General features: G+C 62.3%; 1 protein-coding gene across 5 annotated transcripts; it reads left to right on the forward strand.

Moving 5' to 3' along the window:
* The first annotated feature begins 24,410 nt into the window (after nucleotides 1-24,410).
* SPNS3 (SPNS lysolipid transporter 3, sphingosine-1-phosphate (putative)) lies at nucleotides 24,411-58,138 on the forward strand. 5 transcript variants are annotated; one of them, XM_080825289.1, is made up of 12 exons: nucleotides 24,411-24,508; nucleotides 26,690-30,811; nucleotides 31,275-31,426; nucleotides 32,041-32,107; nucleotides 32,716-32,864; nucleotides 33,648-33,800; nucleotides 36,882-37,071; nucleotides 50,564-50,629; nucleotides 50,783-50,938; nucleotides 55,345-55,443; nucleotides 55,524-55,695; nucleotides 56,568-58,138. In XM_080825289.1, exons 2-12 carry the CDS (start codon nucleotides 30,650-30,652, stop codon nucleotides 56,639-56,641), a joined length of 1,440 nt encoding a protein of 479 aa, XP_080681415.1. In that variant the 5' UTR covers nucleotides 24,411-24,508; nucleotides 26,690-30,649; the 3' UTR covers nucleotides 56,642-58,138. The 5 variants fall into 5 exon arrangements, with proteins under 5 accessions (XP_080681415.1, XP_080681416.1, XP_080681417.1 ...); XM_080825290.1 differs by having other exon boundaries at nucleotides 32,716-32,849; XM_080825291.1 differs by lacking the exon at nucleotides 50,783-50,938.
* Nucleotides 58,139-60,948: the final 2,810 nt, after the last annotated feature.

Here is a 60,948-nt window from a genome sequence, read left to right on the forward strand (position 1 = left end):
CGCTGGATGCCCGGTCACTGCAGACACAAGCACTTCAGAGGATCCTGTTCTGATCCCAGTGTTCTTCCAGTCTGATGGGGAAGCTCTGACAAGGATTGATTGATTGGTCGGTGCCCATTAGGGGCTTCAGAGTCACGACCCTGAGCTCGAGACCGGAGCTGAGATCAAGAGCCCGATGCTCACCGGACCGAGCCTCCAAGTGTCCCCAGACCAGGCTCTTCCGGTCTGTGTGTGCGTGGCATGACTGGGAACTTGACAATCTCGTGATCCGCGTGCTGCAAACATGTGCCAGAAAACGGATGGTGCCTGTAACGGGATTTGTTTTCTGGGTAGCCCCCCGGCATCTTCTGTACCCACTTCTTCTTCTATGTTGGGGATTTCCCGCCTCCCAAAGGTCGCTGCTGGGACCTGCCCACCGGACCTCCTCTGCAGCCCAGGACCCCCGGGTTGGACCTGGCCCCCGACCAGAGCTGATCTCAGGAGACAGAGCCAGGAGGAAGGTGCCCTTGGCCTCACAGGACCCCCTTTGTTGGCAGGGCTGGCGAGGCTCTCAGAGACGAGAGGGCTTGAGGTCTGAGCTCAGAGCGGCTGCGTGAGCTGCTGCGCAGAGAGATGCCAGGGCTGGATGGACCCTGCTCCTGCCTGGGGGCGGCCCAGCTCTGCGACTGGCACGTTCTCCCGGTTTCTGGAGAAGTGGTGTGCAGCAGGAACGTAGGGCGGGCTGCGGGAGTAATTTTCAGTTGTTTAATAGACACATTAAACAGAGTTTTAAAGGTGAGGGGCACCTGGGTGGCTGGGTCGTTGAGCGTCTGCCCTCTCCTCAGGTCGTGATCCCGGGGTCCTGGGATCGAGTCCCACATTGGGCTCCCTGCTCGAGGGGAAGCCTGATTCTCCCTCTCCTGCTACCCATGCTTGTGCTCCCTCTCTCGCTGTGTCTCTCTCTGTCAAATAAATGAAATCTTTAAAAAAAATTTTAAAGGTGAGATCATTTTTTTTAACTTTTTAAAAGATTTTATTTATTTATTTGTCAGAAAGAGTGAGCACAGGCAGACAGAGAGAGAGGCAGGCAGAGGCAGAGGGAGAAGCAGGCTCCCCACCGAGCAAGTTGCCCGATGTGGGACTCGATCCCAGGACGCTGGGACCATGACCTGAACCGAAGGCAGCCGCTCAACCAACTGAGCCACCCAGGCATCCCAAGGTGAGATCATTCTAATAGCATATTTGATTAAAGCCCACATATCCTAAACATTATTTCAACATATTATCAATATTAAAAAGTATCTGCGAGATAATTTATATTCTTTCCTGCACTAAATCTTTGAAATTCAGTGTGTATTCAATGCACAGAGTACACCTCCATTCAGACTGGCCACGGTTTGGGGATTCACGTGGCCAGTGGCCACTGCATGATAGCAGATCCCACGCAGATCGGTGCCCTCCCATCAGGACATTCCGGCCGTCCAGACATCCAGGAAGCTACCAAATCCTTCCATTAAAGTCTTCTTCTGTTCTAATGGCATCGCATGGAGAGCTGTTAGTTACAACTGATGGTCATTTGGGGACGTTGGCCACGAGAAAGAGGGAAGGCTCCACGGGCACAGACACGACCGGCACAGACATGCCCTCCTTCCTGCTGACCGCGGATCCCCAAGGCCTGGAACGATGCCTGGTTCTCGCTCCTTGGACACAAGTTGGATGAATGAATGCGGAAAATGTTCCTCCCTCGGCGCATCTCCCAGCGTGGGTTCCTTTGACCAATTGCCTGGTGGTTACTAGCCAGCTTCATGCCTTTGCAAGACCAGACCTGCGTCCAGCAGCACACGGGGACCTTGGGCGACGGCACCTGCCACGTGGGTCATGGCAGGAGAGGCTGGCTCTAGGAGCAGCGACAGAAGCCAGCGCCTTACAGAGGCCTGGGGTCCTGACTCTGAAGGCAGAAGACGGACTGGAGCCGGTGGCCGCGACTCAGGGCGTTGGCCCGGACATTGCAGTGAGCAGGAACGTCCGTCCTATGTGAACTAGAAAAATCACCCCGACTCCTGAAGTCCACACAGACTGCCGAAGCCCAAGGTGTGGCTCCCCCCACCAGCGGAGGGTCCCCGGGGGCTCCGGGCTTCTGTCCATCCGGCACATGCCGGGGCTCTCGCTGCAAAGCTGCCCTTGTGGGGGGCCACGGCCCCGCAGCGCCGAGCCCAGAGGCCCGCTACGAAATGCCGACCCCCTTTCTCCCGCCTGCCGGCTGCATCTTCTCATCTCAGGAGAGGGAACGCAGGCTCGCAGGATGACTGTGCATGTCACATGTGAAAACAGAGGTGAGACTCTGCACGGAGCTGGGCTCGGACATTCCCCGTTGGCTTGGTCCCCCAAGGCTCCGCACAAGCCTGGTCTTCTGTGTGAGCTCTCGGTGCCTCCCCCCAAGCCGGGCACAAGATGGGCATAAAATCAGCTGTTCTAAGGAATGCCGAGGCCCATTCTTTGCAGTGGTAAACACACACACACACGCACACACACACAAACGCACACGCACACACACATGTGCGCGCACGCACACACACACGCACGCGCACACGCACACACACACACGAGTTTGATGACCAGGATGAGCCGTGAGCTGATTTCTTCCACATTCCAACCGAGGGCTGCGACCGCTGGACTTGGCATTTCTAAACCAGAGCCCACTTTCAAAGTCATTTACTCGGGGGGGATGGGAGGAGGCTGAGGGATGACGCCCCTGTATTCCCGACCCAGTTCCACACTCTCGGCCTTTCAGACAATCACGCTTACTCGTTCTTGCGCTGACTTCTTGCATCGTCGTTCAGGGTGTGCAAACGAGGACCGCGCAGAGGCGGGAGCCCATGAGGACTGCCCCAACTCCAGACCAAATCCTCCCCTTCAGGTGCTATGGGTCCTGAAGAGAGCCAGGCCCCGAGGACTCAGACCGACCCACCGTTTGCCACTTGATGTGAGAAGACACCGCCCTCCGAGAAAGGCCTTGCCGCCCCTGGCTGCCTTGCGGGGCTATCCTGTGGGGGCTGTAGGCTGGTAGAATTCCATGATCAGAGCACGAACCCCTTTCTCCCTGCTGCGTCCCTCTCTCTTCCTTCTCAGTATAGGCAGTGTGGCAGCTGCCTATAGCCCCCGCGGCGTGCTTGTGGGAGCCCCACGTCACCACCCCCGCAGCTCCCAGCCCAAGAGCCGGCACACCTCCCCGGCCTGGCCCTGGCTCGTCAGGCTGCGGGCAGCAGCTACTGGCGGCCCCGGCTCGTCAGCCCTCAGGCGGGCAGGGTCCCAGGGGCACATTCCACACCAGCCCCGTCGCCTCCAGAGGTAACCTGCCTCCTGCTCTTTCTCCTGGCTCGCTCCTGCTTGCTCCCCACTTTACGCCCCCACCCCTCCCTGGGTCCTCCTGCCTCCCCCGACAAGCGAGCCCCGTGCCTTCGAATCTGTGTCTTGGGCCTGCCTCGGGCCCATCCACAAGAAGGCGGGGCACATCGCCAGGTAGCAGCCGAGGCCCTTGGAAATCCAGCGGATCCTCGTGATCAGAAACATCTCTAACCCCCTAAAGTAAGAGAGCCTGGCAGCGGGCTCTGAGCCTCGTGGGGGAAAGGGCACAGCAGGGCTGGTCCGTGCCCACCTGACTCCTTCTTTCCCTTCGTTCGGCTCCTTCAGGCAGAGACAGGGCTTCGCGTGTCAGGCGGGCGTGAGCGTCGAGGGCACGCCACTGTCCGCGCCGCCAGCTTCTCTGCTGCCCGCAGCTTTGACGGTGGAAAATCCCCAACGCAAGAGCAAACACGCGTCGTAACAGCCCCGGCACACCCGCGGGCAGGTGGGTTTGGCAACTCTCCGCTCACAGCCAAGCGTCGTTTCGTCTGCATCCCCGCCGTCCTCTCCTCTCTCCGCCTCACGCTACCTCGGAGCAAAACCCGAACACTCGTTTCACCGACAGCCTTCGGCATCTCTGAAACAGACGGACTCTGTTTTACAAGCGATGACCGTCATCGCATCCCCAAATCGCAGCTGCTCACCATCACCAGAGTCAGTGCTCCCATATCCCAACCGTCTCATTATCATTATTCCTGGTTTGTCGCTGCTACCACTTAAAACTCTATACTCTTGGGGTGCCCTGGGGGCCTCCATCGGTGAAGCTCAGGCCGTGATCCCGGGCTCCCAGGATCGAGTCCCGCGTGGGCTCCCTCCTCAGCGGGGGGCCTACTTCTCCCCCCTCCTCTGCCCCTCTCCCCGCTTGCGCGCATGAGCTTTCTCTGCCGAATGAATAAATAACATCTTAATAACACAGAGTAAAACTGGAAACGTTTAGTTTACAGTCTGCTGAGTTATAATCGAAATAAGGCCCATCTCTTTCGGCCGTTTACATGTCTCTCAAGTCTTCTTTGGTGGATAGGACGCCCGCCCTCGCTTTTTGTCTTTCCTTGCAAGTCGCTTGTTGACGAAATGTGGTCATTTGTTCCTGTGAAACTTCCTGAGGTCTGGATCTCCCCGATCATGTTGTCATGGTATCGTTTCACACGTTCTTCCCGTTCTCTCTCGCTCGGATTGGGGTTCAAGTTTGTTCTGAGACCTCTTCCTATGTGGTATCGGGGATTTCCATGAGGAGGCACACAGGCCGATTTTCTTTATTTTCTAGTCTCTATTTTGATTAAAAGAAAGCTGTGATGGTCCCGCTGCCGTGGGACAGAGACCGGTGACTCACCTTTCGTAACCTCCGTGGTTCATTCGGCAGGTGCTTGGCGGACCGTGGACTAGCCCGTCTCCGACAGCAGCAGGGTTTTCCTGCTGGTCACAGAGAGGGCAACGTCAGAATGGGACGAGGGCCGGCGAGGGGGCCGCTTTCTCCATCCCTCGCGCCTTCCGTGACTCAAGCTTGTGAGGACACGGCCCCGGCCGCAGGGCGAGGCTAACCACAGGTAGGTGGTTCAGTCTCTCCGAGCCTGGGTTTGCTCATGTGTAAACTGTGGTGAATAACCACGTTATTCACCATACAACCACGTTGTAGTCACCTACCAGCTCTTGAACACCCATATGCTCTCGGTGCCAAGGCTTTTCCCCAGCCTCCTCCTCGCTCCCTTCGGATCCCGGCTTCTGGGAGCAGACTCAGCAGGAATGTCCATCACCCCCACCTGCGGAGAACCCCCGGGGGCACCTGGGAGCGTGCAGCCCACCCAAGCCCCCGGAGAGGGACTTTGCCAGGGAGCCAGGGCCGACCTAGGACAGCAGCACAGGCGCTCCGATTCTAAAACCAGCCAGAAAGGAGACAGAATGCAGGGCAAGAAAACACGTCTTGCTTTGACACCTCTAATTTTTATTGTGATCTCCCTCTGGTTCTCATCAGTGAAAGAAAAGCGAAGCCCAGGACTGGCCCTGGCAGGGGCCTGTGGAGAGAAGTCTGAAGCCTCGGAGAGAAGTCTGAAGCCTCGGGTTTCTCCGTCCTGCCTCCCAGGGGGCTCAGTGCATGGGGCAGCTCAGGCCCCCAGCTCCGTCCGCAGACATCCTCTGTTAGAGGAAGGAGCTGGGTGGGTCGGGAGAGTGGCCTCGTGGGCCTGGCTCAGGGAGGAGCGAGGGAGGGCCAGGCCAGGGCAGACCTGCAAAGGAGGCAGAGCCTAATCCTGTAGGAAAGGCCCCACAGGGAGGCCGGGACCTCAGTCAAAGGGGAAGTCTGCACCTTCCCTCTGCCCCACAGAACCTGTTAGACTGCTGTCTTCAGCTCCTCCCGGGGCCAGCCCAGGGCCTGGCGGGAGAGGCAGGTGGGCCGAGCCGTGGCAGCGGGGAAGGCGCTGCCGGGCCCTGGGGCACTGGCTTCTGCAGGAGGGGGCCGGCTTCTCCAGGCCGGAAGGCAGGTGGCCCCTGCTCGGAGCCGGAGCCGGAGGAGGGCCCTGTCCCTCAGGGGTAGGCAGCCAGGTCTCCTCAAGGCCATTTTGCACCGTCCCCCAGTACTTACTGTCAGATTGAGGAGTAGGGTGGGAATCCTCTGGGCCCAAACTCCTGCTCTACAGATGGGAACCGGGGTCTGGGAGAGGCCGGGCCTGCCCCAGGCCAAGGGGCATCTGATACGCTCTCCAGCTTCCGTCATGGCGAGCTCTTGGAGAAAAGTGACCTACTTTTTAAATTATTTGAGAGACACATAGATGAAACTGAATTTCTAATATTTTGGTGAGTTTGATAGCATTTCACAAAATTCAAAAGACACGAGAAAGGAACTCTCTCCCGTGGCTACCTCTCAGGACGGCCTGGGACCCAGGCTGTTTCTTACTTACCCCTGCAGGGAGAGTGGATACATGCCAATGGTTACTTCGTGTGTTAGACCAACTCTGACAGTTAGGTTAAAAAAAAAAAAACTCTTTTGGGGCGCCTGGGGGGCTCAGTGGGTTAAAGCCTCTGCCTTCGGCTCAGATCATGATCTCAGGGTCCTGGGATCGAGCCCCACATCAGGCTCTCTGCTCAGCAGGGAGCCTGCTTCCCCCTCTCTCTCTGCCTGCCTCTCTGCCTACTTGTGATCTCTGTCTGTCAAATAAATAAAATCTTTAAAAAATTTTTATTTTATTTTGGGGGGTTTATAGATTTAGTTTCAGAGGGAAAAACAATTTAAAGATTGATTTATTTATTTATCTACCTATTTACTCATTTGACAGAGACAGCCAGAGAGGGAACACAGCAGGGGGAGTGGGAGAGGGAGAAGCAGGCTCCCGCAGAGCAGGGAGCCAGGTGCGGGGCTTGACCCCAGGACCCTGGAATCATGACCTGAGGTGAAGGCAGACGCTTAGCGACGGAGCCCCCCAGGCGCCCCTCCTTTTTTTTTCCGTTTAAAGATTTTTCAGACAATTTAAATACAAGCCTAAACGCAATTACTCTGTCAAAGGCAACAGTAAGGACAAAACATGCTCCCACTTCAGACGCCCGCCAGCGTCTTCCGACTCTCCTGTCGGAGGGGAAAGGGGGTCCGACGTTTCATTCACTCACGTCCTTCTTCTCTGCGACGCAAGCTCCATTTCTCACAGACACGTTCACGTCTCTGCATCTCTGTCAGGAGCCGCAAGCCCGAATCCGTCCCCCGCGGCCGTGGCAATGTCCGCCTGCTCGGACCGTCTAAGTCCGGGTCTTTCGTAAAGCGGGAATTTACCGGGAGCTGTTCTGGGTCAGTCTTGGCGTAGGGCTTCAGGACGTAAGGAACACGGTCATGATTCCCGGTGCGTCGGGATCCTGGCAGTACCACTGCGTGACCGGAACCTGCCGGCGCGCCCAGGCTGGCCGTGGGGCCCCAGGCCTCGTCCTCCCCTGCGGGGCCCCGGGGTGAGGCTGAGCTGCCGGTGGGGTCCCAGGATCGAGCCCCACGTTGGGCTCCCTGCGCCGCAGGGTGTCTGCTTCTCCCTCTCCCCCGTCCCTCCTCACCCCGCATTTGTGCTTTCTCTCACATAAATATATAAAATCTAGGGGAAAAAAAGCACAAACTTTGGGTGCTGTACTGTGTGCTCTGTGCTTTGGTTTTGCTCATAACAAATCTTGATCGTATCATTTAACTGTAGTACCTCCCGCCTCACTCTTTATAATAACGCATAATATTTAATGGTATGGCTGGAGACGGTTTATTTAACTAGCCTCCTATTTAGGTTCTGAACTTGAGGACAGGGGTTCCGTGGAGATCCTGGGGCCGACTGTGTGTGTCTTTGGGCACCTGTATACCTGTGGGGTGACCTTCTGGAACGTGGAATTGGAATCGGACAGAGTCGGTTTATTTAATCTTCAGATCGAAATCACCATTTGCCCTCCAAGGGGGTTGTACCGGGAACTCCCTGCTAATTCTGGGGGATCCTGCCTGTTTTCACACACCTGTGCTGACCAGCATTCACCTTTGTTTCCGTTTAGCCAATCTGACAGGTGAACAATGGTACCTTGTCGTGTTAATTTACATTGCTTATATTATGAATGAGGCTGAGCGTCTGAGATGGAAAGCCAGAGGACAGGTTTGTACACAGAGTGGGGTCCGGCCCCCTCCCCAGACTGCCCGCGCTCCCCCGCCTCACCCCAGCAGAGGCAAGGTGGCTGAGCAGCCTGGCCCGCTCAGCCCTCCCCAGGGCTAGCTTCCCCGCCCCCGCACCTGGGATGAGTAACAGTTTCTCCTGGTGACCGAAGAGGCTTGCTTTATCCAGGCACCCTGGTTTGTCCTGCTTTTCTGTCCCCGAGGGCTGGGACTTGGCCTCAGATGCGGAGGAGGGATTTGCAGCAGGGGAGTGGCAGAGGGAGACCTGCTTTTATGGAAAGTGGAGCTGGGGTAGGTGTGGGGTGGGGAGAAGGCAGCAGTGGTTCAGGTGAGCCAAGCCTGGGGGCACCGGGGACACAGACCCCGAGACACATCAGAGACGGCCACGCAGGACTGATGGGGGAAGCAGAGGAGGGAGAGAGACAGGCAGGGGAGAGGGAGGGAGGGCGGAAGATGAGTCGGAGTTTGCGTGTGGGATGAACGGAGGACATGAGGACATGTTTGTGGGTCGAATGTCCTCCTCGTGGCTGCCGGACTACGGCGGTCACATGGCCGTCTGAGGGACGGTGGACTTGGCCGGTCTGGCCAGAGCGGCTTAACTCATCTCCAGGGTGTGTCCTGCTCCTGGTGTCCTGCAGGACGGCGAGCACGGAGCTCACCTAACTCCCGACTCACACCTCGGTCTCGCTCCTTCCGTGACACCCCTTCCTGTCCCTCTGGCTCAGGGGAGCACGGACTGGGGGGTGGGCTGCTGACCTGGTGACCGGACCAGCTGGAGGAGGAAGTGGGGGGCGGGTGGGGGATGGGGAGGCAGGGCTGCACCGACCTCAGGCTCCAGTCACAATCCAACTGAGGTGTGTTTGCTGCCGGCCTGAGAGCAGAGGAGGCCGACCAGACCTGGAGGCCGTCGCCCTTTGCAGATCTCTGTGTTCTAGATCCTTCTCTGACTTTGGCCCACGTTTCTTTTGGCCGCCCCTCTCCCCCACAGTTCCCAATCTCAAATTGGAGCGCCCACGATGGGCACCTTAGTCTCTCTGTCAGGGTTGACAGATCAATTTCCATGTCAGAGAATGAATGATTTTTCAGTGTAAGTACAGCCCAAATAGTGCGTGGGACATACTTACACTTTTTAAAACGTTGCTTCTCTGACATTCAGATTCAATTGGGTGTCCTTTACTGAAGTGTGCTGACTCTGGCAACCGTGCCAGGCCTCCCCCAGCGGGTGGGGGCAGCCCCACCACCTGACCACTCCCAGGCCTCATCCTTTAGTGGAACTGTCACCCCATGGGAGCACCCGGGGCTTCACCTCCTGGCGGGCAGTACATGACTGCACATGACTGTACATGTAGTACATGACTGTACTGCACGGGGGTTTCATGCCCTTTCGGGGAGGAATCCCAGCCCTCGGCCCTCCTCTCCAGAATCCAAGCTCCTGGCAAGCACCCATTCGGACTGGGGCCTCGGGGCCGGGTTTCCAGACGTCCCAGAGGCCGGAGGAGAGGGCAAACTGTCTGAGGCCCCGAGAGGAATGGACAGGAGGTGGAGCTGGGCACTCGAGGTGATTTGGGAAGCCAGCCCCTCTGGGAAGAGACCCGCCCCCCCCCCATCTGAGTTCCTGGGGTAGGCCCCTCCCTCTCCCCCAACCGAACTCCCGGAGGGGGAAGAGATGCACCCCCATTGAGCTCCTGGGGTAGAGCCCTGCACCCCCTCCCCCCAGCCCTGCTGCAAGGGTAGAGACCAGGCCCCTCCCTGGATCTGCACCCCCCAGAGGGAGAGACCCAGGCCTGCCCCCTCCCATCTCCTACCCCCTTGCACACTCCGGGGGTAGAGCCTCCCGGCCACCCACAAAGGGCAGGGTTGCGGCTGCACCTGGGACACCCCAGTGGGCGACACTTCAGCGCATGTCAGGGATGCGTGGGAAAGCCTGAGAAATCGGTCAAAACGAGACTCGAGTAAACCCAACCTTATTCTCGGGTCCTTTACCTCAACGTCTCACCTGCGGCCGGCGGAGGGTGCTGAGTCGCTGCGTTTGAGTTTTGCTTCTCCTTTTAACGTGCGCGGGCTGCTGGGGGTGGGGCACGGCCCCCACACGGGCCCCCAGGAGCCCGGAAACCTGCAGCCGAGCGACTGGAGCCACGCGCTGTGGGCCATCTATCCACACAATCTCTGCTCCGTAACTCCGCCCTCCTCTTACCCAGTCTGTCCTCCGCGCGGCCCGCGGGAAGGTGCGGGACAACACGGATGACCACGGGCTCCAGTTTTATGTCAAAGCTCCTGCAAAGGGAGATGCTTTGGAAAGACTCAATCGGAGGATGTCCTCTGAGTAGAATTTTTTTTTTTTAAGATTTTATTTATTTGACACAGAGAGAGACACAGCGAGAGAGGGAACAGAGCAGAGGAGTAGGACAGGGAGAAGCAGGCTTCCCGTCGGGTAGGGAGCCCGATGTGGGGCTCAATCCCAGGACCCTGGGATCATGACCTGAGCCGAAGTCAGACGCTCAACGACTGAGCCACCCGGGCACCCCTAGAATTTTTTAACATGGAAAAAAAAATGAGATAATCATCTCATCATTAGAGTGGACTTTTAAAACCCGGGGAAGCATCATTAGCCTGTTTAGCAGAAGGAAGGCTAGTGGTGCGCGTAGCTCAAACTTCCAGAGGAAGTCTTCATCTCAGTAAAGTCTACTTAAAACCGTCCTGGTGCTCTGATCAGGAATGGCACTTACGGAAGGGTCAAGGACCTCCATCAGGAACCAAGTTCTGCCCCGGGCGAAGCGGGGCCCTCTGTGAGACGAGGTCCTCTGGGGCTCATCTGGGAGGGTTGCCCCAGGGTCTGTGGAGCTGCTGGACTGCTGTGCAGGATGGTCGGGGACGGAGCTGGGACCCCCCACACCACGCAGGGAAGCCTCCGCACACAGCCCACTCCGTAACCCGCACCTGCCTTCCTCAGCGACACCCAAGGCAACAGAGGGCACAGGGCCCCCGAGGGACACGCACAGCCCACATCACCGGCTCCCCCGGCTCCCCCTCCCCGTGCCCTCACCACCCCGCGCTCCACAGCGCTCCACCGCCTGTCCCTGGCTGCAGGGCTCCCCTCACCTGAGCGGAGGAGCAGGAGGCCGGCAAGGCCAGCCTTCAGTACCTGCGGACACCTGCACCCGGAACCCTCACGCTTGAGAGCTGCCTCCTGGCCAAGCTCAGAACTCTGGGTGCTTGGTTTCTGCAGTTTTCTAGTGGGTCGGACAGGCTTATCCTCCACTCTGGGAGCTCTGGGAGCTCTGGGAGTCCCACCAGCCTCCCAGACATGCCGGCAGCTCAGGTTGGTGGGGCTGAGCACACAGCAGTTCCTGCCTCTAGGGCTGGCTTGGGGTCCCCCCAGGGAGGAGCTGGGACTAGGGAGGGGCTTTCTCTCGGGTGCTGCTGTCTATAGATGAGGCAAGTGGCTTCAGGAGGCCACCAGTTACGATCCCTGGGACTTTCAGACAGAGGCCGGACCCTTTCCAGAAATTCCTCGGAGAAAATGCAGCGACCGACAAAGCCTGTATTGTCCTCACCTGGAGACCTACTGTCCTGCCTCCACGAGACGCTGGAGATGTGTGAGGCCATTTCTGGTCGCCGCAGTGACATGGGGTGCCACTAATGTGCCGGCTAGACTTTTGGGACCAGCGCAGTGGGTTGGAAGTTGGTCCCATTCAGGGAGAACGGTCCCCACCCAAATATAATAATGACCCTCCAAGAAGCACCCGTAGGATTGAATGAAGTTCCTTCCAAGGGACTTTGCAGCCGTGAGAGGCTGTCATGTTAACATGCAGGGTAGGTGATACACAGAGTACCAGCAAAGCCGCGTGAGGCAGGGAGGATTCAGGGGTAGGCACACACAGGGGTGCTCACACACACCCAGGCACATGTGAGTGCACAGGCACGGGCAGGCACACCCACGGCTTGGGCGTACATCGCATGTGCACACAGACACTCCCTGTTACACACAGGAACCTAGTGGCCAGCAGTCCTCTGGGAGAATGTGGGCCAGTAATGGACACAGTGAGCAGGGAGAGGGTGGGGGTGGGGGGGAAGGCAGGAGAGAGGAGGGCGTCGTGGGGACAAGGTGAGTGCAGAGACTGGCCCGCATTTGGAGACACCAAGACGCACAGCAGCCTCACTCCCCTCTGGAAACTCAGTTTCTCCCTGGCCAACTAGAATCAAGCCTCTCGCTGGGGCTCTGCCCACCAGCAAATGTATCTGGAGCCAAGAAAACGCCATTTGTTTTGAGTGATGGAGTCAGCTGGTAGCTGGTGGACACTGGTCCCTTGGCTGACTCAGACGTGTCTGTCCGTGCACTGCCTCCCACACGCCTCCGTGCAGTGGAGCTAAGTGTGCATACGGGGTGAACGGTCCTGCACGGCTCTTGGACGTCCTCTTTCGGAGCCCCTGGCCCGGCCACTCGCTCTGTCCCCGGCGGACAGCCTGCTCCCTGCCCGGGCTTCCTTCCGCTCACTGCCCTCCCTGACCATGATTCCCACCCACCCGAGGATTTAGCTCTATCCCATGGACTGTCACCTGACCCAGCACCACCCCCTCCCCCAGCTGGTTTCTAGGTTTGTCTCAGGCCATGTGTGTGACCCATGCTGGACAAAGTGCTCCTGGGGACAGAGGCCGGAAGGGGCTCAGAAGACCCTCGACAGAGAGAAGCTGTTTGTGATGAACAGCTGAGGACACTATGGTGGGAATATCTAACACGTGGGTATTTTTTGTAAAGCATCACATTTCAAAAAATCACCAATTACCAACGTTCTGCCTCAAGGTCAAGAATAGCCGCAAACACCTGGGTGTGTTCATGCACATCCAGGCCCAGATCAGTGTGCACAGGTCTGGACGGACGCTGGTGGGCTGCGTCCACATCGCAGGCGGACGTGGACGGGGCCGTGCGGCCGTCACAGTTACAGGTGGACAGTCCTGTGAGGTGCATTGGTTGCGCTCACGGGGCAAGTTCTCTCCGAGCCTCAATCTCTCTAACCCCGACACACCCGTACCTAAAGGTCTTCCTGGAGGAGGAGGGGGAGCCCGAGGGGCATAGACTATCTGTCCCCCCTGGGAAAGCACCGCCTTCCGAGCGGGGCCCACCCTCCGTTGGGCAGACTTCTCCCGGAGAGGTCAGCGGGGTGGTGGGAGCGGATCGCGGGCTTCTCTCCCCACGTCTGTGTTTGGTGACGTGGGGAGTTTGTCATGGTGGGAGTGTTCATACCACAGCCGTTGGCAAATGCTCCGAGACCCCCTCCCCACTTAGTGGGGTGTGAAGCAGCCCCCGACACACACCAGCGGAACAGGAACAGAATCTGGTGTTTCCCAGATCTGCTTGGAAGCGCTCAGTCGGACCCTACCGTGCACGTCACAGACAGCAGAAATGCAGGAGGGGGCCAGGCCGGGGAGCAGTCCCTGCTGCGCCTGTGGGCGGGCTGCGGGACACGGGACGGGGCCCCACTCTTTTGACCTTGATTCACCTTGGTGCTCGGTTGGGGCTCTTCCCTTCTCCTGGAAACCTGCTTCTTTCTCTGCTACGGTCTGATCCTCCAGGCCCCGCCGGACTTCTGCCCGCTCTTGGGGGGGGGGGGGCTCCTGGCTGCCCCTGCAGGGCGCAGGGATGCGGCGGAGCCCAAGGAGAGCCCCAGCTCCGCCGCGCGCTGGCTGTGTGACCGCGAGTGACCTCACCCAGCAGAGCCGTGCTCGCTCGCTCTGAGAAACAGGAGAGGGTCCTTATGCCGGCTCGGGGGGAGCATGCGGCAGGCACAGGCGGGCCCAGACTCACGGCTGGTAATGGCCGTCCCTCGTCCCTCCTCCTGTCCAGCACGGGGCAGACTGCCAGCCCCTCTGACGGGCCGGAGCCACCGTCATTGTAGCAGCACCAACTTGGCCAGACTGACTGTCAGATTGGATTGAAAGAGGCAAGGTTCATGCTGTTTACAAGAGAAACACCTAAAACAAGGATAAGGAAGGGAGTAAATAGAAAATACTCACCAAGGGGCGCCTGGGGGGCTCAGTCGTTAAGCCTCAGCCTTCGACTCAGGTCATGATCCCAGGGTCCTGGGACCCGGCCCCGCATCGGGCTCCCTGCTCGGCGGGGAACCTGCTTCTCCCTCTCCCACTCCCCCTGCCCCTCCCACTTGTGATCTCTCTCTCTCTCTCAAATAAATAAGTAAAATCTTTAAGGAAATTTGGGTGAAATAGTGTGGTTTGTGAGTTATATCAATAGAGCCGAACCCCGTGTAAGGGTCTGTATGTCGGCTCATCTTGACCTCGTTCTGCCTGTGTGGCCCCTTCTGGGGGAAGGAACTCTCCCCTACTTGTCCTCCAGTGTTCCACGGGGACCCGGAGACTGTGTTCGCATGACTGTCCTTAGCCCTACATCCAAATGTGCGCCTGAAAAGCCGCCCCTTCTCTTCTGGGGTTGGATGGGATCAGGACAAGGGTCCTGGGGAGAGGCGTAACCTGCTGGAGAGAACAGCCCTTTCAGTGTGTGCAGTGAAGGTCATTCTCACTAAGGACCAGGGTCTCAGGGTCTGTCTCCCTGAAGCCCCAGGCTTTCCCGCCGCCGCCGGCTCTGGGTCTGTCTCTCAGAACCCACACTGATCTCCCCTGCTCCTGCGCACGGCCGCTGGCCGAGCATATTTTGTGTGTGTTTTAGCTGAAGGGAGAGCCTGCCTCTCCCGGGGGGCACTCTGTCCCTCTTCTGGGAGCCCCGAGTGACCCGATATGCCATTTCCTACAAACCAGGGCTCTGAAAACACTGGTCTGTTGCGAGTCTGGCTGATGGCCCGTTTTGGTGGCCCTGAGCTCGTGATGATTTTGACATACACTTGTCTAGAAGAAGACGTTTCCCTTCCCCCCCCGGGACGTCCCTAGCTCTCAGGAGAGGAATTCCTCCAGCCGTGATGGCCCCCACCTCATCAAGGGCGTGACAAAACTGCGCCCTGTCGGAGGACGCTTCCCGTGCAACGTGTGGGTGCCAGGAACGCGCCCGGGGAAGGACACGGCCCTGTCCCGTGGGACAGATGGAAGAAAGGGGGATCCGCTTCTCCTTTCCTATTCTCCCGCCTCCAGCCCCGATGCTGCCACGGAGGAGGGGTCGGCACCGGAAGAACGGGTAGTGTAAGTCTCCACCTGACGGGCAGACTGGAGGACGGAGGCCCAGGGACAACCCAGAGTCCAGCCCCGGGGCCTTTGCCCCGCTGGCCATGTTGCTGGAGATCCCCCACTTAAGGGTCGCCCCAGAAGGCATGTACTGACTGGAGTGTCCCTGGAGACCCTCTCAGGGGCACGCTGACCTGACCGCGGAGACTCGGGCCGCCGCGGAAATGTGGCCTGGGAATGCGGGTCTCGCCTTGGTGTTTGGCGACATCTGGTGGTCTCGGGCCACCGAGTGCCGAATTGCCTTAAAGGCCGACGGATCCTCAGAAACAAAGAACTTACCCAGGCACAGGACTTCGTTTCCTAGAGAGGGTTCGGAGAGGAGCCCTGACTGACCTGGAACCACACAGCAGTTCCTTCCTTCCTTTACAGGAACGCAAATGAACGCGGCCTGAGGGCCGTGCACTGTGGCACCGGTGTACCGCGGCTACCGAGACGGACAGCGGAGGAAAAACATGAGCAAATGAACAAGAAAACCGTTGGACCGTGGCATGGAGCTGGGACGGAGAGGGACTGGGTGACATCCTTAAGTGGAGTGGTCAGGGAAGGCTTCTTGGAGGAGGTGACACAGACGATGAGATCTGAGTGAGAAGAAGCCTGGGGTGCAGAGATCTCCAGGGGGAGGGGGCGGTTGAAGTCCCTGAAACGGCGTTGAGCTTTGAGGAACAGAGAGCGCCGTGTAGCTCTAACCCAGCGAGCAAGAGGAGGGATGAGATGTGAGGCCGAGGCGGCAGGTCGAGGACACAGTAACGGGCCTGCAGGCAGGGGAGGGGTCGGTTTTACTCCACCCACGGTGCAAGGCCCGGGGAGAAGGTGTTCTAAGCAGGGGAGTGACTTAACGGAGACCAAGGGCTGTGGGACAGCGTGAGGGCCCAGCCATGGGTGGTGGGCGGGTCAGCTTCCCGCCGCAGCGGCACAGGCGAGAGGCGAGGGGGCCCAGGACGAGGCTGGCCACGACGGAGAGGGAAGACGGGATAGACTCACCCGTGTTCTAGAGGCAGGTTGGCCACATTTGCTGAAGGCCTGGATGTGTGCGTGAAGGAAGGGACTCACATCACCTGTGCCCCACGTGGATGAAGGGCCACGATCGACGCAAGAAGGCCAGGGAGGGGCATTTCAAGGGGGAGAAACCAGGAAGTCTGTTTGGGCCATGCATTTGCGATGCCCGGCGGACATCCAGGTGGAGGCGTCGGGAGATGGTCAGAGCTGTGCTGAGGCCCCGGGAGCAGGGAGGGTGGAAAGAGGCGGGGCTTGACGTCTCAGGCAGAGGAGGCATGACCAGGAGGCCCACTGAGGACGTGGGCGAGAAGCGCTTCTGACTTCCTGGCCCACAGAAGCCGTGAGAACGTATTGTTGACATTTTAACGACTTTATTGAAATACCATCCACACGCCATTCAATGCCTTCATTTAAAATGTGCGATTCAGGTGTGGCTTGTTTTGTTCTCTTGGTCTATGCAGGTGCGTGCAGCCCTGACCACGGCCAATTTTAGGACTTTTCGTTACCTCCAAAACAAGCCCTGAGCCCTGGGGCTGTCCCCCTGCTCCCCATCCCCCACCCACAGAAAGCCCCCTGGTGTGCCCAGCGGAGAGCACCGCGTGCAAGCCAGACTCCCTTGGCAGGTCCCAAGAGTGCATTGGGTCACGCTTTCGAAACCGAGAGTTCTGGCTCTTTTACTGGTAAAGGCTGGAGCGGCAGAAACGCCGTTCTGACGTGGGGTCGGCTCTGGCTCCCAGGCCGCTGGCCTGAGAAGCACGTCTCATTCACTCATTCAGACAGGCTGTCTGGCTGTCCGTCTTCCTGCGCTGGTCAAGGCCCCCAGCTGAGGCAGAAAGGGCTCACCCATGACCTCTCCCTTAAAGGGTTCGTTCACCTGTGCAGGAGACAGGAACTCCCAGGAATGAGCAGCAAGTATCATGATAAAAGTAAGCACTCGGGGCGCCTGGGTGGCTCAGTGGGTTAAAGCCTCTGCCTTCGGCTCGGGTCATGGTCTCAGGGTCCTGGGATCGAGCCCCACATCGGGCTCTCTGCTCAGCGGGGAGCCTGCTTCCTCCTCTCTCTCTCTGCCCGCCCCTCTGACTACTTGTGATCTGTCTGTCAAATAAATAAAAATCTTTGGGGGGGGGGGGGAAGTAAGCACTCAGCCAAGCCTGCGGGCTTCCTGGAGGAGGCGACCTCTGAGCGGGGTTTGGAAACACAACCAGCAGGAGGAATATCCAGAGCTGCTACCCAGTCCGCAGAGCCCACATGAAGAGGGGCCTCAGCAGGCCCCAAGTCCTGGCTTTGTGGGTGCAGCTTCGCCCTGGGACCCCACGGCCCCAACGCGGATGCAGCTTCGCCACCCGGACCCCGAAGCCCTGACACGGGTACAGCTTTTCCCCCCAGGACCCCGCGGCCCCGACGTGGGTGCAGCTTTGCCCCTGGGATCCCCGCGGCCGTGAGGCCAGCAGCCACAGGTGTGGGGCACAGACCCGTGTGGCTTGTTTTGTCCCCGCGTTACTTTTGCGCGTGGTCGCAAAGGCCCGCGTCACTGCTTGTTCCTTTCTTCTCTGCTGTTCCAGAAATCTGGTGCGTGCGGAGGGAGCGAGCAGGTAGGTGTGCACGGAGGGTAGAGCACGGCCTGGAGCCAGGTAGGGGTGGCGCCGGCTCCGTGCCCAGCTTCCTCGTCCGACCGTCACAGCCAGTCCCCGGGCGGCTGCAGGCCCAGCCCAGGGGACGCTCCCTCAGTGTCTGCCCTAGAGTTACTGGCCGGTAACGAAAGGAGAGAGAAGATAGGAAAACCATGTCCTGTAATTCTCTGAGTGGGACGGCCAGGTGACCCCTTTTGGGTGTATCCCTCTGCACTGTCCTGGTATGTATACGCTACCCACGTGGCCGGTTCCACCATGTGGCGTGCGACCACACGGGCGGGACACTTAGTTCCCCGTAGTGGCCCATGCTCACTCGTGTCCTATTAGCAAGCCGCCTAGAGTGACCCGGAAGCTCAGAGGCCTTCCCGCACGCCCCGTGGGGCCTCGTGCCTGCGGTTCCCACTTGCGGCCACAGGGTGTCACTGTGGAAGCCCGGGCCGCCCGCCCTCCGCCCCGGGAAGGATGCTCTGGGGCCCTTTTGAAACCGCCCTATGTCCAGCGAGGGGCGCCCCAGGCTGGAGGCCCCAAGCGTACAGCTCTCTCTCTTTCCCGCGCACCTCCTGCTAGCTCAGGAGCTCCGGGTTAGGACAGTTTCCAGCACCTGCTGCCTCTCAGACCCAGACGTGGTGGGGGTCCCCAGCGGGAGCTGGTCGCGCCCTCCGGTCACACTCCTCTTCCCGGGAATGTGGCTGCCAGCTGGGCACTGCTGGGGCCGGCCAGTCATGGAAGACGCTTGCTCACCCAATGGTCACATGCCCTCCTGGCCTCCCTCACTAGGGGCAGCCTCCCGGGAGCCAACCCTACCTGTGGGTCCCGAGGGAGTGCCCCTCTGGGGCGTTTGCAGGGGCCGTTTCCTCCCTGATCAACACACGTGAGCACAGGTGGGGAGAAACCTTCCTTCTTGTGCATGGCCAGCCTGCAAACTGCTGTCCAGTGAGCTACAGGTCCGGTGATGACTCCCGTGCCATCCCTTCCCGCAGTGAACCAGGCTGGCCAGTGTGACCACTGGGGTACAGCAAGATATGGTCCCTAAGTCGGGCCCACAAAGGCACTGACATTTCTGCATCATCCCTGTTGGATTGCTCGCTCGGAGGAGGTCAAGCCCCCTCCCTGGGAGGACACTCGGACGCTGCTGCGCAGACCAGCGGAGCCCAGAACCAATGTGCCAGCGTGTGAGGGACCCATCTCGGAGGTGGGCCCTCCAGCTCCAGTCCGGCCTGCAGGCACTGACCCCTCCCTGTGGGCACACAGGAGGCTCTGAACCTGGACGCCCAGCAAGCTGCCCCAAATTCCGGATCCACCGAAACCGTGGAAGCTAATGACAAATAAACAACTTGGTTCTTTAAAGCCCAAAGTTTTGGGGGTGATTTGTCATGCAAACGCGGAGAGGTACCCAAAGGCCAACACCATAACGATCTCAGGGAGGAAGGGGGCAAAGCCCAGAGTCTCCGATGCTGTCCTGATGCTGTGGGGTTCGCCACCCCCAGCCCTCCTGCTTCCCCGCCCCCCACCCGGGGGGCAGTTCCTGTCCTCGTGTTGCCGTTGCTGGGTGGGCTGTGCCTTGGGGCCCACACGCCCTTCCTGGTCTGTGCTCTGAGAGCGACTCTGGGAGTTTCCGAGGAGCGATTCCCAGGTGATTTTCTGTCGTCTCTGGTGTGTGAGGCTGGACATCACCTTCATTTTTTTAAAGGGACCCACATTTAAACTCTCCCAGGACACCCTCTGGAAAGGCCTCTGTTCAAGATACTCTCAAATGAACCGTGTTAGTCCAGTGCACGGGGACAAACCAGCCAACCGCCAAGGTTGCTTTGTGTTTATTTTTGTTACAATTACCTTGGCGAGGTCATTCTGCACACACCTTTTGTACCCTCTGACCGCCCCTTCACTGCCGTACCCCAAGCCCATGTGAGGTCGCCACAGACCCACATTAGGTGAAGGGTTGTCCGTTATTCAGGACAAGTCCCCTGAAACCCAGAGCCCAGAAAGTTGCCCCTTTCTTGATAGTGTGATCACCACATTCACTCTTTGTAATGATGGTAAAACGCACATCCCACAAAAGGTACCGTGTTCACCTTCTGTCCGTGTCCAGTTCAGGGGCACCGAGACCGTTCCCCTTGTACGGCCTGCACCATGGCTCATCTCCAGGACCTCCCATCTCCCCAGACGGACGCTCTGTCCCTGTTCCACACTGACTCCAGGCCCCCTGGCCCCTCGGCCCCGGCATGCCCGTCCAGTCTGTCCACACGTCCGGCTGCGTGAAACCACACAGAACTTGCGCTCTGGGACCGGCGTGTGTCACTGGGAGCATCCCGTATCCATGCTGCGGCAGGTGTCAGAGGGCCCTTCCTTCCTACGGCTGAGTCCTGTCCCACTGTACGGACGGGCCGCATCCCGGGTTCGCTCGCTGATGGACATTTGGGCTGTTTCTGGCCTTCGGCTGCTGTGACCGGTGCTGCGGGCATTTGCCTGAGGGGTTTTCAGGCTTTTCAGGGAAAGTGATGTTGAACATGTCACACCTTACTTAGCAGAACCCACAGATGCCGCAGGCCGGACACCCCAGCGCCTGCGTGCACGCGCCAGGTCTGTTCTCACGCGCTCTACCCGAGGATGTAGCTCGGCTTGTCCTGCAGCCGAGGGTGGGTCCGGGATCGACGTCCCCACTACCCGAGCCAGGGAAACCCCACTTTACTGAACGGCCACCCCAAGCACTTCCTCAACACCGGGCCAAGTTCTGGGCAGCTTTCAAGGACGACCTTGTCTACGGCACAGCAACCACACAGCCGCAGGAGCAGGGGCACGTGCTGGCAGGACCTGGACCACGGGTGAGGAGCCTGCGCTGTGTGGACCCGAGGGACGCCCGTCGCCCTAGCCCCGTGGGCAGGCCCTCAGCCCTGCGGCTGCTCGTGCTCTTGTTTCAGGGCCTGATTCCGAGCTTCCCCGCGCTGTGCAAAGACCACCCCCACCCCCGGGGCTGCGGGAGCTTCCCTGACCCGCGGTAGTAAAGGCTAGCCGCCCCCTCCCCAGACACCTCCTACGAGCCCCCCCCGCCCCCGCATTGGGCCAGCAGGGAAAGCTCCACGCACTTGACCCCAATGGTTCGATGGTTCATCGGATGACTATCCCCGTGAGGACCCTGAGGCCCAGAGGGGTTGTGGCCTTGCCCTAGGCGCAGCTCGGAAGAAGCAGAGTTGGAACTTGAGCCCTGGCTGGTCGTCCTGCAAAGCTCATGTTCTTGACGTGTCTCCAGACCGGCTTTTTCTTGGCTTGCTTTAGCGCTTTTTAAAAAGTCGTGGTGAACTTCACATAATGTTAAGACTTTAAACATTCCAGAGCATACGATCCAGTAGATCCAGTGGCATTCGGTCCTTTCAGTGTTGTGACACCACCACCTCTGTCCGGTTCTGACACATCCCATTGCCCCAGGCGAGACCCCGAACCCACCAAGCATTTCCTGCTCCTCCCAGCCCTTGGCACTCACGAGTCTGCTTTCTGTGTCTGTGGCCTTAACCATCCGGAATATTTTGCATAAATGGAATCACACAGTGTGTGACCCCGGTGTGTGATTTCTGTCACTTAGCGCAGTGTTTCGAGGGTCAGGATCAGGACCCCATCCCTTTTTGTGGCTGGACAATATTTCGTTGCACGCACAACCTGCCTTTGGTTTGCCCGTTTTTTGTTTGTTTGCTCTTGGTAGGCAGCAAAGTTTATCGAGTGATAGTGAAGTTGACTGAAAGAAGAGGGAGGGGGACTGAGAGGGCTGGCCACTTGGCCTGTTTACCAGCTGGTGGGCTTTTGGGCCGTTTCCGCCTTTGGGCAATGACAAGGAGTGCTTCTGTGGACACTCATGGGCACGTACTTGCCCGAGTCCCTGTTTTCAACCCTTCTGGGTATACACCTAGGAGCGGAATTGCTGGTCGTGGGGGTCATTCTAAGTTTGACCTTTTGGAGAACCACTACAGTGTTTTCCACGGAGGCCGAACCATTTTCTGTTCCCACCAGCAATGTATGAGGGCTTTAATTTACCCACACATCCACACCAAACTTGTTATTTTTTTTTTAAATGAAAAAAATTTTACTCCTAGTCATCTTAGAATGTGTGAATGGGTTTCTCATTTTTTTTTTTTTTTTTTAAGAGACAAAGCATCTTCCATTACACTATTCCAGTGAGAACATTTGCAGACCCAATGCAGAGCCCACCCGGGAACTGCTCAAAGGACGTCCATCTTCGTTTTGGTGCTGACTGGCCGAGCAATCGTGAGCATCTCTTCACACGCATGTTGGCCCTTTGTACATCCTTGCGGAAATATCTATCCAAGTCTGCTGCCTGTTTCTAATTGGGTTGTTCATCATTTTGTGCTTTGTTTATTGGGAAATAATCTCCGGCTTATAGAAAAATTACAGTATGGTACGGAACACCCACGCCATCTTTACCCAAACTCATCTCCTCGTCACATCTTGCCCCATCGGCTCTTGTGCTGACTCTACCTTTTTTCCCTGAATGACTTGAGGGCCAGTTGCATACACGGCGGTCGTTACCCTTATATACTTTGGCATAAGGTCGTCATCTACACAACCACATCACCGTCATCAACTTCAGTACCACCACGCTGGCGTCTGTCCTCCGGGTCTACCGTCCGCATTCCGGTCTTATCAGCTGATCCAGTAACACGCAATTCCCTCCAGTGCAGGACCCAGTCTGGACACCCTGTTGCACTAACTTATCACAGCTTTCCATCTCCTTTAATCTAAACAAGCCCTTGGCCTTCCTTAGTCCTTGAGGACTTTGGTATTTTTGGATAATACCCTTCCTTAAAGGGGTATCTGGGTGGTTTAGTTGGTTAAGTGTACGACTCTTGATTTCAGCTCTGGTCCTGATCGCAGGGTCGTGGGATCGAGCCCCGTGTCGGGTGTCCTGCTTGGGAGTCTCTCTCCCTTTGCCCCTCCCCACCCCCATGTGCACGCTCCCTCTCAAGGAAATAAATAAATCTTAAACAGTGAATACAGTCCCTTCTGAAAAGATCGCGTCCCACACCCGCACCGTGCAGTCTAGCAGTTGCAACCTTGGTATTGACCCAAGGGAGTGGAACCCGGAGCGCACGCAAGCGCTTGCACACAGATGGTCTGGACGGCTTTATTTACAACCACCAGAACCTGCAGTCCACCAACATGTCCTTCAGCAGATGAACGGATAAATAAAACGTGGTCCATCCAGACAATGGCATGTTATGCAGCATGAACGTTAGTGACTCCCCAAGCCATGACATGACATGGAAGCCCCGTCAATGCGTGTCGCTGAGTGACATCGGTGAGGGGCTCCCTACCGATGATTCTGACCCTGGGGCTTCCTAGAAAATGCACAGCTATGGGGCGGTCCAAACGGGAGTGCTTGCCAGGGGCGGGCAGGGGCGTGGACAGCGCCCAGAGGACTTTCAGGGCAATGAAACTTCCCTACGTGGTACTCTAAAGACAGATAGACCTCAGACCCTTGTCTAACCCCCAGAACGTGCACCATCAAGACTGAACCCTGATGTAAGTGATGGGCGTTGGGTTACAATGACGTGTGAGCATAGGCTCATCAGTCATCCCAACGTGCCCGTGGTGGGGGTGTTGACAGCGGGGGAGACCATGGGTGTGGGGGGGCAGCGAGTGTGCGAGAGAACCAGCCGTCTGCTCAATCTTGCTGTGGTCCTAAAGCTTCCCTAGAACATAGTCCAGTAAAAACAATACTGTGTCCCGCAGTTTGGGTGTGTCTGACGTTTCCTCATTAGATTCGGGTGATGGATTGCTGACGGGAACCCTGCCTCGGTGACATGGGGCCAGCTCGGAGCCTCTGGGGGAGACGCACATGCCCTCTGCTCTCGGCAGTGGTGTTCCTTTAATCTTTGGTCTGGACATTGCCTGGTTCCTCTACTGCATGGTTACGGCCCCCAATAAACTTCCTGTAAAGAGACCCTTGGAGACCGTGCCAGTACCCAGCCCCTCTTCCAAACCACCCCCTGGATTTTGAACCCGTTGTGCTCCTGGCGACAGCCCCTCCACCACTCCTCTGCTCCCCGCCGTGGGGCCCCGACCTCACTCCCAGCTGGGTGCCGCTCTCCCGGCCAGCACCCAGCCTTCCGGGTTCGGCCCGGCTCACGTCCTGCGCTCGCCGCCCAGGTCCTGCGCAGGCAACCCCCAAACCTCTTTTGGAGACTAGAGCTCTGAAGACTCAACTCATTTCCTGTCGCATAGAGCTTCTCTTCCTCACTGCAGCTGCTGAAGCCACAGTCTAGGTCGAGGGGACCGTCATGTCCGGCCACCCAGTATGGGCCCCCCCGCGGGCCTCAGAGCTGGGGCTGGTGAAACCCTGGGGGCCAGCCGGGGGCGGGCTCAGCAGGAACCTGCGATAAGATGCTGAGCAGTTAGGGCAGCTGCTCTGAGGTCGGGAGGCCGGGAGCCCACAGGAAGTGACTTGGTGCGGAGCCCGTGTGCCTCTGCCCCGACACCTCCGGGACAGGAACTCAGGCTGGCACAGCTGGCGGCATGTCGGAGGAGAGCCGGGTGCCCGGGCCGAGCAGGCAGCCTGGGGCCTCGGGAGCAGGTGCGTGGGCCCCCCGGACGGCGTCCGGCCCCTGGAGCCTGTCCCCTGGGAGAGCTCGTGCGGCTGCCGCAGTCCTCTGCTACGTCAACTTGCTGAACTACATGAACTGGTTCATCATCGCAGGTGAGGTGGCCCCGGCGGACGGCACCCTGGGAAGCACCTGTGGCCACCGGCTCACGGCCGCCCCGCCCCCGGCCAGCACCACACACACAGGGGCCCCACGTCCTGCAGACCGTCCCCTTGTGCAGGGCAGCCCTGCCCTTCTCAGCCCTGGAGGGATTCCTGCCAAGCCCCAACGAGGTGGGGGGGGCATGGAGGTCCCGGTCTAGCCCCCACCCAGGCGTGTGCACACAGCAGGGCGGCGAGGGCCGCAGGGAGGGCCGCTCCTTCGGGGGGAGGCCTGGAGGTTCGGGTGGGACGCTGGGGGAGGCTGTGGCGGGCAGGGAGGGCCCGAGATAGCGGGCCGCGTGCTTCTGGGACCGGGGGCTGTGTGCAGGCCTCGCACATTCCGACTTCCCTCCTGGAGGCCCCGAGGCGCCCGCCTGCTCTTCTCAGCCACATTCACCTAACTCACTCGCTCACGCATCCAGTCAAGACGTAACCCCCTTTTCTCTCTTTATCACTGAATCACTCAAGACCGACTGAACGACCCTATGGTGTGGAGACCCAGGGAGGGTCCGTCCATTGGTTCCAGAGCTTGGGAAGGCCCACGTCGTGGGGCCGAGGGAAGCCCAGGCGGGGCTGTCGGGGGGCTTTGTGGGGTCACCCACAGCAGCCCTGAGGCCAGGACCCCGGCGCACCAGAGGCAGGCTCAGCCCACCAGGCAGGGAGCGAGCGGCAAGCAGGATGTGAGCTGCAGACGCGGGTCCGTCTCTGGGGAGCTCGGAGGACGCGCACAGGACCGAGCAGGCTGGACGTCTGCCGGGTGGCCCCAGGACGGCAACCGAGGGTTCCGGCCGAACTCAGAACAGGGTGCATTTGGGTGGGTCTGAAGCCGAGAAAGTTGGGAGGCAGGAGGTGGGGTGAGGGGAGGGTGCTGGGTGAGGGGTCAGCGTGGGCCCAGGTGACGGAGGGGGGGGTGTGCTCTGGCGAGGTGGCCAGAGGGGAGACGGCGGGGATTGCTCAAAACGGTCTTGGGGCCGGATCACAGGCTTCCTGGGTGCCGTGCTGGGATCCTGGGCCTTCTGTTAAGGCAACGGGGGAGCCACAGACAATTTTTTGGAGGGGGGGGGAGACTAGAATGAGATCAGCGCAGGCAGAACAAGCCCGGGGTTCCAGTTCCGGGGCTGCTGCGGTGGGTTAGGCAGAGGCCCGCGCGGGTGTGGAGGTGTGTGGGGCCAGGGCCCGCGCTGAGCCGGAGGGGCAGGGCGGCGCGGCGGCCGGCAGGCTGGGGAGACCCTGCGCCCCCAGCGGAGGCCCTCCCTGTTGGAACTTCCTCCCGCCGGGTGGAAGCAGGGCCGAGGTCACTTGCCGGGACGAGGAGGCCCGGAGAAGTGAAACCACGCAGGGCGAGCGGCCGGGACCCCTGGGTCGGGCGGCTTTCCCCGCAGCTCCCGGGCCTGGTGGGGAGCAGCTCTTCAGGGCAGATGACGGCCTGAGGGGGAGAAGGAGGCTGGGTCCACGTCCGGCCCCAGAGGGCTGGGAGGGGCCCGGGAGCGGATACAACCCGGGGCAAGGCCTCTCCCCCGAGGAAGGAGCCGGACTGTGACCTACTCTACACTCTGCGTCTCAGTGTTAATGCTTTTTTCTCTCCAACGAATATGTCTTATTTGTGTGATTAATGATATTAAAAAGGAAGGACGGACGGACAGGCTGGGACGGCTGCATGCTGTGGCATTCGGGCCCAAAGCAAACGCCTCAACAAGAATCTTGTACTTGGTTTCTCTGCTTCTCGGCCCTGCTGACAGGTCTCGGAGGAGCGGGTGGGGCGCTTTCCTCCCCACGGCCTGGGCATTTCTGCAGACCCCATTTGTGGGCAAAGGGGCCCGCCTCCGGCCGGGATTCCCACAGCACAGCCGCGGGCGTGGCTGGAGCCCCGCGGGGACCCCGACGGCCCCCCCTCTGGCCCAGAACCTGCAGACACCTGCAGGGTCCAGCTCGGGTGCCGGCTCGTAACCGAATGACCGCAGGATTGCTAAGGGCTTCCTGACGCTGGGGCCCGAGCCTCCCAGCTCAGCTAAGCAGGCGCCTCCGCTCTGACTAACCCCTGCTGAAGTGTTGCCCAAGGCTGAGGGCCATACTCTGTGCTGTGCTGGTCAGCTGGGGCCCCTTCCCACATCCTGAGCGCTGTCCATCTGTCCACAGGGATGCTGCTGGACGTACAGAACTTTTTTCAGATCAGCGATAGCAATGCCGGTCTGCTTCAGACAGGTAAGGACTGAGTCCTTGCCCTGGCGCTGGGGCCCGGGGCTCATGCTGGAGCGGGGGTCAGGCTGAGCCCCACTGTGGATCCCTGACACGGAGGAGGGGCACTGAGGACACGTGGGGTTGGCTGTGAGGGCCAGAGTGGGTGGGAGGACGGAGAAGGTGGGCTGAGCCCTGGCAACTGAGCAACCGTCTCGGGTTTGAGCACTGGTGCTGCTGAAGGAGCAGGGGGATGGGGCTGGAGAGCCTCAGGCCGTGCTGATGGGTCACTCGTCCCGGCCCGGCTCAGCGCGGCGCCCGAGACTGGCTGGGGCTGGGCGGTCGTGCTGTGGGCTTTCCTGCAGAACACAGACAGACGGACAGACAGAGATCCGTATTTGCCGCATGGGTTCATATGGGGTCCAGGAGCGGGGAGCAGCGACACCTCCCATTCCAAGGTCACACACAAACCCGTAACCAGCCCCGCGTGGCTCCTGCCTGTGCTCCCCCGCATGACAGTCCGCAACCCCAAACCTCAGAACAAGTCTCTTACGCTGGGGTGGGGGGCCCTGGGGCGGCCACAGACACTTTCTTGGGTCCAGATGAGCAGAGTTGTGAAAGAATCCAGTTACAGACCCTCAAGCCTGGGTTTTTCTTTCCTAAAAGGGACCCGTCTGAGAAAAAGCCTCTGGTTCTTCCTTCCCACCTCTGTTCCAGCAGAGACCATCCCTCTTCCCTATTCCGAGTGTTTCTTTGGTGCCCTGCCCTGGGGTGGGAAAGCCTCCGGGGTGCCAGACAGAGGGGATCCCCACGGGTGCTTGGCATCTGTGGGGCGGGCCGTGGAAGCCAGGCGGAGAGCTCGTCCGGAGAAACTCACTGGGGAGGCTTCCTCCAGGCCACACGCCCGCGGCCCAATGCCAAGCCTTATCTGGCTGTCCCGCTGGCGCGACGGCCGATTTATCTAGGATTTACAGTTCAGAAGGGAGATGTCTCACGGATGGGTGTCAACACATTTATTTCAATTAGCAAAGATGAAGCCAGCATTTTAACATCTTTCTGACAGGCGGTCAGCCTGATTTGTTGGCTTGATCTGGCAAATAAGGACTGGTTTTGCCCTTTGGAGCCAATGGGCAGAGACAGCAGCCTTTTCCCGTCAGGGATCCGATGGGGTCAGTGATCACATCACATTTCCCAATGTGACCCGAAGCCCCAAGGATTTGGATGAAAATATAGTCAAAAATACAATAGTGATGGAAATCACATCCTTTGCAACTATTTAAAGTTATGACAAGGATGTTTTAAATGTCGGCTGAACACACGTGTAAGGGTACGCAGTTCGAGAAGCTTCTCTCTTAAGGCCCTGGGGCAAAGAGCCCACAGAACTTGGCTTTAGACCACGTGTGTTTTCCAACGACTCTTGTCTCGAGGCTGAGGCCAGCAGCGGGTGCCGACCTTCGAGGAGCCAAAGCGAGACCCTCTGGGCTCAGTCCCCACAACCTTCTAGATTAAACAGATGATGGCTGTTGAGTCACGATCCGCCTTCCCTGGTCCTCCCCCTGCTTGGTGAGCAGGGTTGTCACCGCGAGGCCCCCATAAGTGAGATGCCGTGGAGAGAGAAGCATGTGCACATGTGTGCAAGTGTGGGGTGGGTTGTGCACGTGCCCGGGGTGTGCAGTGGGTGAAGGGAGGGTCAGCGCTGCAGGCGCGACCCCGAGAGGTGTGTGGAGAGTGCAGGGGGGCTGGAGGCCTGACGACCAGGCTCTGTCTCTCCCGTGACCTTGGGGGAGTCTTCACCTTCCCCGGTCATGGTGTAAGACCTCATGTAAGACCCAAGCCCCCTGCCGCTGTTTGTCCACAGGGCGCAGAACGCAGGAAGCCCCTGACTGAGAGCGCGTGGCTCAGCTGTATGATGGGGCAGAGGGTGGGGTCAGTGGCAGTCCCGCCCTCCAATGGGACAGGAGGCTCCTGGGGTTGGTCCACGGATGGGTAATATTTAAAACCAACACTGATGTGGCCTTCACCGCGTACCAGACACCGTCTCAAGTGCCCTGTGAGACCGACCCATTTGCCTTGCTATGGTTGCGCCCTTTCTCCCCATGACAAACCTGAGCCACAGAGAGGCTGTGGGCTTGCTGAAGTTCCCGCAGCCGGGATTGGAGTCCTGGCAGCTGCCGGTAGAGCCCTCCTGTTCACCCCCTGCTCCTTCACTCCTTCCGTTTTGTCTCCCAAGTCACCGAGTCTGGAGCCGCCAGGAGCTGGGGCGTGCACCTGGGTGAGGGTGCCTTCCCCCTGGGGCAGGTTTCCCCATCCCAGGGCATCTGCGGGGGGAAGCTGTTTATATCTATAAAGGATCCCTGCCCCAAACCTCATAAAACTATTCGAGGATTCAGGGAAATATTTTTACAACCTTCGGGGAGAGAAGATACACAAACAATCCCAGCCAGAGGGAGAGGGATAGGTTTGAGTTCATGGAAGCTACACTCTTCCGTGCGACGGCAGTTGACACCACAAATGCAGTGGGTGACGACGATGGGCGACAGGAACGAGGCGGCCACCTGAAGCTAGGCGCTGCCTGTTGGAGGCTTCGTTTCATTTTCTCCGTAACCTTCGGTGGGAAGCACGGGCACCACTTCCTATCACTGACTGGAGGGGGACAGAAGAGTTAAGGAACTGGCCCACAGGCACACGGGTTAGGGTTAGGCTCAGGCTCAGGGTTAGGCTCAGGGTTAGGGTTGTCTTTGGTTCAGGATGAGAGCCCAGGGCGTCTACCCCACGACCTGCATGGTCATTCCGAACAGCGAGGCTGCGACCTCGGGGACCTGCTCGGCTTCACGGGACATGCGGACGGTGCGGACGGAAACACCAGCGAGACACTGTCCGCTTTTCAACCGTTAAAGGAGCAAAACCAGTGCGGCTGCCGCGTCCGGGGCCAGCCGGGGGCACGGCACGCGCTTCTGCGCCCGCGGACACGGCCACGGCCACGGCCGTGTCGGCAGAAGCTGTTCAGTTCTAAGCGCCACGGACACCGAGGGCCACCCTCTGTGGGGTATTCGGGCGGACCGCATTAAACTGCCAGGTTTTGTAGGTCCGAACTGGCCTGATTCCCGCAACGGCGCGCGGCTCCGCGGGATGCCGGAGCCCCCCGGGGAGGTGGGCGGGGCCGGGACCCGCGCGGGGCGGGCCTGGCGCTCATTCGGCTCGGGCCGCGTCCATCATCTGCGCTCAGCGAATGGGGGCCGGTGTGGGCGGGGCCCCGGCGGAGGTGGGGCCGCGCCGCCCGCTGCACCTGCCGAGAGCGGACCCGAGCCGTGAGGGTCCCCGTGCGCGCGGCGAGTCCCGCACACGCGCGCCCGCTTCTTCCGCTCGCGGGGCGGCCGCCGGGCTCGCTCGTCCCGCCGCGGGTCGGAGGGTCCGCTTCACCGAGTGGGCAGCACCACCACGGTGTCCGGGACCGGCCGCCGACCCAGCGAAACCCCGCCGGCGGCCGAGCCCCGGGCCGACCGCCCTCGCCTCCCGCCGCCCCCGCCGCCCCCGCCGCCCCAGCAGGGGTGCGGCAGCAAAGTCCGACCCGTCCGGCCGGCGCGAGGAGGGGGGTCCTGCAGGGACAGGGTCCGGGCAGGGAGCCCTGGGGGCCCCTGAGCTGCCCCGTGGCCGCGTCCGCCCTCACTCCGGGCCACAGCCCCCCTGGCACTCGGGGGGCCGCTCAGAGCGGTGCACCGGGAGCCAGCCCGGCCCCTCCACTCCCCTTCCCAGTCCCCCCGACTCGGGGCGTTGGGTTGCGGGTGAGGCGGAGGTCGCGGCGTTGGGGTGTCTTTTCCCCCTCTGGCCCCCGCCCACGGCCGCGGTGCCCGCTGTGGCGTCCGAGCCCGGTCCCTCGTGGGGGCCAGCAGGCCCGCGCCCGCCCGCCGCAGCGGGGGGTGCATGCGGCCCTGCCCGTCCCCTCCAGTCTTCGTCTGCTGCCTGCTGCTGTCCGCACCCGTGTTCGGCTACCTGGGCGACCGCCACAGCCGCAAAGCCGCGCTGAGTATTGGGATCCTGCTCTGGTCCGGGGCAGGCCTCTCCAGCTCCTTCATCTCCCCCCAGGTAGGTGCCCTCACCCCCGGGAGGCCCCTGGGGATCTGCCCCCGCCTGGTTTCTCCCTTGGAAAGGCGGATGCGCTGGCCTCCGTGCGTTCCGGGCTCCAGGCCGGCGGCAGGGGCGCCCTCCAGGGCCTCGGGAGGACCCCCTTAGATGCTGTCCGCGGGAGCCTTCCTCTCCCGCACGACCCGCCGCTGCCTGCGGGGGGCGTGTGCGGGTGACCGCTACTGTCCACGGGAACTGGCCTGCCGGGCACGGTTGACGCTCAGAAAAAGGGCCGGGCATGGGGTCGGCGGTGGCTGCAGGCATCAGCAGGGGGCGCCCGTGTGATGCTGGGGGCCCGGGCGGGGAGGCTGGCCAGGGGTCTTTAGCCCCCCGGCCCCTCCTCCCCCGGGCCGGGTCTGCACTCTGGTCCCTCCCACCGTGGGTGATCCTGGGACTCACTGGGGTCTCATGTCTGCTTGCCCAGTACTCCTGGCTCTTCTTCCTGTCCCGGGGGGTCGTGGGCATAGGCTCGGCCAGCTTCTCCACCATCGCGCCCACCGTCCTGGGCGACCTCTTTGTGAGGGACCAGCGGACCCGGGTGCTGGCCGTCTTCTACATCTTTATCCCTGTTGGAAGGTTGGTACCACCCAGGACCCACTTCCCTAGGTGGCAAACTGAGGCCCACAGGAGCCAGGACAGAAGCTGGACTGGGGATAGAATTTGCATCCCAGCCCGCCCTCTTCCTTGCCATGTCCCTTTACTTCTCTGGGCCTCAGTTTCCTCATCTGTAAAGGGGGCGAGGACACAGGCCGATGGGCTGTCTTAAGGGTTAGAGATAATACAGGTGTTCCCTCTATCCTAGGACACTGGGGAAGGCCCGCTTGGGGCGTGTGTGGGGCTGGGCCAGGGAGGGTGGGGGCGGGTTTGTGTAGGTCAGAGTGGGATTTGCAATCTGACCTCTGAGCTCTAATCCAGGTTTCCTGGAATCGCCTGACTCAGGCAGGGCTGACCCTTGGGTCTTCAGATAGGGCCGCATCGGGCAGTGGTGCGGGGGATGGGCCTGGAGCCAGAGGTCACCAGTGACTTGACCAAGGGCAGCAGACATCTGGGCCTCACGTGGCTCACTTTTCCCGTGACAGGGCTGTGAGCAGCAGCAGCTCCTTGGGTGGGGGCCCCAGCTCAGGCTGGCCTTGCCGGCTTGTACCTGCCCCCCACCCTCACTGCCTGTCCTCCTTGCCCCTCTATCGCAGTGGTCTGGGCTACGTGCTGGGGTCGGCCGTGTTGCAGCTGACTGGGAACTGGCGTTGGGCCTTCCGAGTGAGTCCAGCCTCCTCTTCTTCCCTCCGATCCCCCTGGGCCGGCAGGGACTTTCCAGCCTCCAGTGGCCTTAGCCACTTGGCATGGTCGCTGGCGCCATGGGAGGGATCAGACCTTGGCAGCTTCAGACATCCGATGGAACATGGCTGTGGAGGTCACGGCCCTGGGTTCAGATGCCGGCTGCTGGGTTTGCTAGCGGTGTGAGCTCAAGCAAGCGGCTTGTAACGTGCGTGGGGGGCGTACGTGCTGCATCGTGGGGTCTCGGGGAGGGACAGCCAAGGGCGGGAACAGCCTGGGGCAGAACAGACCTGGCGGGCGCAGGTGGAGAGTCCTCCTGATCGGGCTCATGAGCCCCGAGAGAGTCGTGTCTACTGGACACATTAAAGGGAGCCCTAAGGGGACACTACTCCGCAGAGAGGTTGTGCTCCTAGGGGTGAGGAAATGGCAAGCTTTCCGTATAACCAGCAGCCAAGAAGTGAGCCCCCTGTCCCGCCCCCAGGGCACAGACTCCCCCAGACCCTGGGCCGTGGGGCTCGTCCCCGGCGGGAGCTCTGGGGTCCCGGGCGTGTTTGTGTGGTCCTGAGGCTTCCGGGCCCTCCCGTGCCCAGGTCATGCCTTGCCTGGAAGCCGTGGGCTTCCTCCTGCTTATCGTGCTGGTTCCAGACCCGCCCAGGGGAGCTGCTGAGAAGCAGGAAGAGGCAGCCCTGGGGGACCCGAGGAGCAGCTGGTGTGAGGATGTCAGGTACCTGGGGAGAAAGTGAGTGTCCCCGCTCCTCCCTGCGTGTCTCTGAAAACCCCGGTCTGCCCAGCAGCCCCGCCCGGCCTCGCCGGGCCTCCAGGGAGCCCCAAGGCTCACAGCCTTCTCCCTCCTCTGAGCTCACCCATGGAGATGCCCCTCCCTCACTTGGAGGCCCCCTTCTCGCCCTGCCGTGTGGCAGTAGGGGCTGGGAAGGAGGCGGTGCGAGCCTGGGCGCTGGCTCGGTCGCTGCCTTATCCCCGAGTGACCTGAGACTTGGAACCTTACTCCCTTCCTGTATTCAATGGACGCAGTTCTCTCAGGGCTGCCGGGGGGGATGCTGGGAGTTCATCACTCACCTCTGCAGGCCTCGTGGGAGTGCGTCCGTCCGTGTTCCAGGCATGGGCGGGGAGGCAGACAGGAGTCAACCGCACTCCCAAGCCTCCTGATTTACTGGAATGTGGGGCGCGGACGGGACCGGCTCTCTTTGATACAGGGCCATGCGGCCTGTGGAGGGCACTTGGAGGAAGGTGGGGGCCGCGGGGACAGCTTCCTGGAGAATGTGCTCTTGGCTTGGGGCCTTCTGGGAGGGGGAGAGCTGGTCCCACAGAGATCGGGGAGGAAGGGCCGGCGAGAAGGATCGCATGGAGGGGGGGAGTGCAGGGCTCGTGGGCGACGCCATGAGGATCCGGAGCACGCGGGTGACCAGAGTGTCCCCGGGATGGGGCGGCGCGTGACAGGAGCAGCCCGCCCACAGCCCTGGCCCTCTCCCAGGGGTCTCAGCCAGGGCACTTTCTCTTGCAGCTGGAGTTTTGTGTGGTCGACCCTTGGGGTGACGGCCATAGCCTTTGTGACTGGAGCCCTGGGCTTCTGGGCCCCCAAGTTTCTGTTCGAGGCCCGTGTGGTGCATGGACTGCAGCCTCCCTGCCTCGAGGATCCGTGCAACAGCCAGGACAGGTGAGGGGCCTCCGGGAGTCCCGGGCGCCACCCAGGTCAGGGGGCTCCTGGCAGGCAACTGCTCAGGCCGCTCTGAGCCCCCGAGCTCAGCCTGTCTGTGCAGACACCAGGACTCGGGACCTCGGCAGCACGGCAGGCCCAGATCCGCTCCGGCTGAGGTCCTAGGGCTCTGGGGGGCCACAGGCGAGGAGCCTCGTCCCCTCTGGGCCCCAGTTCTTCCGCTCTTGGGCTGCCGTGGGGGTCCGGGAGGCACTTGGTAGGGGAGTGAGGCTTCTGTGGGGCCTGTGGGACGATGGGACCCGCGGCCTGAGGCCTTCCGGGCTCACAGATGGCAAATCGAGGCCCGGGGATGCTGCGTCCCTTCCGGGGCTGGGCAGATTGCACGCGCACTCCCACGTGTTCCCTGCCTCGTCTGGGGCCCCAGGAGTCCCGGGAAAGCCGCCAGAATGTTGGGGTGGGGGAAAAGCCACCCGGAGGGCAGTGTCCTCCTGTTCCCACCTCGTCCTGCGCTGTGCCCAGGCCAACGTCTCTCCAGCTCAGCCCCGGGCCCCCGTCACTCCCTTTCTCCTCCTCCTCCTCATCTCCGCTTGGCTTCTCAGTCCCCAGGGGCCGAGCTCCTCGAGGCTCAGGGACATGGTGTGTACCCCCCTGACACCCGTGACCCCATCCTGCTCCCCGGCCTCCCCTCTGTCTCCATCTCCCCCACTGGAGCCTGGAAGGAGTGTCACGTGATTTCTGGACTGCCCCATGCCTCCTGCGCGTCTGTGCCTCGGCCCGAGCTGGCCCGCCCGGAGCTCCCTTCCCTTTTCCCGTCGTCGCTTCCTAAGCCTTCTCGTTAGTTCAGGCCGGAATGGGGAGCGTTTCCCTGAAAGACCCTCTGAGCGTTTACGACAAAACCTGTCGCTCCCGTGTTCTGGAGCGAGGAGATGGGGGGTCAGAAGGGTTGATGAGCCGTCCAGGCCGCAGACCCAGCCGCAGACCCGCCTGACTCTGAAGCCGGTGCTCCCAGTGCCACGTCCTGGAGCCGCCGGAGCCTCGCGTGACTGCTGGGGACTTGAACGTCGTGGCCCGGGGCGGGGCCGGTGCTCATGCGGAGCCTCAGGGGCAGAGTGCAGGAAGGCAGCCTGCGAGATTGTGCTGCTGGTCTCGGCTCTACCACCAGCTCGTTCTCTCCTGGGGACAGAGATGGGGGCCTCAAAGTCCCACAGCAGCCTGGACGCGTCGGGGGTCCTGCAGCGGCCCGGACACATCGAGGGGGGGACAAACAGGACTCAAGTTCTCGCCCGACGCTCTCCGGCTCTGCATCCCGGGGCAAGTCAGTTCCCCGTTCTCAGCGTTGGCCTCGTCCTCTGACTGTGGCCAGCGATGTCCTAGGCCCCGGTGGCAAGTGGCACAGGTGTGGTGCTTAGAGCAACAGAATTGTTCTCCAAGGTCCCGGGGCCGGGCCTCCAGAGGGGTTTCACCGGGCCAGAGCTGAGCTCCGAGAGGCCGCACCCCCTCCGAGCCTTCAGGGGACGGTCCTCCTGCCTCTTCTCTTTTGGGGGCTGCTGGTGCGCCCTGGCAGGTGGCCGCATCCCCAGTCTCTGCGGCCGTGGTCCTGCTGCCTCGTCCTCGTCCTGTGTCAAGTCTCCTCCAGCTTCCCTCTTACAGAGATGCTGGTGGTGGCCTGTAGGGACCCTTGAATATGGAGGATAATCCCCCATCCCAGAACGCTTAACGGAATCCCATAGACAAAGTCTGTTTTGCGCCAAATTCTGTGTTGCACAGGTTCTGGAGGTGAGGACCTATCCATTGTGGGGGGCACTATTCAGCCCGTCACAGAGCAGGTAGAGGGTCCCAGGGCTGGGGTTCCACACCCACCTCAGCTGTTGGTCCCCCCTCCGTGGTTGGGGTCAGCCCCAGAGTGAGGACGCAGAAGGGTGGGAAGCTCCAGGACACAGGATTCCAGCTCCGGCCCTGGGAGGACTCCCACCACTCAGAGCTGGTGCACAGGGAAGGGGCTGTGTGGGGCAGTGAGCTCCCCGCCCCATGGAAGTAGGAGCTGGACTGCTGCTTCGTGGGGCCTGTTGTGCAGAGGGTCAGCATAGAACTTGCAGGACTTTTTTTTTTTTAAGATTTATTTATTTAATTGACAGAGATCGTAAGCAGGCAGAGAGGCAGAGAGAGAGGGGGAAGCAGGCTCCCTGCTGAGCAGAGGAGCCCAACGCGGGGCTCGATCCCAGGACCCTGAGATCATGACCTGAGCCTAAGGCAGAGGCTTTAACCCAATGGAGGAGTAAAAGTCTGAAGTGGGGACAGAAACTCGTCTGGGGGCAGAAGAGGTTGGAGCTGGGAGCACAGGGTTGAGGTCAACCAGGATGAGACCGTGAAGGCAGGGCCACGTGCGTCACGTGGGCTGGCACGAACCTGGCGGGTGTCTGAGAGCTGGTGGATGGTTTCCGGTGGGGGTTGGGAGATCTGTATTTTGGGACACACGCTCTGGGGACCCGTGGGGAGTCTGTTCTGGAGGGCCGGCTCTCTCCGGGGCGGTGCAGGGGAGCCGAGCGCAGCTGGAGGGGAGTGGGTGGGACAGGGAGAGCAGCAGGAGCAGGGAGGGGGCAGCTCGAGAGCTCTGCCAAGGCCGCTTGGAACAGTGGGGTTCGGGAGGGTGTGTGCAAAGCTCGATGAGGGCCGGGTGTATCCTAGGAGCTCAACAAATAAACATTCCCGTGCCTCCATTCCCATCTGTGTGCGGAGTGAGAAGGCGAGGGGGTTGGGGCCAGAGTGGGGCAGCTGAGATTTCTGAGGGGGGAGCTTCGGGATGGCGGGCGGTCGGAGAAGCTCCCTGGAGGTGGGGGTGGTGGGCCGGTCGCCCCCGTGGCCGGTGACATCTCCAGGATGAGGCAGGAATGGGGATGGGGGAGGGGGAGTATATGGGCCCCTGATCAGGACCCTGAGGTCCCCAGAGCCTTGGTTTGGAGGGAGAGGGAGGGGCCCACAGCCACATTCCCCACAGGTACCCTGCCCTGGGGGCCGAGCCCCAAGACAGGGCCAGCCCAACCCTGCCTGGCTCACGGACCCTGCTCTATTCTTTGTCCTCAGCCTGATTTTTGGGATTCTCACTGTGGTGACCGGCATCATTGGGGTTGTGCTGGGAGCAGAGGCTGCGAGGAGGTACAAGAAAGTCAACCCGCGGGCCGAGCCCCTCATCTGTGCCTGCAGCCTGCTTGCCGCCGGCCCCTGCCTCTTCCTGGCTCTCATCCTGGCCCGGGTCACTCTCCTGGCCTCCTACGTAAGTGAGGGCCCCTGGCGCGGTGCGGGGCGTGGGGAGTGGGTCGCCCCTGTTCACGTGGGCTCCTTCCGTGCCCGGCCTCCATCTCTGGGGCCGCCCGGGGAGCATCTGGTACCCCCATTTCACAGACGGGTAAATGGAGGTTTACCAAGAGCAGCAGAGCTGGGCTTTGAGCCTGAGCGGCCCTGCCTCTAAGGCGTGTCCTCTGACCCGGTTAATGCTCTGGTTGGAGGGAGGGGACTGATGGCTCGGATACATTGGGAGCTCGAGGACACAGAGGGTGTGAGGGGGGGCGTGAGGCCCGCATGGGCGGTGGCCGGAGCCAGTGCCCCTGTGGGATGGTCTGACACTAACCCATGTTTCCGTCACCGCCTCACACCGCTCACACCTCCCGGCCTCCGCCAGGGCACCCACCCCTCCTGGGCGTCCTGAACACTGCTCATTGGCAAGGCCCGGCGCAAGGGCTTCTCCAAGAGCCTTTCCAGACCGTCCCGTGCTCGTGCTTGGGCTCAGCACACGTGTGGGTCCACCGGGCACCGCGGTGTGTTGAGGGGTATGTGTGCACCCCCCACACGTGGCTCCCCATCCCCCAGCCCTGATGGTCCCATCCAGCGGGAAGGGACCCATGATTCTGCCCCCGCCAGACGGGCTCCCCTTCCCCTCCCCTCCTGTCCCAAGGCCCTGGGGTCCCCACCACAGACACAGATGCCCCTGAGCAGGCAGGACTCGGAAGGCAAATCACAACCCACGGCTCGATCCCACGGGCAGATCCCACGGGCAGACCCCACGGCCAGATCCCACGGCCAGACCCCACGGCTCGATCCCACGGCCAGATCCCACGGCTCGATCCCACGGCCAGACCCCATGGCCAGACCCCACGGCCCGATCCCACGGCCAGATCCCATGGCCAGACCCCACGGCCAGACCCCATGGCCAGACCCCACGGCCCGATCCCACGGCCAGATCCCACGGCCAGACCCCACGGCCCGATCCCACGGCCAGATCCCACGGCCAGATCCCACGGCCCGATCCCACGGCTCTTCCTGTTACCCTCGTGCGCTGGACAAGCCAGGTCCCGTTTCAACCGCAGCTTTGGTTCTGCTTCCCCATACTCTGCGTCCAGGCCGAGCCCCGCACTGGGGCAAGAGGGAGCCGTGGCCGGCTTGGCCGGGGCAGGATCCCCGAGTCTGGGGTTGCCGCTGGGGCCCAGGTGCTGCCGGCTCTGTGCGTGGGCCCTGTGGGTTTTGGAGCCCCGCTATTTGCATCGTCAGGTTCTTGGTGCAGGTGACACTGTTGCTTCTGTCTTGGCACGGCTTCCCCCTGCTTGTCTCCACGGTGGCCTCCCTTCTGGCCGCTCCCGCCTGGACCCTGCAGGGCTCCCCTCTCGGGACCCTCAGGCCCGTCTCCCCTCCATGGCATCTGTCAGGCCCCTGCCTGCGCTCGGGATGTGCCCGGCCCTGTCATCCTGATGCTCCCGGGCGACATGCCGGGATGCCCTCGCGGTGCCGTCTGGCGCGGGAGGGTGGCCATGTCGCTGGCGTCCTCTGTCTGCGGTTGGGCCACCCAGAGCCCCTCACCCGCGTCCCCACTCCTCAGATGAACGCCCCGCAGCGCCTGGGGCCGGGAGGGGGACGGCGCGCTTCTCCCCGAGCCTGACGCGGGGGCTGGCGCGTCTCTCGGTGTGGGCGCTGCTCACCCGTGTCCAGCCGTGGGTGGGCTTCGGCTGAGTCCCTGGAGAGCAGACAGGTCCCACTGGCTTGCGTTCTGTGCATGCCCCCACGTGGCCCTCACAGCGCCCTGCGGGGAAGGGCTTCTCCCCGCCGCGCACAGATTGGAAGACTGAGGCCCACGGACAGCAGCACAGACAGTGGGACGGAGGAGATGGAGACTCAGCCCGCAGACACTGTACGGATCTTGTGGTCCCTGAGGGGAGGAGCAGAGCCTGGACGGGCACTGGCGTCCTGGCCGAGAGAGCGGGAGCCTGAGTGGGACCAGCATCCCGGCTGGCGGGGGCCGCGTGGGCCTGACCTTGAAGGCAGATGGAGACCCACCGCGGGCCTGTTCCAGCAGCGGCTGGGGCCCGGACCCCTGCCAGGCCCGCTCCTGCCACGGTCCTGGCTGGCTCTGGAGACTGCTCCTGGGCTGTGTTCAGGGGACACAGCTGTCTCCCCCTCTGCAGCCTGGCGCCTCTCCAGAGCCGGACAGCTCGTCTGGAGGTGACACTGTGCCCTGGCTGACAGAGCCAGTGGGAGAGATTCTCAAGGCCTGGCACGGGGGCGAGGGGCTGCGGGGCAGGACGGCGGGCAGGCCCGGGACGAGTCCCTCCTCCCTCGGGTGCCGGGACACTGCTCCTTCCTGGGGCTCGTGCTCAGGCCCGGCCATGGTACCGACAGCATAGAGGCCCCCTAGGCCAGGCTCCAGCCTTCCAGGAGGAGAGCGGAACCTTCTGGACCTCCTGAGCGGAGGCCCTCTCCGTGCTTCCGTCTGTGCCTCCGACGTCTGATGGATGTTCTGGCTCGCGGTCCGGGTCCTGCCCGTTGCCCGGCGCGGGTCGCAGAACCCTCCCACAGCCGGGCCTGCGCTCATCTGCCGGTGCCCTCTGCCTGGCACGGCACGTGCCTCCTGTCTTTCTCCGGGCCCTGTGCCAGGAGCCGCCTTCCTGGGCTGCCGACCTCGCTGCTCACCTACCACGGTCTCCTTTCCCCACGTGGCCAGGGACACCGCGGACCTTCCCGGGCTCCCGGGGCCTCTGGAACCGGGTCCAGCTCCTCCCGCTGGCTCCCAAAGCCCCCGCGGACTCCTGGACGGCCTTCGCAGCCCAGTCCCCCCTGCAGGCCCCTCGTGGCTCCTTCCCCGCCCCATCCGTCCACGGAGCCTCTGCTGACCGCCGGGCCCCACACTTGCTCTGCTCCTGGGGCTCTCAGCGTCTCTTGCTCAGGCTCTGACCCCTCCGCCTGCCCCCGGGGGCCCAGGGCGGTTCCCTCCTCCTCAGCGCTGGGCCCGAGACACAGCACCAGGAATTCACATCATTCATTCACTCGACAAACGCGTGCGAGGGGCGTCCTGGTTTCAGTGCCGCAGTCAGGGCAGCGGGTGACACGAAAGCAGCTCGGCCGCTGGGGGTTACGTCCTCCCTGAGGGAGGCAGCGGGCAGGTGAGTCACGCGAGCGCGCGTCGCGGTATTTCCGAGGGCGCGTGCCTAGATAAGGAAGACCCGTGAGACGGGAGCGTTGGGGGCGGGCTCCCCTGGACGCGGTGCTGGCTGAGGACGGCAGGCCTCCTGCAGGAGGTGAAGGGGGGCTGGGGGGTCATTAGGGTCCCGAGGCAGCCGCGCGCCTGCTGGGCCTGGGGAACCACGAGGACCCTCTGCTCAGTGTGGTGGGACGGACGGGAGGACGGGAGGACGGGGTCGCTTGGGGCCTGCATGCGTCGGGTGGGACCGGCTTTGACTGGGAGTGAGGGGCATTTGCATGGGGCAGGGGGGTCTGTCCAGGTGACTGTGCGGCTTCTCCTTTACCCATACGGGGCACGCACTGCTGTTGCGTGTCAGCCCATCTTGTCTTCCCGGCATGGACTATGTCTCGGTCATGTTACCGTCACCGGCTGGCGCCGCTGACGTGGGCTTGTGGCCGTGTGGCTGGGACCTCGTCTGTGTCCACGAGGGACGGTGGCCTGCAGTTCCCTCGTGATCCGTGGTGCTGGCATCAGGGGGACGACCCTGTGGAAAGCCCCGGCAAGTCCATCTTCGGGAAGAGTTTGGCAACAATTTGTGTTAATTCATCTTTAGACATTGTCAGGAGTCACCAGCGAAGCCGTCGGGCCTGGGCTGTTGCCGCTGGGAAGTCTCGCGATGACTGTCGGCGTCTGCTTGTGATAGATCAATTAAGGCTTTTTATTTCTTTGTCATTCTCGATAGTTGGCGGCTTTCTAAGTGTTTGTACCTTTGTGTCAGTGTCTGACTCGTCCGCGGTAACCCCTTCCAGACCCGAGGTGTCCGTGAGGTCGGCAGGCGTGCGCCTCTCCCTCCCGGTTTTAGTGACGCATGTCTGTCCTTTCTGGTTGGGGTCCGTTTGCTGCCCCCTTTGGTTTCAGTGATTTTCTCTGTTGTTCTTCTGTTATTGGCCCACGTTTAGTAAAGATCAGTCTGGCTTCTGTGGACACAGGCGTGGGTGGCGCTAGACCATGGCCCTGACACAGCCAAGGTGGCAAGGCATGGGCCACAGCCGCCCCTCGGAGGCGGGAGAAGTCCGTGGATTCCAAGGAACCTTGGAGAAATTCCCCGATGACTCCGTGGGGGGCATGGGGGTGTGGGAGGACGAGGAGGGGCAGGGACTCACCTCCTGGGAGAGGGCCGTGGGCAGGCGTGCTGGGTTTGGAGGACGCGGCGGCCGGAGACGGGCGTCCCAGGGGTGGTGCTGATGGAGAGTTAGACGTGGAGTCTGGAGCCGTGAGACACAATGTCACCCCTAAAACCTTAATGGGCAGGGACGGGCAGCGGCCCACCAGAAGGCCTGTCAGCGGGTTTGGGGGACGTCGGGGGTCAGTGTCAGAGAGGGTGTCCGAAGACGGCTGAGGGATTGCCTTGTGTTCAGAACAAGTCACTCACGTCTCTTCCGTCCGTCCGTCGGCCGTGCGTCCCTTCACTTCCCAGCTCCCAGGAACCAGACCAATTCTTCCTGCACCGTCTCCGACCATCCGGGGAGACAGAGCCGGCTTCCTGGGAAGGGCGCGTGGAAATGCGGGCACGTGTGCGCGTGTGAGCGTGCGTTACAGGATGGACGTGTTCCGGTCTGTAGACGCGTGTGTGGACACGCGTGGCCTCGTGTGTGTGTGCGTCTCTATGTGCCCACACGGTCTTGCTGGATGTGGCTGGCACGGGTGTGCACGGCTGAGGAGAGCGTCTGGCCCGCTGCTCGGCGAGGACGGATCGGGGCAACATTGTGCTGGGTTTCCGGGGAGAGAGGGTCCCTGAGCTCATGACGTCTGGTCCGGGACCCTCACGGTGGGGGCCCATGCCTGGAGCCCACCTCCGCAGAGCCTTGCCTCTCGTCCCTCCACCCCGGCCCCTTGGCAGGGGAAGCGGGCTTCGCGGCTGTTAACTAGGATCCAGACGCGCACAGCAGGTCTTGGCTCACACCCCCTTCCCTGGCCGCCTTCCCAGAGCTCCTGCCCTTTGGAGGAGAAGGGGTTCACTGTCGCCAGCACTGCCACCACCGTGGCTGGAGGACGGCCTGAATGTCGGCCATGCCTCCTCGGGCGGGCTTCGTGGTCCAGACGGAGGGGCAGGGGTCAGGGGACGGGAGGGAGCCCATGGGCACCGAGCCTTCGGGGACAGACACATGGTGTTCCCGCGACTGTATCACCAGCTGTGTGAGCTGGGGCGAGGGCTGGGCTTTGCTGAGCCCTGTTTCTCTGTAACGTGGGGTGCCCGTCCTGACCTCTTGGATTCCCCGAGGAGCTCGATGAACTTCCGGGCCTGTGCCAGTCACTAGGGGCATGTGAGGAAACCCAGTGGTTTAAAACAACAGAAACACTTGTTTTGCTCCTAAGTCTGCAGTCTGGGTGGGTTGGAGGGGGGATAACCTATCTCTTTCCCTCTTGAGGTGAACGGGGCAGCATGGGGCAGGGTCGGGAGTCGGACCAGGTGCCCGGGTCCTCCGCATGTGGCCGGGGCTTCCTCACAACACGGCGGCTGGCCCCAAGGTCCGGCATCCCGTGAGGGCCTGGTGACGCCATGCTGCCTTTCTGACCCGCCCTGGAAAGTCCCACAGCAACACTTTGTCCACATCGTGCGTTTCGCCGGGGCCACGGCTGCTTGCTCAGAATCAAGGGGACAGTCAGTCTTTTGATGGGGCTGCTGACGGAGCAGGGGATGTATTCAGGGGCCGTCTTGGGGTAACTGTCTGGGGACCTCTGGGCGCGCAGCTCTGAAGCCCCACGGGTGTGGGCCACCCTCCTGCGGCTCCTAGTCCCTCCTGCTCCTCTGGCCTCACAAGCGGGAAACTCTGGCGTGGGGCCTTTAGCCTCCCGCCCCTGCAGGGCCCCGAGGGGCTCACGGTGCAGAGCTCAGCAGGGCGAGGTGGCCGGGAACGAGCAGAAACGCTCACTTACCGGACACTCCCCAGCCCCTCCTGTGTGCCAGGCACCGTCTCGGGCCCCGGGGATCCAACACTGAACAAAACAGGCAAAAATACGCAGGTAGCACATTAAACACGTACGGTAAGTGGTACAGTAGGTGGGGATGTGTTCTGTGGAGGACGACAGAGCAGGGAAGGAGGACAAGGGCAGGGACCTGGGCCGGGCCAGGTGGTCAGCGAGGACTTGCCGAGATGGTGACACTCACTGGCAGAGTGAGGGGCGGGGCCGGGTGGATGTCAGGGCGCGGTGGGGAGGGAGCCGCTGGCGCAGGGGCCCTCGGGGGAATCATGGCCGGTGGGCGTGAGGAAACGTGGTTGGAAGGGGCGAGCCGGGGACCAGCAGAGGACGTAAGGTCAGAGGCAGTGGCCGTGGGTGCAGAGCCTTGTCCGTGGACGACCGTGGCCTCAAGTTAGGGAGACGTGGGGAGTCACTGCGCAGACACGCACTGGTCTGTCTCGTGGGTTCGTAGCAGGGACCTGTTGCCGCATAACAAGTCGCCCCCGAAATAGTGATTTGTTACTTACGCTTCGGTGGCTTGGCGGCTTCCACCCGCCCTCACTCGCGTGGCCACCGGGGCCTGGAAGACGGGTGGGCTGGAACGTCCGTCTGTCTCCCGTCTGTCTGTAGGTGGGGGCTCCCCCCTTCTGCGAGTGGACGTGTCCTCTGCTGGGTAGACTGCCTTCCCGTGGGACGGTCTCAGGCCAGCGCTCCGGGGAGGGGCAGACGGAGGCCGCCACAGCTCCCGAGGCCCAGGCCGGGAGAGGCACCACTGCTGTCATAGCTCATCAAGGGGAGCAAGGTGCGGACTGGTGGGGTTCACCGTGACGGGCAGGGTGTGGGCACCAAGAAGCACGATGACGTGGTGGCCGCTGACTTCCTCGGGATTTGACGGGGTCTCCCCGGAGGCCACGTTGTCGGTAGAACGAGAACGGACAAAGTCAGAAACGGGGAAACCAGGCAGGAGGCTTGCGGGTGAGACAGGCACGGGCTGGCCGTGGCGTGGGCCCGGGGCCGGGGGAGGACGTGTGGAGACGAGGTCGGATTCTAGTACGTTTTGGAAGTAGAATCAACAGGATTTCCTTGTGCCTTGGGAATCGGGGGGCGGGGGGAGGAGCAGGGTGACCCCGGGGGGCTGCGTGCCATCAGAGGCCGACCCGGGCCATCGAGGGAGGAGCAGAGCTTTGTTTCCCACAGGGTGGGATTAAGAATTCGAGTTTCGACGTGTAAAATTCGAGATGCCTCCTCGGACACTCGTTGCAGACATCCAGCCTGAGTCTTAGCCTCGGGAGGGAGGTGTCGGTGGTCAGGTGCTGCCTCGAGGCTGAGCGGGCGGCGAGGGGTGCGCGTGTGCAGGGCAGGAGGCCACGGCAGGACCCTGAGTGCGCCAGGCCGGGCCGTGGGTGCCCCCGCTCCACCGCCGGGTCCGCAGCGGGGTGGACAGCTCAGCCCGCCACACCGCACCCTGTTCCTGTCTTCCTTCTCGGGGAGCTCGAAACACGAACGCCAACGCGAGAAAGCACAGCGAGGAACGTAACGGTGACCCGCGTTCTTGCCCCCAGAATCGCCTCCGCTCAGCATCTGGGCCCCATTCGTCGGCTAGGGGACCGTCACTCCCCGTGTTTCTGCAGACGCACGCACACCAGTTCACGTTTCCCTCGGTATTTTGTTAATCCGGGGCACATGGGAGGGTAATTTGAACACCAGACGGACTGAGAAGGAATCCGTGGCCCGTCCCCCCCGGGCCTGCACCGGCTCCGGTGCGTTCAGAGCTGAGCTATCGTCACAGCCAGCTTGGAACGCTTTCACCACCCCAGAAAGGAAGGTTCGTGTCTGTTAATCAGTCCCTCCCCGTTTCCCCAAGCTGCCCCTCCCCCAGCCCCGGGTACCCCAGTCCACCTGTCCGCAGCGATCTGTTCATGCTGCGTATTTCCTGTAAACGGACTCATCTGTTTGGTAAACTTATATGAATTTTCCTGAAGAAATTGAAGTGAAGTAGAAGGGATTGTTCAAGTTCAAATGACTTTTAAGATTCTGGACTAACTGGTGAATCCCGGCTTTGGGAGAGGACACCTGCCTTCGCATCCGCCGCCCATCTTCCCTCCCGAGGCTCCCAGTTCGTGTTCGGTGATTATTTTCGCTTTTGCTGGAGTACAACCCCCACACTGCAGGCATGACCCTCACCGTCGTTTGGGGGAATCCCGGGCTGAGTGGGCTCGACGCCCAGCAACGTCCGTTCCCGGTCTTCTCTCGCGTTCGGCTCCTACTTGGCGGTTTCGGGGCTGAGGTCGTCTGTACGGGAGAGACTGCTGCTTGGGTCTGTCCGTCCGGGAGGCCGTGCTCTCGTCGACTCTTCCTTGAGCGGCACCGACCGGCTCTAACACCCTCGGATCCGTTTCCTTCCCTGTCGCTTTGCACTTCTCTTGTGTTTTGGCTCCAATATTGCTGCAGAGGATAAAGTTAGCCTCAATTTTTTTAAAGATTTCGTTTATTTGAGAGAGAGCGTACGCGTGAGTGGGGGAAGGGGCAGGGGAGGGAATCTCAAACAGACACCCACGGAGCACGGAGCCCCACGCGGGCTCCGTCTCACGACCCACGAGACCTGGCCCGAGCCCAAACCGAGAGTCAGACTCTTTACCGACGGAGCCACCCAGGTGCCCCTAGTTACCCTAATGTTTAAAAAAATCCTACACGTCCGTTCTTTTTCCCAGCTGGATACCCGAAGATTTCATTATTTATTCTTGAAATTCAGTGTCTCAGTCAGCGAATGAGTTATCTCGTGTCGTGTAGCAGATCACCCCGAACGTAGCCATTTAAGACAATACGCGTGCTGTCTCCAAGCCTCTGGGGTGAGGTGCTGGGCCAGACCCGGCGGGGCCCTCCGCTTCACGGTCTCCCCCAGGCCAAGGTGGGTGCTGGCCCAGGGTCCGCGGTGTCATCTGAAGGCCAGACGGGGCAGGGACCCGCCCAGGCTCAGGGGGTGGTTGTTGGCAGCTCTCGGACCCTTGTGTGTCGTGGGCCTCGGGCCTCGGTTCCCGGCTGCCGGTGTTTGCCGTGTGGGCCTCTGTCTCCCGGCGGTTCACGCCTTCAAATGCGTGGGCTGGGAAGGCGCCAGCCGGGTCCGTTGATGAGGGAGTCCCGGTCTCCTCTGCCCTTCTCATTCCTCTCCGTCCTCTGTGCCGAGCCCGGGCGCGGGCTCTGCTGTGACGCTGAGCTTGCTCTGACCCCGCGGAGTGGCTCTCCCGGCTTCTCTGGGGTTCCAGTCAGGTTGCGGTCGGGTTCCGGTCAGGTCCCAGGCTTCCCTGGGGTCCTGGTAAGGCATTGGGAGTCCTCGTTTGATGCCTGGCCCCGGCTACCTCTGGGAGTAGATCAAAGCTCTGGTGCGCACAGAGTCCTTCTACCTACCTTCCCGGTGAGCCCTCTGGCCTCGAACAGGCTCCGCAGCGGGGTCATCACTCACCTTCTCCACTTCTCCCACTTCTCCCCAGCAGCCCCCCCCACTGGTGCCCAGTTAGGAGTGGGAACGAAGGACCCCCACTCAGTCTACTCCCCTAGGGGTGGGGGCTTTGGGGAGGCTGAGCGGAGAAGTTCTGCCCTCCAGAACTTTCTGTCTCTCTTCCCTCGGCTACCAGTCTGCCACGTTTGTGTCATTAGGTTTTGTTCTTGGGTGAAAAACAATGTGTTTCCGACTCACTCCTTCTTCCTTCTGGGGGGAAGGGAAGTCAACGGTGCCGTCCAGCCTCCGTCTGTGCCCGGGAGTTGCCCCAGACGATGGGTAAGGCCCCTTCCAGCCTGAACGAGATCCAAACTTGGAGTCTCTACCCCCCTCCAGGTGCCCGCTCAGCGGTCACCGCGGCCTCAGCCTCTGGTAGGGGACGCCACCCCCCTCAGCCCTGAGGACTCCAGAGCAAAGACCTGGGATGGGGGGATCTGTCCCGCCGGCTGCCCACGGGGCTCCCGGAGGAGCTGGCAGGCTCAGCCACCACGTGTGGCCATCACAGCTGTGGTCAGGAGAGGCTGAGGAGCCTCTGGCCGCTGGGGTGGTCTGGCAGCTGGGCTGTGCGGGTGCCCCCGCTCTGGGGGGCCGTCCAACAACCCGGTCCTGGGGGGCTTTTCGTTGTCTTCATCTTGAGCTGGGGTAGCCAGCCTTGCCTGGGGCTGCTCGGAGAGACCAAGAGGGACCACCCGCCCTTCCTCTGAGGGCCGTGCCTCACCCCCCACCAGGATCTAGCAGGTGTCTCCTCTTGGACGGGCAGCAACGCCCACCTAGAGGGCCGCAGTCTGCTGAGTCTTCCGGGAGGATGGCAGAACCCAGCCTCCTCGTGGCCTCGCTCCCCACCTGCCTGCCTCCCAGGCCGCCGGCCCCCCAGGAACCGAGCGGGGCCCTCGCGCCCTGAAGCCAGTCCCTGCAATTACCGGCTGGCAGGCCCAGGGGCAGAGTGTGCCAGCCAGCCCGGCAGCTTGCTGGCGGCCAGCGTGTGCCGGGGCCTGTCCTGCCCAGCTTAGCTGCACGGAGCACGGAGCTGGTCTGAGGGAGGGAAGCTCGGGTCTGAGCTCTGTCCCAGTCTTCGGAGCCCGTGGGAGGTGCTTGCCTGCCGTCCCCCTTCCTGGCGAGGCCTAGGATCCGTGCAGTTCAGAGCTCAGTTACGCGGCTGCGGGACGACAACCCCTCCCCGCCTCCGGGCTGAGCACCCGCTCCCCACAGGCATTCTGCCTTCCCTCCTGTCTCCCCAAGCCCACCTGTGTGTGCACGAGGAGAGGTGTGCATGTCGGCGAGGCCACCGGAACACACGTGGACCCGCTCACTCGCCCGCAGGCCTGTCCCGGCATGGACGCCGCTGTCTGGCCGGCTCGGACGCCGCTGTCTGGCCGGCACACGCCACACGCGGCAATGCTCTGAGTCATCGCGGTTGGCTATGCAGCGCATGCTTGCAGTGTGAGTTGTGTGTCCCGGGTTACACGTGTCCGCTCACGTGTGCAAATGCAGTGTGCACACGGTGAGGTCTTGCACACACATGCGTCTGTGCACACTTGCGTGGCTGCAGCGTGTGTGAGAACGTGTGCGTGAGTCAGGGCAGGTGCGTACGGGTGTGAGCGCGTGTCTCTGGCCGGGGTGACTGAGGCCGGGACATTCATCATCGCTGCTCCAGCTCCAGGGGCCCTCTTGGGTCTGAAACGGGGAAGCCAGGGGCTGGGGGGCTCCAGGCAGCGTTGCCAGGCCCTCTCTCCCAGGGACATGAGTCGGGTGCTGGGCGCTGCACAGGTGCTGAGGGGACAAGGGCAGGGTCAGATTTCCCTTTTGCGAGTCCCCTTGGGGGCCAGGGTCGGGAGGCATGGTGGGCCTGGGAACCGGGAGGAGGAGAGGGAGGCCTGGAGCAGGCCAGCCGCGGTGTGAGGGGGGCCGATCTGAGCGACGTTAGGGAGCAGAGTGGACAGCAAGCCTGGAGGACCCCCCCCCAACGTCCAGCTCCGGTGACCGCATGCAGCAGGCTTTCCCAGACAAGAGGCAGCCACGGTGGGCTGCTGGGGGCAGCCTATGCTGGGGTCTGTCCTGGCGGGTGTGGCCGCAGGGCGTGAGTGCAGAGGTGCGGCAGACGGGAGGAGAGACAGAGCTCAGGACCGGCTGGTGAGAGGCGCCCGGGGCTCTCTGGGCACAGGTGGGCGCCCAGGAGGTCCTGGGGCTGGACAGCCGGCCAGACTGGGGCCCTTTGGTTGGAGTGTTCACTTGGGTCTGAGTCGGCCACGGGAGCCCCTGAGCTCCAAGACCCCATTTGCACGCAGCCCACGGGGAACACAGGGGCACAAGCCGAGGGAAGCCCACTGCCCTCTGGGTCGGGGAAAGCAAGGCCCAGAGAGCGGTGACCTCCCAGGGCCACTGGGCAAGGCCAGTGGGGCCGCGGCCGCCCCTTCGTGGGCGAGCCCTCCTGGTGCCTGGGGAGCCTGTGTAATTATGAGGCCAGGAGGCAGCCGCTCCCCACTCCCTGCCCGGCCTTTGCCCTGCCAAGCCGCACTGGGCGGTTGGGTGGCCAGGTGGTTTCCAGGTGTGTCTCAGGAAACCTGGCACCCCTGGTGGCTCGCGGCCGCGGCCTCCCTCCGCAGGCTCTATTCTGGGGTCGGCTCCGCCCTGCTCCAGCTGGAGGAAGGAGAAGGCATATTTTAGTCCTGTGGGTGTGGGGGAGCCGGGGAGACACGGGCACCCTGCCCAGGGTGCGGGCTGTGAGGACAGGACGGACGGCCGTCCAGGTGGCTCAGGGAGGGCCATGAGAGCGGGCCAGCTCTCATGTGGCCGCAGGAGGCCTGGGTGGGACCCCGTCAGGCTGAGATGTGTGTCTGAGACCTGCCCCAGCGACTTCCCGATCCCCAGCCTGTGGGGCCCGGCCCCGGGCTGCAGAGTTCCTCGGTCTGGGTGGAGAGGGGAGCTGGTTGCACCGAGGGAGCTCACTCCGCTGCCCGCAGCATGGGGGTCCCCCAGCACGGGGGTCCGTATTCCAGCTGCTTGCCTCCTGGGGGCTCCTGCCCCTTCTTCTGGGCTCTGCTCTGTGCCACCTCCCTGCAAGGCCCCCCCGTCCGGGGCTTCCCCTGGCTCCCCTCTGCCAGTTTCCCCTCGCAGAAGGCCAGAGGCAGGAGTGAGGTTCTCCAGAAAGGGGCTTGGTGTTCAGGCCCGGGAGCTGGGTGTAATGACCCTGGACTACGGAGGTGGCCGAGAGGGTGGGCGGTGGACGTGCCTGGGGTGTGGGAGGCGCAAGCCAGCCTCCTGCACTTCCTCTGCCCTGGGTGTTCGCTGGCCTCTGGGAACCAGAGCGCGGTTTGCCCCGGGCACAGCCCCGTGACTCCAGGAATGACTAATTCCACTCCAGCAATAAGCTCTTGGAAGCTCTGAGAAATGACTTTCCCCCCCTCTTGCTGCTTCATTAAGCTCTTCCTGAGTGAGTGGAATGACGGCTGTCCTAATCCCCTGGCATGGGGCAGGGGGCTCAGGGGGCTGGGCAGGACGGGCCCACAGTGGCCACCCCCCTGCCCCGGTCACCGGCAGACCCTGGCGTGGGGCAGGTGGCAGGGTGGGGGTGGTGGTGCAGGATGGGGCCGAGAGGCCCTGACCCCCTCCTGCTGGGCCCCAGGAGGGACCTCAAGGCCTGGGCCTGGGGGCCGTTCATCAAGGCTCGGGGCCCGGCCCTGTCCCTCTGGGTCCTGGCTGGCCGCCCGCCCAGACGGGAGGGTCCACCCACCCTGGAGGCCACCGGGACCGCAGATGGGGTTCAGGCCTCTCTTCCCCCACCAATCTCGCCGGCCCCGGTCTCTCTGCAGGCGGGAAGAGACAATGCAGGGAGGGGTTGGTGACTGGGGTCCTTGTCCACAGGTGTTCCTGGTCCTCGGGGAGCTGCTTCTGTCCTGCAACTGGGCGGTGGTTGCTGACATCCTGCTGGTAGGTGTGGGGGCTGGTCCTGGGGCCTCTTGAGGGGAGGGGGCTGGAGTCTGGCTCAGGGCTGGGAGGACCTTCTGAGACCGTGGGGTAGGGGACCGAGGTCGTCCTGGTACTCTCAAACATATCTACTGACCATCACCTCCATTTTGCCAGCGAGCAGATGGAGGCTCAGAGAGGGCAGGTGCCCAGACCAAGGTCACACAGCATGCGAAGGCACCGAGCCAGAACAGGAGCCCAGGCTGGGTCTCAAGCCCTCCCTTTTCCTTGACTGCACTTCTCAGCAAGCCAGCTCTTTGGCCTGGGCTCTGGGTGTGTGGACGGGGATGGGGGACTTCAGGGTGATAGCCACCGAGCTGGGGGGTGGGTCCGGCTCGGGCTGTAATGTGGCTGGTGCCAGCCCAGCATGTGACGCCGCTCTGCCCAGAGTGCGGCGTGGCCCTCACCGAGCCCCGTGCTCTCCGTGCAGCTTCCCTGTCCAGCCTCCCGCCTCCCTCTAGGAGACGTCAGGGGAGGACTTTGGACACTGGCGAGCTCTGTTCAGGGCCCAGACCTGGGCCTCCTCCTGCCTCCTGGGGGGCTGGCATCGTGCAGCCCACACCCAGGGGAGCCAGGGAGCCTGGCGAGGGGCTGACCGCAGGCCTGAGGCAGCTGGGGCCGGGGCCTGGCCCACACCTGGGCTTCAGCCTCGCTTCTGCCATTCCCAGGCCACGCGTGACGTGGGCAAGCCACTCTGTGTCTCGGGCCTCAGTTTCCCCATGCAGACAATGGGGTGAGATGCTCGTGGGTTATTGTGGGTGTGATGTGACAAGGGCGCCGGCCAGGGCTCTGCCCCTTCCGTCTCCTGGCTCCCCAAGGACTCCGGTGCCCTCAAAGCTGAGTCTGAAAGGGCCATGCGGGCCTGCTTGATTACTGCTGTTGATGGAGAGGCTCACCCCCTGCCTAGACATTCTGCCCCCCATTCCACAGCCCAGGCTCAGTGGGTGTAGACAGTGCTGTCCTTTGACGCCCTGGGGGTGTATCAGCTGCAGGGCTGGTGGGTCTCTTCTGCTCCTCCCTCCAGGCAGAGGACCTGGGCTCCTGCCCAGACTTGGCCGCGACAAACGGCCTTGGGCCTGTTTCCTTGTCTGTGAAGAGACGTGTTGACGACCAGCCTGGTAGGGTCAGCCGGTGGCTTCAGGAGAGCTCTCAGTGCAGGGAACGTGCCGGCCGACATCTAACCTGGGGCTGCCCATTTCAGGCACAGGGAGCTCAGCTCCCCCCCGCACTGGCATCTCGGGAACCCGCCCTGCAGCTTCTCCACCCACACAATGCCGCCCGCGTTCCGCACGGCAGCCCCGCAGATACGCGAGGACGGCACCCGTGTCCCCCCTCCCCACCCGGTGTCTGTGTTTGCAGGAATGATTAACCTCCAGGACCTTTGCAGGGCTCTGTGTGTGCTGGGGGCAGGGGAGGGCAGGTGCGGGGGTGGGGGCGTCAGGGCCAGCCAGCCGTGGCCTGACCCGGCTGGCTCTGCTGGGGACCTGTCTGGAGCTGCCCAGGGGCCTGTGCTCCCTGCAGTCCTCCCCGGGCCTGGAGGCAGCCAGTCTCTCCACCCCAGGAAAGCTTTCCGCACCCCCCCTTCCAGAAGCCCCTCGGTGAAAGGTCGCCTTTAGACCCCTCAGTGGTCTGAGCTGACTGATCCTTGCAGTCCCTGGAGCTCAGAGAAGGTGGGGAGGCTCCAGGAGGGAGTGCTCTTGGGCCAAAGGCAGGTGGGGGACAGGCTGTGGGGGCGGGCTGTGTGCCGCAGAGGGGCAGGTGTGGAAGGTGACAGAGGCCCGGAGTGCCAGCAGCTGGGCACGGAGGGGGGTTTGGGGGGTAGCTGGAGCCCGGAGGATCGGAGGAAGCTGGTTTCCAGCACTCAGGCAGGGGGCTCTCAGGGGCAGGGAGGGCAGGACCGCGAGAAGGGTCTAGCGGGGGTGGGATCCGGGCTAGAAGCCTGCACAGCAGGGCAGGAGGCCCCGCGCCCGCTGCCTGCCCTGCATATCCCGAGGGTCGCCCGGCATCAGCCCACGACAGACAACCTGCTCTCTGGCCCTCCGGTGCGCAAGGAGAACCCAGGCTCTCCCTGGGGCAGAGATCTCAGGGCCTGGCTGGGCCAGGGGCTGTGGCACCTCAGTGAGCGTAGGGACCAGGTGTGGGGAGCTCGTTACAAATTCTGCTTCCTCAGGACGCGAACGTCCCACGTGCTCCTGACAGGGACGCTCGTCAGAGCACCCGGGAGAACACCGCTCTGACACAGCCGGCTCTCGGGTCGGTGAACCCCCTGCAGGCTCCGTCCTTGATCCCATGCCCCTCTGACGGGAGGCTCACCCCCTGTGCCCCAAGAAGCCCCTGCCTCCCGAAGGCTCATGAGGGAAAGGGTCCGGCTCCCTCGCCCACCTCCAGCAGCCCCTCTCTGGAGGGCCCTGCTCCCCGGGAGGCAGGGGTCGTGTCCCCCAGGTTGAGCTCCCTGCGCCCCTGACTGATGGCGTCTCCAGCTCTCTTGCAAGGCCCATGAGAGGGGCCTGGAGCTACCCTCCCCACGGCCAGCAGCAGGGAGTAGAGCAGAAGCGGAACTCACCATCTCTCCCAGGTCAGGTCTGTCCTCTGGGGTCTCCTCTGCCACTTTCCCGGGCCCCCCTGAGGGCATCACCGTCCCGTTCTTCCTGCATCCCGGTGCTCTCAGTGTGTCCCTGTTCTGCCCACCCGCCCGTCCCGCGCTCCCCGGTGCAGCTGGCTGTGAGGGCTGAGTGGGGAACACAGGAGGCAGGCTGCCAGGGAGTCCGTACCTGGTGGTTGCCGCTCCGACGTCCTGTGGGCCCTTGGCTGGTGTGGGCTATGCCCCAGGCTAAAAAGGGAACAGCTCTTCTGAGACAGGAGAGTCAGAAACAGAGGTGCCTTGTCTCAGAATAGAGTGGGCCTGCAGTTTTAGGAACCCAAAGCTTGTCCTTCTAAAATTGCCGGCTTTGCCTGCTCCCCGCCACCCCACCCCACCGGCGTCATTTGGCGGCAACGGGACAGAACAGGCTGGGGACCCACGGCTCCTGCCCCCGACAGCAAGGGCTGGCCTGGGCCCAGCACTTCCCGGGGGCGTGGAAGGGACCTGACCGAGGGTCCGAGCCGCTGGCATGGACTTCCCCGAGGCCCATCCTCCAGGACCAGCGGTGCGTAATCCCCCAAGTATGGGCAAGAAGGAGGCACAAGGGGCTGGGGCAAAGCTGAGCTCAGCTCCTCCTCCGGCCTAACGGCAGGTCCCGGTGCGGGGGTGGGGGGGGCAGGTCCAGCTTCTCTGACCGCCTAGACAGAGCGGCTCAGCGTCTGGCCCGGGGCCCCCCCACCCCGGCATCGCCCATCCCCCTCCCTCTGCCTCAGCCACGTGCAGAGCTGAGCTTGTCCTTCTCTCTGTCTTTTGAGCGTCCCACAGCGCACAGATATCACAGGACGGGCTCCTCCTTGCTCATAACAGAAAGCGGTCGACGGCCAGATCCTGGAGGAGCGGGCCCGGCTACTTGCTGGCAGGGTGACCCTGGAGGGCGACCCACCCTCCCCGGGGAGAGTTCCCTCATCTGTGACACGGGGATTGTTATCCTGCCTCCTTCTTGGCGTGGCTGAGTGGATGTAGGTGTGCGGGAGACCTCTCAGACGCAGGCAGGAGAATTTCATCCACGTCACATGTGTCCCATTTTCTCGCCTGGGCTCAGTTTACGGACACCTAGGTCTTGGGGAAGGGGCTCTGGGGGGAGTACTTCCCGTTGGGACTGTGCGGCCGCTGCTTGAACCCCTCCCTGGCTTCCGGCTGGGTTCTACTGGGCTCGTCCGCTTGGCTGACTTTCGGCTGGTCCCCTCTGAGCCTGGCGCCCTGCTGTGCTCCAGGGAGCGTGAGAGAAAGCGGACGGGGGCCCTGCTGCCCGGACAGTGTGGGGGTTGGGGGAGGACAGGGTGGGGGGTGTGCGTTCAGTTGGGGTACACACAGGGGCTGGAGGGCAAACCCCGAAATCTGGGAAAGTCAGTCCTGAAGGACAAGTAGGGATGCTCCGGCTGGGCCAGAACGGGGAGGCCGGCCAGGCAGAAGGGTCTGGAAGTGTTCTGGGGTCAGGGGCATTACTCGGTCTGCTGTCCACAGGAAGAATGGTAATGAAACTGACCCCCCAGTAGGTCCTCTGATTACCCCTGTTTGGGGGTGCAGACCCTGAGGTCACACAGCTCGTGAGTGGGGGGTCTGGGATTGGAGCTCAGACACTCTGTTCCAGAATTCATACCCTCTTCCAGGGGTCGCGTGGGGGTCTCCCCAACAAGGCCGTCTTGGTCTCTGCCCAGTGCGGCTTGAACTTCCCGAGAGAAGGGCCCAGCCCTCTGGGCCCTGCCCAGGCACCCACGCACGCCCACGAGGGCCTGCACTCCTGCCTCCTCTCCCTGAGCTGGGATGCCCCGTCCCTTGAGTCCCAACCCTGCCTGGTCCCTGCCAGCCCCAGAGCAAGCCCTCGAGGAGTGGGGCCTCATCCGGGGCCGTGGCATCCCCAGCCCTCGGAGGGACCTGACGTCCCAGTAGTGGGGCGTCGCTGACTCCCTGCGGTCCCACTGGCTTGGCCAGCCTGCCGCAGCTCCCGGGCAGTCCAGGCGGGAGCAGGAGGCGGGACGGAGGGGCTCCCGTGCCCTGCCCTCCTCGGGAGCTCCCCTGACGCCCCTGTGTTTTGCAGTCCGTGGTGGTGCCCCGGTGCCGGGGGACAGCCGAGGCGCTTCAGATCACGGTGGGCCACGTCCTGGGAGACGCCGGCAGCCCTTACCTCACTGGACTTGTAAGGGGGGTTCCCAGCGGGGGCGGGGGCAGCCGCTGCAGGCTGGTGGGCCGGCGGGCCGATGCAGCCTGTCTCTGCAGATCTCCGGCACCCTGAAGGCCGCGCGGCCCGACTCCTCCCTGCAGTCCTTCCTCAGCCTCCAGTACGGCTTCCTGGGCTGCGCCTTCGTCCTAGCCCTGGGGGGTGGCTGCTTCCTGCTGACGGCGCTGCGGCTGGAGACGGACCAGGCCCGGGCCCGGCAGCCTGGCTCAGGTACTCCCGGCCCTCACCCCCTGCCGGGCTCCGGGCTGCGCCTCATGGGAGCAAGCAGCACGGGCCGCCCCGAGCAATCTCACCTGTTAATTTGACTGTTCCTTCAAAAGTGGCCATTTCCCCCCCCCGTCCCCCCAGCTATGTGCCAGATGAGGGGGGTGAACACCCAGGGTGCTCTAGGGCAGAGAGACAGACGAGAAACAGACAGGAAGAGAAGACAGGGTACATTCGGGGTGATCCGTGCTACGTAGAGAGAGGCGTAAAGTAGACCAGGGCGGGAGGGGGAACACGTGGGGGCGGCTTCCAGCTCTTGAAAGATTGTCCTAAAGGTCCTCGATGCCCAGGTGACCTGGGAGCAGAGGCTTGGAGGAGGTGAGGCAGGGAGCCATGCAGCTCTCTGGGGGAAAGGGGCTCCCGGCAGACAAACAGCCAGTACAAAGGCCCTGAGGTGAGCCTGTGGCTGACGTGTCTGAGGCCTGGCAGGGAGGCCAGAGTGGCTGGAGTGGGAGCAAGGGGGACAGTGGTAGGGATGAAGCCAGAGCAGGCAGCTGGGGGCCTTGTAGGGACCATGGCCTTCACTTTGAGAGGGAGCCCCTGTGTCGTTTCCTGTAGACAGGCCCCGAGGTGTTTTATTTATAGTGCGAAAGCACGACTGTGGTTGCTGTGTGCAGAACAGACTGGGGAGGTCAGCGTGGGAACAGGGGGGCCGCAGGACACTCCGTGTCGTCAGGGGAAGCAGTGGGGCTGGGACCTTGGGGGTGGCCTTGAAGGTGAGGAGAAGGAGTCGCATCCGGGGCGTGTTCTGAAAGCAGGAGGGAGGGGTTTCCTGGCCTGGTCCCAAGGCACCTTCTGCCTCCTCTTCCCTCCCACAGGGACCCCCGACAGCAAGGACGCCGAGAGCCAAGCCCTGCTTTCCGGCACAGGTTCCGTCGCCGAGGACCTCTGAGGCCCCCACGCCCCAGCGAGGAGGTCCCACTCCCCCTGCTGCACCCCTCCCTCCGGCCCCGCAGCCTCAGGGCCCCGGTGCCCGTCTGGCCCAGGCTCCAGGACCCCGGCTGAGCCGCACCTGCTGCAGCTTCACACCCGGCCGGGGCGCTGGCCGAGCCTGTGGGCCGTGGATTGAGCTGTCCGCGCCCTCTGCGGGAGGCCTGGGCCGCTCCAGCCTGGATCCCTGCGCCTGGTTCCCCGGGCCCTGATTCAAGCGTGGCCCGCACAGAGCCCACGGATTTCTGAGCAACCGAGTTATTCAGAGCCTCCAGGTGTCTCTGCTGGGAGTGGGGGCAGGGGAGGAAGAGGAGGGCTGCTCACTACCCAGGACCACTCCCTCTGCGGGTCAGCAGGGCACAGGGCACCCCTTGGCCTGGGTCACCCTCTGAACAGAAAGGGGGGCCATCCGGGAGTCTCGGAGGGGGGCGTCCACTCTGGTGCTGCTGTGACTTCAAGCCCCCAGGGGAGGCATGTTGGACCCCTTACGGACTCAGCTGCCCCGGGACCAGGCGGGGGTGGGGAGGTGCTCGCAGCAGCCCCCCCCCCCCAGCTCCTGTTCTGTCCCGGGGGCACAGCATGTGGGCTGGGCTGGCTCTGCGGGGCTTGCACTCGCCGGGGTTCAGAGCAGCTGGGCGCAGCAGGAGCCGCGGGGTTCGGAGAGCTGGACGCCCTGGGGAGGTGTGTTCTTCCTGCCCAGGAGCAGGAACGGCTCTCTCCCTCCCCTAGGGCCTGGCCAGCGGAGGCCTGCCTCCCGGCACCAGACTCACGCACCCCTCCTGACCCTTGCTTGCTCCGTGCTTGCCTCCCTGCCCCTACTGGAGGGTGAGCTCTCGGCGCTGGACCCTCCCGCTCAGCCCCCCATCCTCAGCTGAACCCTCAGGAGTGGCTACCCCGAGGCTGACCAGCTCCTCACCCACGGTTTCAGCCTTGGAGCTCACAAAATGGTCTGCCCCTGAACTTGAGAGGAACAGCCTGCACCCAGTCACACTGTACGCAGGGGTTCCCACATCTCCAAGCAGTTTTCTCCTACCCCCAACTCGTTTCTGACCCTGTGTACCCAGAGATAGGGTCAGAGTCCGCCCGGGAAGGGCTCGGTCCTACAAGGCTGCTCCCCCAGCCCCGCCCACTGGACAGGCCAAGCACGGGTGCCCGTCGTCAGCTGTACCCCTGAGTGGCCAGGGGCAAAAACCCAAGGCCCCCGCGTCCCCCCTTAGGTTCTGTTAATCGGCTAGAGCGGCTCACGGAGCCCAGGAAACCCGTTTCCTCGCCAATCACTGGTTCATACTAAAAGGCGCCACTCGGGAGCAGCCGGCGGAAGCGAGGGCCGGGACGCACTGCGGGGCAGGGGCAGAGCCGCCGTGCCCCCTCCGGGAGCCCACCCACCCGCATCCCCACGTGCCCACCCTGTTGCTGTTGGCTTTCATGGACGCTTCATTACTCAGACACCATTGATTAACCCATTGGCTTTTGGTGATTGATTTGACCTCCAGCCCGTGCGCCGTCTGTCGCCAGAGGTCAGGGGGTGGGACTGGGAGTTCTCCCGGCAACCAGCCCCCCTTATGTGGGGCCCAAATGCCCCCTCATTAACAAACAAAAGGCACCTTTAGGTCTCTCAGCATTTAGGAAATTCCAAGGGTCTTAGGAGCTCTGTGTGGAAACAGATGAAGACCGAATGTGTGAGCCCCGCGATCATACTCGGTTTCTACTGAGAAGGAGACGCCCAGTCTGGGGGGCGGGCAGGATGCCAGGGACCCACTGGGCAGCACCGGCTGTGACCTGGGACACTTCCTGTGCCTCACGCTCCCAGCTGTGTGTTCAGAGGGGTGTTGAATGTGGCTTTTCCAGCCCCCATTGTGTGATTCTTACGGGCTGGGCCGAGGCCCGCGGAAGCCCTGCTCCAAGGTCTGACCCTTCCACCCTGCACCCCTGGAAAGGACCCCTGGGAGGCTCCCAAGAGTCAGAATGGTCACCCTACCTCCCCCACCCAGAGTCCAGCGGCTGGTGAGGATGATCGGAAACGGGGGGTGGGCAGAGACTCTGATCCGACCCTGCCCCTGGACCTCACAGCCCAACACAGGCAGGGAAACGCCAGGCCAGGTGAGGCACACCACCCCTGTGGGCAGAGGAAGGGGTTCTGTCCCCCGAGAGCCTTTGTGCAGGTTGGGGGGGAGCTGGCAAACAGCAGGAGAAGGTGTGGGGGTAGGGCACTCCCCCAGGACAGGGTGGGCCTGGCGGAGGTTTGGGGCGGGGAAGGCAGAAGGCTTCTGTGGTCCTGTGGGGCTGTGTGTGCTTTGGGGGCAGGAGAGACTGGCTGGGAGCTGGGACTTGAGTCCTGAACCTGGGGTTCCTCTGACTCAGTCCATCCCGGGCTTTGGGTCACTGGGTTGGGCAGGGTGGGGCTGGCTGGGACTGAGCTGGACAGAATGCCCAGCTTGGAGTTTAGGGTGTTCTCATCTCAAGCTTGGGGGCAGGGCGGGGGCCTGGGCTGGGGGCCTCTGGGAGGTGAGAGACAGGGCCTGCTCTGCTGGCTGTCCTGGCCAGCTGCTCACACTCCCACCACTCCTGTCTCACCGGGCGGTCACTCAGGCCTTGCCGCCCCGGGGCCACAGGTGCCCAGCCGCTCAGGCCGAACGGAGGAGTGGTCAACCCATCACACCTGTCTGGCCTAAAGGACAATTCTGAGTAATCCCGGAGGCCTGGAGACTCTTGATAGCCTCATTTGTGGGGCGTGTACGGTCAGCAGGCCCAGGCCCTCAAGCTTGACCCACTCCCTCCGCGAGTTCACGGCTCGTGCCAGACAACACGTGCTTTCTAGCTCCCAGGTGTCATCATGGCACGCAGGTGTGTGCGTGTGCTCTTCCCGGTGTCTGCGGGCCAGCAGGGGAGGGTCGGTGGCAGGTCCGCTCTTGTTCCCCACGGACCTCAGGCCTGGAGGGTGGGGCACGGGCCTTGAGATGGTCACACCAACCCTCGAGATGGTGTCCCTGCAACACCGGACACGGGTGTGTCTGTCCCATCCCCTGGAGTGCCCGCCTTTTCTCCCTGTCTGAGTGGGAATGTGGAGGGTTGGGTTGAATGCGGCCTCGGGCGGGGGGTGGGGGGAGTTGCTGGGGGGGCCGCTGGCGCCAAGCTTTCCCCGTGACACAGGAAAGTGTGCCCCTTCTGTGCGACTCTGTCCAGTGGGGCTGGAGGGCTGTGTGCAGAAGAAACCGAGCGGCCATGCGGGGCAAGGGAGGGATTTGTTGGAAGCATATTTGGAGCTCAAAGAATTAAGGGGCACAGTCCAGATTCAGGAGGCTGGGTTCAGTGTACGCCCTCCGTTAAGGGCTCTGAAAAGTCCAGCCCCTCGGTCAGGAAACCTGGTGTGGTCCAGGCATCATGCACAAGTGTGGAAGGCCTTTAGCCATCCCTGAGATCAGGGGAGCCCTCTTACTGGGGACCTTCCCCAAAGGGCCGGACGACCTTCCCCGCTTTCTTGCCACCCCACTCAAGATTTAAAGCCTGGGGCCAGAGAGTCCAGTGGGACCCTTGGGCATTCCTTGATTTTTAGCTCCGTTAAGCCCAGGAAACCAGGGTGCCGCCAGGAAGGGGGAGAGACTCTGAATATCAAAACAAAACAGCAGCGAAAGGAAACAAACACAAGCAGAGATGGTGTCCGTTATAACCATCTTGGGCAGGCCACGGGCCCCCTCTCAGATGCAGCCTCTTGGCGGGACCCGGACTGGGAAGAAGCTGGGCTCAGGGTCCTTCGAGGGATCCTTTGTTTCTGATAGTCGGAGTCCCCGATCAGGGGAGACTAAAGCTTCGATCATTTAGAAAGCATTAAAAATGTTCAAATGACAGAACAGGGACTTCTGTGTTGGTGGGGACTCAGCCATCTGTTCCGAGCAGGAGAGAGAGGCAGGGACAGAGCATTCTGAGCAGAACTCTCGAGGCAGGCCCAGGCTGGGGGGTGGAGCAGCTGGACGAGCACCTGCACGGCGACGGCGGGAGCCGAGAGGGGCTGCCATCTCCCCGGGGCTGGGTGCCGACCTGTGGGAAAGGTAATCAGAGGGCGGAGGCACACGGCACATGGACACTGATGGAGGGTGGAGTCAGTCAGGGAGAAAATGCCCCTTCCAGAGGGGCCAGGAGAGGAATCTGGGTGGTGTCTGAGTCACTCAGAGCAACAGGGACTCGATGCAAATCAACACACCCTTCCTGCGCACCTGCTAAATGTCATTTACTCATTCAATCAACAAACATGCTCCGAGCACCTCCTCTGCA

The sequence above is a fragment of the Martes martes genome, assembly GCF_963455335.1.
Source record: "Martes martes genome assembly, chromosome: 16".
NCBI classification, from domain to species: Eukaryota; Metazoa; Chordata; class Mammalia; order Carnivora; family Mustelidae; genus Martes; species Martes martes.

Excerpts from the sequence above, each read along its gene's own strand:
- SPNS3 (XM_080825289.1), top strand. The coding sequence starts at position 30,650 with ATGCGGCCCTGCCCGTCCCCTCCAGTCTTCGTCTGCTGCCTGCTGCTG. Across the intron at positions 30,812-31,274 it reads GCTCCTTCATCTCCCCCCAG|TACTCCTGGCTCTTCTTCCT; the intron begins GTAGGTGCCCTC and ends CTGCTTGCCCAG. Across the intron at positions 37,072-50,563 it reads TCACTCTCCTGGCCTCCTAC|GTGTTCCTGGTCCTCGGGGA; the intron begins GTAAGTGAGGGC and ends CCTTGTCCACAG.